The sequence below is a fragment of the Centruroides sculpturatus genome, unplaced genomic scaffold (genome assembly GCF_000671375.1).
Source record: "Centruroides sculpturatus isolate CEXI.00-Female unplaced genomic scaffold, Cexi_2.0 scaffold1471, whole genome shotgun sequence".
Taxonomy (NCBI): Eukaryota; Metazoa; Arthropoda; class Arachnida; order Scorpiones; family Buthidae; genus Centruroides; species Centruroides sculpturatus.
Window position 1 is genome coordinate 7319 of NW_019385804.1, and position 72089 is coordinate 79407.

At 30.7% G+C, this 72089-nt stretch overlaps 2 protein-coding genes and 1 pseudogene across 2 annotated transcripts; 1 reads left to right on the top strand and 2 right to left on the bottom strand.

Annotated features, from left to right (window-relative positions):
- Positions 1-1792: 1792 nt before the first annotated feature.
- On the bottom strand, positions 1793-3772 carry LOC111642239 (annotated as a pseudogene).
- A 6489-nt stretch (positions 3773-10261) lies between these two features.
- Positions 10262-38670, top strand: LOC111642237 (ras-related protein Rab-2). The gene is made up of 8 exons (XM_023388548.1): positions 10262-10434; positions 26312-26383; positions 30004-30071; positions 35031-35113; positions 36285-36377; positions 36459-36570; positions 36638-36706; positions 37370-38670. Exons 1-8 carry the CDS (start codon positions 10389-10391, stop codon positions 37463-37465), a joined length of 639 nt encoding a protein of 212 aa, XP_023244316.1. The 5' UTR covers positions 10262-10388; the 3' UTR covers positions 37466-38670.
- Positions 38671-53556: 14886 nt separating this feature from the next.
- Positions 53557-70583, bottom strand: LOC111642240 (F-box/LRR-repeat protein 14-like). Its single transcript, XM_023388550.1, has 3 exons — positions 70460-70583; positions 56024-57604; positions 53557-53989 (listed from the first exon to the last, which is right to left on the bottom strand). Exons 1-3 carry the CDS (start codon positions 70484-70486, stop codon positions 53717-53719), a joined length of 1881 nt encoding a protein of 626 aa, XP_023244318.1. The 5' UTR covers positions 70487-70583; the 3' UTR covers positions 53557-53716.
- Between the last annotated feature and the right edge of the window lie 1506 nt (positions 70584-72089).

The window sequence follows — 72089 nt, forward strand, 5'->3', positions numbered from 1 at the left end:
AATTAATGGTCTTTCACGTGGTTGAGTCCGTTGAACTCCATGGTGAACCAACACTGACGTCACGGAGTTCAATGGATAATTCAACGATCCATTTAGAAATTTATAACGATCCATTTAGATAGCCAGTGTCGTTTCGATATAATAAATTTTGGTATAATCTGCATATCGTAATGATAGAAAAACCATTATCTATATCCTATAATACTTAAGTAGAGTTCAAAAATGTTACATTGTTCGTCCTTAATTAAGATTACACTCGATCGAAATTTCAAAGAATGAACCTATAAAAAACTTTTACCAAAAACTTCCATATTTAAAGTTTTATGTAATAAAAAGTACACTTACCCAAAACTCTATCTTGTATTTCAATATAATAAAATAAGATAGAAATGTCTAGGTATTTGTACCCAAACTCTGCTTACAAACGACACAAAGACCAGATTGAACTGGATCTAACGAATGGCCAAATTTAAATTGTGCGATTATTTTTAGGCGATGTCGTCAAGCAACTTTTAAAATAGCCAAAAAGTAGTCAAATGATTTCTTGATTATCGTTTAAATCTAATTTAAAAAATAAACTGTTATGAGTAAAATGAAAAATTCTGATATTTTAGAAAAACATTAACTTATCAAACTAATTTTGAGATGTCCGTATAAGTTAAATTTTTAATTTTTGACATCTCTCATTTTATGTACAGCATGTGCAGTACTGTATAATATAATTAATTTTCACTATTTAATTTATTCACAAAAATTATCATTAAAAAATATTAGTATATGTCGTATTGTACTAATATGCATATATTCTACTATTTTTTAAACTCTTTCCGCCTGTGGGCACTAAGAGGGTCTCTTTTAGCAAGCCCATTATAGGTTCGGCCAGGCTCACAACGGTGCGGCCGGGTAGTGATGGAAGGGGCCCGACATATCCGGTCGGATCACCCCCCGAAAAATTCCTGTTGATTTTTTCTACCCGTTCGGATTCCATTCCGATTTCCCAGAGCGATAGACTGCCTTGACCGCTCGGCCATCCGACCGTCGAGTTATTAGAGAGTTTGCGGCCGAAGTTCAAATGTTAAACTTGTACGGAAAGCAGAAGTACACGTTTCACGTTTGAACTCTAAGCCGTGTTCAACTGTTCGTAAATAAATGTTGCTACATTTTAAAACAAAAGTCGCTGATTTCGCCACAGATATTTTGAAAAGTCACTATTTTGTCGCTACTCAATAAAAAAAATCTACAAAATAGCTAAATTCGAGATGAAACAATCTAGATTTATATCACTTATCTAATTACCTAAATCTAAATCTATGAGCAAACAAAACAATCCAGATCTCGATGAAAAAAATAGATAATCACGATTTCAATGTTTTGACTAAAAGTAAAATGGCAGCCGATAGTACTTGTAGTCAACACCAAAAGCGATGTATCTAAAGTCACAGCCTCTCTAAAGTATATTCAAGCTAGATGAAAGTGACTTACCCTTAATACGAATTCGTTTAAAATGTCTTCATTCCATAGTAATTTCTTGTTAGTTGGCTAACAGTGGCGTGCCGTGACATTTGATGATAGGGAAGCTGTATTTCTGTAAGAAGCAGACCTCCAGAGTAAAGTGACCACATTTTCATTGAGACAAAGCGGGACAAATGGGATGAAACGAGAATAAAAATTTAGTTATATATATTTTATTGTATACATTCATATACTTGTACAAAAATGTATTTATTATTAATTATTGGTAACTATAAAAATGTTTGTAAAAAATAATAATTTGAACATCATGATTTTTAATCAAATTAAATTTTTTATTTAAAAAAATTTATGATTTTCTTTCACGGTCATATTTTTGATCCGAGTGAATACTTTGCGATAGATTCGGATCATGTATTAAAATGTCGTGAAATATTTCACATGAATTGGTCAAATTATATTTTACACTTAATATAGATTTTAAAATTTTAATGTTCAACTGCGTTTTTTCAGTTATCCATATTTTACTGATACTAGAAAAAACACGTTCTGTCGCTGCATTTGTTCCTGGAAGGGAGAGCGCGAATTCTACAATTTTCAAAATATTTTGATAAGGAATATTATTCTGTTTAAAATGAAGGAATAACTCCGTCCATTTTTTGTCTGTTTCCACATTTGCAGACAACCAACATTTAATTTTTTCATCTGTAACATATCTTTTTACCAATGACACCTCGTCAAAAAGATCATTTTCGCAAATATTATTTTTCGGAAAATGGTTACTAATATATTCAGAAGATTTTTCCACATATTCCCATAAAATCTCCTTTTTTAATGTCACCCAATGAAAATTTTTAATATCTTCGAATTGAACTGTCCATTCTTCAAGATATTCCAAGCAGTTATTATAAAAATTTTTGACATGTTTCAGAAAATCAGGTCGTTTAATGGCACCTTGTTCTTCCAACCTAGTGATGTCTTTTCGAATAATTAAAGGAATGTAATCGTTATCAATTCTTTCTCGTAATTTTGTTTTTAAATTATTGATTTCATTTGACACTTCCGTAATTAAAATTTTGTCCCCTTCAATAATTGTCACAGCATTGTGAAATAAAGTAGCTTGGTTGTGGATGAACTGAAAGCAAATTTGTGATTGTCATTTTCAAAAAAAAGTTGCAATATTCTTGGACATTTATCTTGTGATAAAAAGTATGATTTTAGTGGTTCGTATATTTTTAAAATATTTTCTACAGCTGGTAAAAGAGCTAGCCATCGTGTTTTGCTGTAACCAAGAATTCTTTTATATTCGATTTCTGCGCTTTCACAAAAATCCTTCAAACTTTCAACACGCACAGTATATATATAAAAATACAAATAAATTTTTGCAATAATATTTTCAACATCAACTGGAAGTAAGCCAGATGCTGTTTGAATAGTATTATGTAGAATGTGCGCTGCACAACCTACTCCAATAATTTTTTGGTTCAAATGTTCGTTAAGTTTCGTAAAAACGTTATTGATGCCTCTTCTAGCTTTTCCACCAAAATTTGCGTTAGTGTTATCCGCACAATAGGCAATAATTTTATTGTCCAAATTATTCTTTTTTAAAATAGTACTTATTGAATCAAAAATTATTTGTATAGTTTCACCCGGCAATGAAACAAAATCTAATATTCTAATTTTAATTCCTGTTTCTGGATCAAAAAATCTAACAATTGTGGGAAATAATTTTAAATCTTTGTGGTTGGAAGCATCAGAATATATGGATATAAATGCGCATTTTTCTAATTCTTTCTGCAATTGTGAAAACGAATATGGTGAAAAAACATTACAAATAATTGCTTCGGTTTTTGTCCTTGCACATGCAAATTTTTTGTCGTATAATGTTTTGATCATTTGCGACGTACAATCCATTGATCTGAAACTTTGATTGTGGTTTATGGTGTGGAAAGCAAATAGCCCTTCCGCTAATGCTAGCTGTTTTTCCGTGTTGCCAAAGCTAGCACTGCGAAAAAACTGTTCCATTTTAGACGAGGAAGCGGCATTATTCAAAAATCTTTTGTGCCTCTTTGTCGCTAGATGTTTAGTAATATCGTTTTTTCCACCATGTGAGACCGAAAATTCAGCATTGCATTTATCACACCGTACCATATAGTCTATTTTGGTTTTTTTAATAAATGGAAATTCTCTGCTTAGCTCTTCATTAAATTTGCATTCTCTTTTTTTACTCATCTTTTATTCTGTGGGTAAATACTAGAAATAAATAAAAAATTTACTACAAAGGCTAAAAAAGAGTATTAAATTTTACCTTATTGACCGTTACGTTGTGGCGACTATTGCTCTACCTTCGTCAATCAAATAATGAGTCAAACCGAACGTCAAATTGAAAACAACAAACCGCACTGTCTAACGGCAGTCCGCACTGTCTGCACTTATCTGAATTAAGCCGAGACGTAACGACAATGATCGAACACCACCGAGTAAATCTAACTCGGTACATTGCCTAATTTAGTTTACTCTGCATGCATTTTATGTGTTTTTTATGTATTTTTTATTTCTTTATATTCACCATAATACTTAATAAATAATAGGTAATATATTTTTACAGTACATTTAAAATAAGAAATGCAGATATTTTCTAAAAAGCGGGACATTTTTAAAAATCGGCGGGACGCGGGACAGTCCACCAAAAAGCGGGACTGTCCCGCCAAAATCGGGACGTGTGGTCACTTTACTCCAGAGGCAATCAGTTAATTGCTCGTCAGTGATGGTCTAGGGTCGATTCGTATTCGTTTGTTCAAGCCAGTAAAAACCGTAAACTTCTCTAAATGCATTTTTAATATAACAATTACATTCCAAATCGCTAGCTACGATATAAGAGCTACAATTAAAAATAAAATAATAAAAACTTAATGAAATAAAATGTGTGGTGGATATAATACCTGGTACAAAATATTCTTCAATTGTATAAATATACTTTTAAAGAAAATTATAATTAAATATAACTTTGTAAAGAAACGTACTGTACATAAAAATAACACAGGGGTGGGCAAGCAAGAGTTCAATGGAAGCCGAAATGTAGGTTTTGAAAAATTCATGGGAGCTGCAGTTCTGTACTTTTTATTCTGTACCGCTGCGATTTTATTATATAATATAAATATAATATAAAACAAATATTGAATTTTTTTAATAAATATATTTTCAGAAAATTGTGGAAATAAAATTGTAAAAATAATAATAAAAAGCAGAAATTAACACTTTCAGCAAAAGCCGCATGTAACTCAAAAAGAGCCGCATTTGTCTATGTCTGACATAACATATTCTTTACTTTATAAATCTTAAAACAATCCACTTAGTCAAATAGCTACTGAGTGGCTACTGGATGGAATCAGAGACAGTTGCAGTGCGCGCATACACGCGGACTGCTAAATTCCCAGGGTGCCGATACCGGTCAATGTCAAATACCTCTTTTGTCGCATCACTAGTATATCTCAAAGGACACAACAGGGCTGTTGTAGATTTTAAACATTTCTCACCATAGCTGTAAAAATCTAAATATGTTAAACTTAATAGTCATTTGTTTTCTAACTAATTCGTTTTAGGNCTCAAAGGACACAACAGGGCTGTTGTAGATTTTAAACATTTCTCACCATAGCTGTAAAAATCTAAATATGTTAAACTTAATAGTCATTTGTTTTCTAACTAATTCGTTTTAGGACCAGGTGTCCACAAAAATTTCAAAAATTTACTTTTCAGTCACTCTCACTGAACTGGAAAAATTTCTGTCTCTATTACATCTAATATTATGAAGAAATCAGTCCCCATTGTACTCGGCTAGAGATTGGTTCGGATTTTATTTATGTCCCCAATTCCCTAATCTTTTAATTATTTAACTATTCTTTATACGTTGAGAAATAATTTAATAAGTTTTGTAAATTACTATGTTCGATCCAGCTAGTTATATCCGATAGTTTTTATCTATAAATTTAATTCATGAATTTTTTTGGTAATAAAATCGATTTGCCATTGATCTTTCACTGATAATTGATGCTTTTTAACAGAATCTATATCCCAAGATTTCTCTTGAAAAATTAATTTTGTGATCTGAAATAATTCCATTAAAAAATTATTCATATGATAAATTAATTTTGTGATCAGTGCTTCCCGAACCACTACTACTAGTATTTACACCATAGACTTCTATGCACAGTTTTTTCCGCGAGTTTTAATACAATTTGTTTCCAATAAACATTCAAGAACAGCCAGTACGTCGTCATCAGATGCATGACCGACTGACTAACTGAGAGAACCCCAGCCCAGAACCGTTCCTGGATAGAATCATTGGAAGCGTTATACAAGTGTAGCTTCCACCAACCTCACCCGGTTCACCAGAAGCTGGCCTGATTTCGACGATACAGCGCTTCCATTCCGCCACTGATATTCGAATATACAATAGCAATCTTATCGTTTTTTTCACGTGTAGTATAGAAATTTGTAATATGATACAAAATTGCGTTATAATAAAATATTAATTTTAATTAATCCAAAATACGTTAAAATATGAAAATAATGGCACAATATGTATTTCTTTTTTTAGAAAATACAAGGGAAGCGGCACTTCCACGCTTTCAATGAGGGCATGCCACTGCTGGCTAACATCCAGCTGACAAATAATTTATTTCAGTTTCGTTTTCTTTACTGAAATTCGGTTTTTCCGTCTTTCCCTCGATTATTCTGCCAATTCTCGCATTTTTCTTTGATGCATTGATGCTAGTAAATTTTGGTGGTTAAAAATCGAAGGGATAGGGAAATACAAGAGTTCTGTGTATTTCCAGTAGGGTCACACTTAATAACGGGTAAAATCGGCACTAACATTTATACTTTTTTTATAAAACTCATCCCTACGTTCGAAATTAAATTTGTTGTCATTTTATAGTAATTAAAAATATTAAAACATTCTATAACAAAAACTCATAAGAAATGGCGCTACACGCAATTTTATTAGGTAACACTGTAATTTTAATAACTTTTATAATTTTCTAAACAATATCTCATAATAGTCAGGAAAGTTATATCAAAAAAATATTGCAATCAGAAATGGGAAGAGTATGTTGCCTTAAGGAATGTCGCTCTTTTGAAAGAATGGTGAGGACAGGATGCCTCTCTATTTCCGTGGACAACACCTGGTCCTAAAACGAATTAGAAAACAAACGACGGACAATCTATTAAGTTTAACATATTTAGACTTTTACAGCTATGGTGAGAAACGTTTAAAATTTACAAGATCCCTGTCGCGTCTTTTGAGGTATATTAGTGATGCGACAAAAGAAGCATTTGAAATTGACCGGCATCGGCACTCTCGAGATTTGGCAGCCCGAGTTCATGTACACCGCACACCTAGCAGAACCGTCTCTGATTCCACTCGTAGGGAGCTATTTGACTAAGTAGTTAAGATTTAAAGAGTAAAGAATATTTTATGTTATTTTTATGTACGTTTCATTACAAAGCTATATTTAATTATAATTTTCTTTAAAAGTAATTTATACAATTGAAGAATGTTTTGTACCAGGTATATATATCCACCACATTATATTTTATTTCATCGAGTAAGTTTTTATTATTTTATTTTTAATTTTAGCCCTTATATCGTGGCTAGCGATTCGGAATGTAATTGTGATATTGAAAATTTATTTTAAAAAGTTTTGGCTCGAGGTCATATAATGAAAAAGAAAACATTATTAAAAGAGAAAAGCCAATGCCTAAGTTAAATATAAACGCTTCAATAAAAAAATTTGTTCGACATTTTCACGATAAAATGGCTCTGTAAATGCATAAAAATGCAAAAATTGTTTTGTTGGCTCGCCTACTATTTTCAAATGAAATTAGTGTGTGGAATAAGAATGGCTTTGACAATTTAGCTGGCAAAAGACACGAAAAATCGTCGATTCTTTCGTATTTGAAGCAATTTGGAAATCGAAGCGGAATAGAATTTAACATTAGTAAATAATATAAAATAAATATTGAAAATTATAACGAGATAGTTACGGTTAATAGATATATTATATCTAAATAAATAGATGTTATATGTTTTTATCAAAGCAAGAATTGGCATTTAGAGGGCATATGGAATATATTAGATCTAATAACAGAAGTAATTATATTGAACTTGTTTATTTATTAAGTACGTCAGATAAATAATCTATTAAAAATACATTTAAAGAAAGAATTAACTGATTTCCCCTGGAAGTCGGCTTCTTATAGAAACACAGCTTCCTTATCATCAAATGTCACGGCACGCCACTGCTATTCCTCGTGCTCATTTCAATCGGTCCGAATCGTAGGTGAGACGGAAATATGAAATAAAATGATTCAAATTTTTATAAGATATTATTTATTGTGAAATTTTGCCGCCCCCTAAAAAACGCCGCCCGGGGCGGGCCACCCCTGCCGCCCCCACTACGCTACGCCACTGCACTCAGGTCCGACTCCTGGTATCGTGATTTGGGGAGGCAATCAGTTACGACAGCAGGACCGAGTTGGTGGTTGTTGAAGGCACAATGACTGCCCGCCAGTATGTGGACAGGGTGATCCATCCAGTAATCAAACCTTTCATGAACACCATCCAAAACGGAATTTTCCAACAAGATAATGCCCATCCTCATGCTGCAGCCATCACAAGACAGGACTTGCAAAGTGTCCCAATCATGGATTGGCCCGCCTGGTCTCCAGATTTATCCCCTATAGAGCATGCATGGGATGCTATGGGTAGACGGATTACGTCTCATAGCCATCCAGCGAGCACTGTACAGTAACTGACTGCACAAGTTGTGCAGGCATGGAGAGATATACCCCAATAAAACATTCAAACACTTATTGATTCAATGCCCGCAAGGTTCCCAGAGTAAATCCATGCTCAAGGTGGGTATTACTGAACCATTTATCAAACAGCAATAAAACTTTGCGTAATTCATGTTATTTTGTGTTCATTTCTTCTGGATATGTCCCTGTAAATGTTTACCAAGTTTCGCGAATTTTCACCAATTCCATCTGGGTTTCAATCCACTTTCAATTTCTCCCAGTGTATTTTATGATAAGCCGATAATACTTTTGGTTTGATAAAATTAGAGGCTAATAATTTAATAAAACGAACACTTTCTATGTAAAGATGAGATATTAGAGCCGCCGCAAACTAGCGCTTTGCGAGAGCAAAACGCTAGCAAACATGCGCTAGCACAACCGATGACGTCAAAGACTCCTCCCCTTACTTCTTGCTCGCGTGGTTTTTCCTTCGCTAGCGCAGCGATGCGAGAGTACGCTCGCTGTTCACAGAATTCAACAACTAGAGCATTTACGCTAGCAAGAGAGAGCGGGGAAGACGGATGACTACATAAACATGTCACATGTCGAAAAAGAAATAATAGAATTTTATCGATGTACGTAAATTACATAATTAATACATTCAGTACTGAAAAGAAAATAGTATAACCGTTGTATGTAAATAGTAATATACAGTATAAATAGTTTTCGGCTAGTTAAGCCTAGTTAGGCTTAACTAGTAAACATGTTTTTTCCATGCTGTTTCAAAGTTCGGAACGAAAACTGACTGATTACAAGTATAGGTTATAATAAAATCTTGTTCTATAGCCAATCTACATCTGTGGAATCCACAGAATCCACGTCATGTGGACTACGTTACGCGAGCAAACGTTGTGTAGTTTGCGGCTGCTTCTTGTTCGCGTAGCTTACCTAGCAAAAATGGCTCATAGCATCATGGGAAAAAAGGCGGGGCTTAGGAGCGCGAGCGAGCGTACGCTAGCTCCCGCATCCTGTAGTTTGCGGCGGCTCTTAAAGACTTTTCGGATTGGAAAAAGGTATTAAACTCATTGAATAAATGTAATATATATTTAAAAAATAATAAATAAGCTTTAACATACGGATTCTGCATTTGATTAAAAATAAACTGACATTGCTGATTTTTTTTTTCAAATTCTGCGACTCGAAAATCTTCAAACAACACATCCCATTGATCTATTATACGATCTACACATTTAACCTTGATTTAAAGAATCTACGCATCCTTTCAATCAAGATTAAATATTGTATATTTATGCTTCATAAAATCTCAGTTTAATATATATGTCGACCCACATAAAACCAGATATCCAGACCCAATTAAAAATTTTCTAATTAGCCTCAGAAGAGGGGGAACCCCCTGTGAAAACATAAAATTAAACGACGAAGCATTGGTTATGCAAGTGTCCACACTTTTTTGAGAGTAAAAGTATGAGTAAGTTTTTAAATGAAATTTAAAAAAATAACTATGATCTCATCTGTCCCGATTTTTTCAATTTGAAGATTATAACAATTTTTCTCAATCAGTAAGTGGGAATGTTTTACGTAGAATACCCCGTAAATATACAGAATACCCCGTAAATATAGTTTTTTTTTTTTTATAACTTGTGCCTTCTTTTGTAGAATCTGCTGCGTCACTATAAGTCCTATCTATCAACGCCTGGCCGTCCCATTCTGTTCCTAACCGAACCCACATCGGGCATAAAAAATGTCCTGTTAGCGCCCATAGAACGAAGTCAAAAATAAAATAAAACAATAAACATCTATTCAAACATTTTAAATTTTAAAATATTAGAAATAAAAATATGAACGCGTTATTAATATTACTATAACTATTATAATTTTTTATTATATATTTATATTAATAAATAATCATAATTAATAAGTTTATTAAAAAAATGTTTTCCTCATTTGGCTAAATTTGGGCGTATTCATTATCGGCTGCTATATACTTAGAAAGAAATTTGATTGCGATCTTTACGACAGCTGGAAATTTTGTATTGTAAGAGCTTTTGACGTGTTGCGAGAATTCGTCAAAATATTAAAAATCATTATTGTATTAAAAGATGTCTTATGCTTATCTTTTTAAATATATCATTATAGGCGACACAGGTAAGTTATTTAAAAAAATGTGTTGTTGATCTTTTTAAGATGGCTTCCATTTCATCTATCAATTACGACATTAAAAAATAAAATACTTATTTAATAATTAGAATATTATATTAATAAAAATAATTATGTATTTAATTGATTACATTAATGCGTTTTTATATATAGTTAAATTTTTCAATTAATTTAATTATAGTTCTTACATAAAATAAATATTTGCTGTGTATTGTGAATCATAGCGACGTCAATGTTATCTATTGTTCGTTTCACGGTACTGTGACATGTGTAAATATTGTAGATAATATTTAATATTTTCATATGTCTGTTACGAATTTAATGTTTTTTATTGATTTTCTAAATGCCATAATTTTATGAATTTTGTGTGAAAATGTGCTTTTTTTATATTATATAATTAACTATTTTGTTTCATACTTTGATAATAAATAAACTCAGTTATATTGTCAAAAATATCAAGTATTACATACAACACATTTTTCTTATTTACAATTACTCTGATGTTGATGTGATTGATATATTATTTTTAGTGCTTCATTGAAAATGTTTAAGATAAATTATATATATATACTGTATATATATTATTTATCTTAATCTCCAGTCATTGAAATGATGAATTTCGGATTTAATTAATTAGCTTTTTATTTTATGAATCCTATACATTTTAATTTTTAGCTAAATAACTGCAAAAGTTATTAGTAATTTAATAAAAATGTGTTGGTGAAAAAAATCATCAAGTACTGAAAATGACTCACTGTCAATCAATATCTATGAATATAAGCTTTGGTGGAAACTGAAAGAAAGTAAACAAAACCTGTACCGAATATAATTGCTCTATATTTATTATTGCTGCTAATAAAATCTTAATATACTTAATTTATATCCTTAGATAATTCGTAATACACAATTAATTCTATAAGAAAAATAAATGTTTTTGTTAAAATGAAATTATATCTAGAAGAGTTAAAAAATTATTTGCAGAAAGTTGAATAATTTGAGAAAATTTAAAAAAAAAAACTTAAAACAATGTAGAGTAGTTATTTTTATTTAAAAAATTCTTTCATGTAATAATCCTTTCAAATGAATAAAACTGAGATCAATCCATTTTCAAAAGCTTCTAAATATGAAATCAATAAAATCTGTTTTTAATTAATGTAATTTTTTTGGTATTAGAATGGAATGTCAAAAATTTGAATTTTTAAATTTCATATAAATATCTAAACATATAAGAATTTATTTATAAATCAGGATATAAGTATTATTAATCTTGTGCTATAACTTGTTAACATCTGTTCATTCCTGTGTTGTTTATTAATCATCTACTTATTAATTCTAATATTTTTTATGCATAATAGTAGTAGTAATAATAATTACAGGTTACATTTCCAATTTTTTTTTAATATAATTAATAATTTTCTTACATTCTAATCATAAAATTTTGAGGATAACAGTTTCTGTGAAGCTGACAGGTTTTTCTTTTTATCAGTTTATATAAACAAAAATATTAGATTACAAAACCATATTTTATATAAGTTATGTTCTAATAGTAACTGTCCAAACATCATAGAAGATTTAATCAACAGATTCCAGAACAGAACCAAATTTCAAACAACTTTTATAGAATATTCAATGAAATTCTCAAATAGTGCAAATATGTATATACATGTATATAAATATGTTTTTATATGAAATATATATAAAATGTTGGGAAGATCAAGTAAAACATAGTTATAGTATTCATTTTTTAAGCTTGTTAAATTTTTTAATAACTAATTGCAATTTGTAATTGTAAAATAATTGTAATTGTAACAGAAATTTCAATATTATAGTATTTCAATAATGTAGTACAATAATTTAATGCTACACAAAATTCTTTTTCTAGAATTAAGTGTTTTTCTCTAAGAAAAGTATTCTGTATTAAATTATTTATATGAGGAACTTTCTTATAACACAATGGTTTACTTTTAATAAATTATTCAATTATATATAGAAACGACTATTTTGTAATAATAAATTAGATAATAAGATTAATAATAAATTGTGTGTCTGTGTGTTTATCTAGGTTATACTTACAAATATTATTAAATATAAATATTCTGATCTAAATGTAATTTACGAATGTTCTTAAACAGAAATTTGGCAATTGTTTGGCTTTAATATAATTATTGGACTTTGAGATGCTTAGATATTTATAAACAGTTCATTTATAAGAATTGTAACCCTAAAATTTACTGTTTAAAATACTTATAAAGAAACTAAGACTTTATTTTTAAATAAGTTTTGAAGATGAAAATAATGTGATGTTTCCAGAATATTCTAAATTATTAAATTTAATTCAATAATTGATTAAATTAAAATTAGTACAAGGTGGCAGCATAATTACCTAAGTTTTAGATCAAATTGTTTTAGACTGATTTAATTTAATAGTTAGCTAAGTTATAGCTCAAAATTGATTTGGTATTTACTGATTTATTAGTAATTTTTAAAAAAATATTTTATTGGGCTGCAATTTGAAAAAATTGTAAACCTATAAATTCCCACTCTTGTCCATCTGCCGTCCATTTGTCTATCTTTCCTTAATCTCAAGAATGGGGTTAGCTAGATGACAAGACCAGATATGAAAACCTTAGAAGCAGGAGGCCCCAAGTAACTATATACGAACATTTGATATAAACCGGAAGTCACATTATTTCAATTCAAAAATTTCCCCCGAAATATGTTAGATAGATGACTGGCACAACTCTATTGTTAAAGAAAAAGTGTGATATACAGGGGAAAGCTGCTGCCAATTTGAGGTGGAGAGTATATATTTTAAATTAAATAAATTAAAAATGTGATTAAAATTGCAGTCAGCATTGTGATAATATAATACATACCGGGCTATACCTATACAGTAAATAAATACCAGGGCTATACCTATGAGTGTGGCCTGTACCAACCTCTTATTTATCACAATAAATAATTGCTCATTTATATTTAAAATACAAATAATGATTGAATTTAAAAGTTTGATTTATTCATGTAGTTAAAAGATGGATATATTCTTGATAATTTTCTTTTAAAGCAAATTAAAATGCATATTTTCAGAAAGTTATACATTACTACTATATCTTTTAAGACAAGCTATAAATTGTAATTGAATTCATTGTAAAAGATATTTTCAATAAAGTATTAACTATTATACTTATATCAAGTTAAAACCTGAAAGATTGAAAGAAATTGTTTTTAATGAATATTGATAAATGATTTAACATGAAATTTAATTAAATCATTTTTTCATTTAATGCATTGTTATATAGTGGGAGCATAAACTTTGTTTGCAGCCATACTTTGAATTTTCTTTATGGCATTTCATGCGAATAAAATTAAGAGCAGATTTTTAACAAATTAGATGTATAGAGTATCAGTAAAATATCATTGCTAAATAAACAAAAAAAATTTGTGAATTATGTGAACCTGGTACTATTTTGTCATGTCATATGATTCAAAAAATTTTGGTTAAAATAATTTAGATTAATAGATTTATGAAATACTGTTTATCCAAAAGTTATTGAAGATAGCTCAAAATTAAGAAATAACACTAAGGAATTAAGAGTAAATGTGATGTTTCAAAAATTTATCTTGTTTAAATTTAGTTTTTTATTTAGTTTATATATATTTAGTTTATATATATATATATATATATGGGAAAATATTAATTCAGCATGCATTGAATGAAGAAAATGCATGTTGTCAAAATACTTATATCTCCTCACTAAATTTATTTTTGAGGTGTTTAACTATTTGTCGACATGTTTTTTCAAAAAAATGCAATGATAGAAACTAAAAGTTGGCAGAAGCCAATCTTTATTTCAAAAAGATAATGCTTTGCAGTTAATTGGATGTGACTTAAAAATCTTTAACATCTAATCAGACAAAGCATCTATGTATAATCCAATAAAATTAAAATTCACTTTGAACAAGTTTGAAGACATTGAATTTTTATTAACTTGGAAGAAATACTCCTAAAGTTTTGTTTTATTAAGTTGCAGTTAAATAGCTAACCAGTTTGTCAGCTATTAGATTGAATAAAAATATCTTAAAAAGAAAGTCTACATTTTCAAAAGAAATGTTTTCACCTGGATTATATACAGTTTGATGACTCATTTCAATGACTCAGCAGAAAGTAGCAGTTGAATTGGAAAACTTAAACATATTCCATATTTTATCATATTCACTAGATTTAGCACTACCAAATATCCATTTATTTTATTTATTACAAAATTATTTAAATGGATTAAGAAATTTTTTGAAGGAAAACCTCATGGTTTTGAATTTTTGTATAGAAGGGATCAATGGAGAAATATATTGATCCCATATAAATATAAAAAATTTTAGGTAACCTATGCTTGTGAAACATAAGTAAGTAGTAACAATAAACAATGAAAATTATACTATTGATTAAATAAATATATTTCATAATAATACTTGAGGCCAGTATTATTTTCACATTTGAAAATCAAGACAATACGAACAATGTTCAAGTCCTTTAAACCCTCTTTCATTCCATTTAGGGACTAAACAGTAGACAACTTGAAGCAAAAACTTCATAAAATTGACCTATAAACACTATTAAAAATGATCTTGACATTGCTCTTTCATTGTAGGATTCCATGTCTACAAAACATTAAAAAGGTGTTAAAATTTTCACAACAGCAAGTTTTGCTTCAAGTTGCCTGCTCGGCCCTAGTTTAGCCCTGAATGGAATGAAAAAGGATTTAAGGACTTGATCATTGTATTGTCTTGATTTTCGAATGTGAAAATATTTTTTCAAATGTGAAATATATTTCATTTAAAAAAACTTACTTTCATCTAAAAGTTGGTAGTCTTCCATTCAATCAAATATACTGTATATTTAAATTTTTGTTACAAGAAAATTATATAATACTAGCAGATCCCCACCACACGTCGTTGTGGCTCAAAATGTATCTATTATAAATTTATAACACTTCCCCTGTGGGGGGAGAAATTTTTCAAAAAATTTCTTCGTAGTGTACATTCTCTTGACGTACCCTATTAAAACGCAATCAAAAACGCAAAAACCCGCATCTAAAATAGTATAAATAGAAGCAGAGTTCTTTACTGTAAGCCTTAATCCTATCCATCTCCCTTCAGTGAGGTTGAATTTCGACATGTATATTATATAAAAACACGTGCATATTCGAATGCAACGTTGTGTCAAAATTTCAAAGGAATCGGTAAGAACAAACGAACATTACATTTTTATTTATATAAATAGATAGATGATGATCCGCTTTAGTTCATTTTCACAGAAAAGCAAACTTAGGGCGTCATACTCGTAGCGCCATCTGTTGGACATAAAAGCCTTAACCTAGATTATATCTTTTAATTTAATTTATATGAATGTTTAACGGAATAATATACAGCCTATGTCCACCCTGAGGTTACATTCTAAATATTGGTGAAAGAATTTTTGAAATCGGATGAGTAGTTTCGGAGATAACATGCTACATACAAACATTACCTCTTTATAATATTAGTATAGATATGTATATAAGTTAATTTACAGATTTTAAGTACATAATATTTTGGAATTTATAAAACATACCAAATTTTTATGTGGAAAAATATGTACACTAGAATCTTGTTTTAATGGATTGTTCAGGGTGCTGAAAATAATCTGTTGTTCTGAGAATCTGTCATATTGCAAACAATGGATTTCCTGTACACCCAAGAAAATATCTGTTATTCAAAAAATATCTAGTTTTTAATCCCCTACACATAAATAATATCTGTACTTGAAATTGTTCAGTCTCTTGGGATCTCTTTTCTTTATTCTATTGAAATAAACATATTGTGCAAGATCATATATTATGCCATATATATGTATGACAAAGCTGACAGAAATTGTATATACTGCAAGTACAAAAGGAGGCAAATTACATATGTCCATTAACACATTATTTGACTTAAACTTTAAGTGATATTAAACACTGTACTCCTATTTGAATTTTTATTTTGAAAGCTGATAAATTTCTGATGATTATTCTTATCTGTATAATAATATTTTAGAGAATTTAAAGGGTTAAGATGTAACAATTGTCATCCTACTAAGTTATCAACTTGTTGTTCTTTTCATTATTATAAAGTGAATTTTGATATTACATGGTGAACAAATTGTTTGACAGATCTGTGGCAAGGTTACTATATGTTACAAATGGGGAGGGTCTTGATCTTTATAAAACTTTTAGGGCCAACTAAGTATTGAATATTGTTCAGCCAAGATATGTGAAACAGTTTGTAACTAAAAATTATTATATACCATACCTGGGTTCACTCTGGAAAATTTGAAAAAATTACCAATCATTTTGCCAGTTTTAAATTTTTTTTGCCAATTCAAATTATTTATCACTATCAGTTTTACTTGCTAATTCAATGCAGGTGGCCTTATCAGTTTGGAGTGTGGAAAGCAAAAGTTACAAGCTGTCACTTAAAAATAGGAATTATTTTTGAATAATTTTTTAATAAATAATTCAAATAACACATTTGATCGCAATGCTTAAGCAGTACATGACAAAACCTGTAATGCTTTTACATGTTTTGTTCTATCAAAATTTTTCGCTTTAGCTGAAGGAGTGCTTTATGATTCAATTTCATCCTGAATGTCCAAATAAGTTGACATGTTTTTATTGCCAGTATTATATTTTTTTGCCATTTCAATAAAAATATCACTAACTAGTGATTTTGGCACTATACAGGTATAACCCCTGCCATACATTTAAAATAACTCTAATTTCATTGTGCAGTTTATAATATCTGTTTTGTAAACAAAATAGATATTACAAACAGCATTATTTTCAATTATTTTTCCAACTAATAAAAAAATTGAATGGCATTCCAATTTTGGTTTATTCACTTTGTTTTTTAAACCTTACCTTACATCAGAGGTTTCCAACTTACAAACTAGCAGGCCAAATATGACTCCCAGAGCATATTTATCTGACTTATTTATTGCTTGTTTTCACCAACATGTTTTATTATCATTTGAAGTATTCAAAACATAATTAGAATAAAATTTAGGCATTGCTGCAAATGTTGTTTACAAAAACCTGGCTTAAAGAAAATTTGTTAAATATTTACAAATCTCTGCCAGAATGAAATTTTAAGCCTTTGGGCCAGAACACATGGACAGATATTTTCATGCATAAAATTAGATGTGGAAGCATACATAGACTGATATTTATTGCACAGAAATCAGAGAACTACATTATTTTGTGTATTTCATTCAAGGATAGATTGGCTGCCAAAATTTGTTTTCTCTTTCATTTCAACTCTGTATTGTCATGTCTTGCTCTGTATTAATTCTGCACAAAAATATTCATTTGTGTTCCCAGCCCCTTAAGAAATTTCATGGGAGTATTTTCTGTTTTTTGCTTCTTCCTACCTTTGCAAACAAATCTTTTTAAAAATGAAATTAATATAAAACTAACATTATTTAAGTTACACACACACACACACACACACACAAAATTATTTAAAATAATACTGTATTAAAAAATTTGATTTAGAAGACAGTAGTAAAATGAATTTTTGTTCTAAACAGTAATTACTGAAATTCTATTTTGTTCATTCATTCTATTGAATGGCTTGATCATTCTGTCATCAAATTTTTACCATATAAGGAAGACCTCTTTCATTTGAACAAGTTGTCTGTTGAAGGACAAAATGTTGTTTATCAATTTGCTTCATTTCTGTTTTATTTGTCACACATTAATAACATATGTAATAACAACAATACATGTTAAATTCAAAAAAAATAAATAGAAAATGTCTTAATTTTGAGCTTAGTTCATACAAAGAGCAAATTGCTGGTGAAAAAAGTATTATTTGGCACAACATTCTTTTAAATTATTTTATTTCAAATTATGATTATATTTTAACATGAACTTTTTCCTTAGCAAAAATATTTGTCACTAATTAGAATGGCAAATTTCTGGAGGTATGAGATTTAAACAAGGAAACTGAAAAGAGTATATTTTCTAATTATATTCTTGGTTATTATAATTTTAAAATTTTCTATTCAATAAATAAATAAACTTAACAGAAAATTTTTTTTAATTCTTACTATCAGTGTTATCTTGTTTTAATGACATCTGTGGCCATTCACATATGATTGTTCATTTTATTATTTTCATTTTGTGTAACAGTAGTGAGAATCAAATTTGCTATGTGAAAATAAATTATTTTATGCATTTACTTTTGCATAAAATAATTAGTTTAAATTAAAAGTTAAAAAAGTTAAGTTAAAAAAATTTAGTTTAAATTTTCAATTTAAACTAAATTTATTAATTCATATGCTTTGTGTCCTTACTATTCAATTTATTATATAAATGTCTACTAGGACATATCATAGTAGGAATTATTGTACTGGTGTCTGGGTTCTGCAAATTGAAGAAACTTATTCAGAAAAAAACAATCCTTATTGTTCACCTGTTTCACCTGTACACACTATTTTTGTGTTTTGGACCTCTTGGTCCCTCATCAGCAGGTTTACATCCACTAGGTGATTTTTTTTTGGTGGGTAATTACATCAAAATTTAAAAAGATCAACTTAAAAATTTGTATCATATTTTCAAATAATAAATGTATCTTTCTCTTTCCTTTGCTTGTACAATTATCTCGGACACCAGTACAATAAGACCTACTAATACAATATGTCCTAGTAGACATTTATATAATAAATTGAACTAAATTTTGTTTTCCACAGTGAACTAGAGCTGAGCAATTGATTTTTGAATTCATATCATTGGATATTACAGACATTAAAATTAGTTTGTTTAATTTTCTCAAGTTTATTTTAACATTTATTATTATTTTATTATTATTAATAATAAATAAAAAATTAATAATTAATAAATAAAACACATGACATGATATGATTAAAAGACTTTTCTAGTGTAGTATGCATTTGTATTTCTAACACATGTAAATTCTTTCTTAGTATTTTGTTTTGCTTATTTTTAATTGTAATAACAAACATTTTAATGTTAAGTATCATGCATTCAACAGCTGCTCTGAAAGCATAGGATATATGGTTAGGCAAGTTATGTGAATGTTTTATTTCCATTCTATTGATTTTCTTTGGGATATATGCATGAAATTATGGTAAAGTGTATCTGTATGGCCTGGATCTTTCTTTTGAGGTGTTTTTTTAGCCATTGCAAAATATTTAACATACATATAAAAATATACCAAAGCCTGATATAGTACAGGTAACCCCCGTATAACACGGCACTTCTATAGCACGGATTCACTCTAACACGGTTCGAGAATTGGTACCATCCCCCGTATAACACGGTACTTTTATAGCACGGATTCACTCTAACACGGTTCGAGAATTGGTACCATCCCCCGTATAACAGTACTTTTATAGCACGGATTCACTCTGATACGGTTCGAGAAATGGGTAAAACCCTCGTACAACATGAAATGTAATAAATTTTTACATACTTAAGTATGTAAAAATTTATTACATTTCATGTTGTACGAGGGTTTTACCCACTAATAGTTCACGAAAAATAGTTTTACCCACTAATAGTTCACGAAAATTATTATTTTCGTGAACTATTAGTACTTCAGTGTGTAAATTTTCTTTTCTCATCTCCATACACATGGTCCTTTGCGAAAATTGTTTCAATATTGCCAGATCTTGACGCTTCTGCCTCTGGTGTTGCCAGATGTTTTTCCCGTTATTCCATAAGTGCTTAGCACCATATAAGGAAATTTATAAAGATATTTTAACTAGAAGCAAGCAATCTAAAATTACATACACTTTTTGCAAAAGGTAAAGCATGAATCTGAAAATAATGCAGAAAAATGCTCAGAGGATAACGATAACTTGCCAAAAATAAAACGCTCTCGGTTAATAATGCTTTTAGTGATGACAAAGAAAACATTGTTTAATTTATATTAATATGTATCACTGAAGAAAATTTTAATAAAGATATTTATCTTAATTATGAAAATATAGTAGCATGTTTTTTAATTTTAGGAACCTAACCCTCCTTTTCATACTAGTTCTTTGTTTTGCATAACACAGCAATTTTTTGGAACGTAACTACTGTGTTATACGGGGGTTACCTGTAATATGCCCAATTTAATCTGGCAATCATTTGGCATATTTATCATGGTCATGAAAACACTTTGTTTACATAGGCCTATAGTTTTCACAATTGAATCACAAATACAAACATAAAGTGAATTATACATACTAAAGTAAAGAAACTAGATTATTCCAGATATATCTAAATTATTTATTAGTTAATTTAAAATTATTGGTAATGATTAAATTCTTATAAGATAACTTCCTATTTGTTATCAAATTTAATTTAATTTACCATAAAGATAGCTCCTTAAAATTCTGTTATTCACATTTCAATGTATTATGTTTATAATACCAAAATTCAGTTTGCATTATGTAAGAAACTATTAAATTTTCTTATAAAAATATTGGTTGCATCTTTAGACTCTAATTATAATTTATTGTTGAACTGTAATAAAGCTATTATTTTTTTATTATAAGTCAAAATATTATAGATGAATATTAGTTATAAAAAAACATTTTTTTACCAAATGAATCTACTTACCCCTCTGCCTAGAACTGTGATCTTTTTCTTTATATGTCTATTAAATGTTTAGGTCTCTCAGCAGTGGGGAAGAGTAGCAAAGACTTGACAATTATCCATAAAAATTTGATCAATCCAGAATTAGGCCAAGTGACAAAATTGTATAAGTATACATTAGTCATTCAAGTTGTCTTCAAAGGTTTAGTAAATGTGATGCTACAGACTGGCAATGATATCTAATATTTCAGAAATTTTGCTGTATAATATCATCTCAATTTAATGTTGTTTTTTGTTAATTAATATTTATATATTCATGTTAATTACAAAAAAATAGTAAGTAAATTACATGAAATATTCTTCCTAAACACAATCAACAATAAATTATTGGCTGCATTCAGCAGACTCAACAGTTCCAGAGCTGTTGAGTATTTTTCTGCTGAATGCCTTTACAGTAACACTCTTTTGGAACAAGTTTGGTATTTTGACGTCACATTTAGTAACGTCTTTCATTTACACTACCTATTGCTACCTGAAACTGACCAATGAAGCTTTTTGTTCCAATGCAATGTCACTCATCCTTCAGTAGATCCAGGTTGCTATGCAACAGCTACTGATTTGCTCAGTTACAACTGTTGAGTCTACTGAATGTGGCCATTGACAGCATACTTCCATGTTTGTTGGAAACATCTATACCTGTTGAAACAGATACAATTAACTTTCTAAATATACAATAATTGCACAATTATGCTTTATATAATTACATCATTTCTCTGACTATTAGTTTTACTTTTCCATCTACTATATAACAAAGGAAAAGTATGACAATCAATCAAAAAATGACCCCAAAGATTTTGAAACATCAAGAAATGCAATAAAAATTTTTATGTACAGTACTAAGGATTGTATATATATGGCGCAATTTTTATCCACTTTGAAGCTTAACTCCTATGCCTTTTTGTCAAAAGTTTCTGTAATTTAGAATGGAAGTTTGTATATTGGGGGAAATGTTTTTAGAAATTTCCAGATAAATTGAAGCATTAGTTTGGAAGGTATGGGCTCACACCCCCTTAATATCCCCAAACTAGTCTGAAGACTTTTAAATGTAATGGTGTCAATTATTTGAGATGAAAATAAATAATGCTGAGGACGTTTAGCAACAATATTGTCAGCTTTTTAAAAACAGATCTTAGTAATGTTATACTTTGATGTTAAAAGAAATTAAATAATTGGTTTTTAGCTATCATTTTTCTTCTTTTTAAACCTATGATCACTCATTAACCAGAATAATTATTAATTTATATATTGATCAATATGCAATCAGGTACAATAACACTGTTATTTAGTTATACAGTGGAATCTAGTTAACTCAGTCATTTTCTTTCCCTAATCATCCAGCATGGATTTACATGTGAAATCAAACTGCTATTCCTTGAACTGTTTAACTCTGGGTTTTGATACAATATTTTCATAAACTCTCCCAAATTTTAATATTCTGTTAAATAAAATAATTAATGTTCATCTATCAAATAAACTAATCAGAAACTTTCTATAAAGCATGGAAACCATGTATGACAAAAAATAAATGTCGTGATGACAGACAGGGGCGGTGGCTTCTAGGCAGTGTGTTTGACCTAGATACTGTAACTATCGTTCAAACCTGCCTTTATTTTTTTATTTGATTGTTGATGGATTTCTCTGACTAGCTGACATAATAAATGAATTTTTGACAAATTAATTTTTAAAAAATGATTTTAAGTTACATTGATGTATTTGTATATTCAATCGCAAGGTAAAAAAACTGAAAGATAGTGGAATCTGTAAAAAGATTGTCACTGTGGTACGACATATTACGACAAAACAAATTATAATTGATGGAAAAGTTGTCAAAACTCTAGTCGTTGAGGTAAGTCTATTTAAAAAACTGTAAAATTATTAAAATTAGAAAATATTTATATATATTATAATTGATATGAATTTTGTAAAAAATTTAATTTAAATTAGATANCCTGAGGAAGAACTATCTGGACAGCTCGAAAACATTTGTGAAAGGAAGATTTTTTTATTTGAATTGTTTTGGATCTAATGATGTCATATGTAGTCTTGGTGATTATAATAAAATTCTGTGTAAAAAAATTTTTTCTGCAAAGTAAACTTTGTGTAAAATTTTTAAAATATAAGAATTATAAAGAGTGATATGTTTTCACATTCCTGAGGCTGCTCTTCGCCAGCATCACCTTCCTGAGGAACTTATCAGTGGGTACAATTGCTCTACTGCAATCCAACAAGCCGTGTTCGTGGCATTGCTGGGACCTCAAAACCATTCTGTGTCTCCATCAGTGTTCACCAGGGCTCCACTCTCTCCCCACTTCTCTTTATCGTTGTCAAGGATGCCATCACATGCGACATCCAGCAAAATGTACTATATACATTACTGTATGCTGATAATGTGCTCCTCGCCTCCACTGAAAGATCAACCTGCAGCAGCTCGTCCAGATGTGGTGTAGTCACCTCGCACAATATGGCCTCCAACTGAACCTGAAGAAGATTGAGTACTTAACAACAGACCCGACTGAGAAAGGCACAATCATTGTCGATGGCGTCATCCTTCCTTGAGCTGAGCAGTTTAAATATCTTGGGTCTGTGATCTCTGCCGATGGAGACTTGTACCATGAGGCAGTTGCACGCGTCAGTGCCACTTGGCTGAAGTGGCGCTCAATAACAATTGTGCTGTGCGACCGACACATCAAGGACCAACTTAAGTCAAAGATTTATCAAACCATTGTCTGGCCTGTTGCACTGTATGGGGCTGGGTGCAGGCCAACTACGAAGGTTGTCGACTGCCGACTTGCTACTATGGAGACTAGGATGTTGCGCTGGATGAGTGGCCTTACCAGACTTAATTGAGTACCCAATGTAGACATCAGAGCTCGGTATAGCATTGTTGAGATCAACAAGAAAGCGTGCAAGTGCCACATGCGCCTTTATGGCCATGGGCTCCGTGCTGACGCCGACTCCATCATTCACATTGGCCTAAATTTGGAGGTACCTGAGTCCCACCCAAGGGGCCGCCCAAGGCAGCGTTGGCTGGACACACTACATCATGACCTGCAAGCCGTAGGCCTACACCCAGACCAGGCCCATGATCAGGCCAAATGGAGATTCAAAATAAAATCCAGATGTGCCGACCCCGCTGTTAAACGGGACTAAGGCCAAAGAAGAAGATAAAGAGTGATATGTTTGTGATAAAAAATAAAAAGCAAATCAATTCTAGATACAAAATATAGACTTAAAAAATTTTACTAAGCACTTTGGAGTGACAGATTAACCCATTCAGGAAAGCCTTTCTCAGTAGCTTATTTACCTAGTTGGTTAAGCATTTAGAGTTTCTGGACAACACTGAGAGGTTACATTGACACGATAATTCTAAATAATAAGACCCAAGTAAATATTGTATGGATAATTTATTATGGGTCACTGATAAACCAATGCACAAAATCTTGAGTTTTAGCTAAACCTCCATAACTCAGAATCCAAATTTTTTTTCTCCTGACCAACCCAAGTTAACTAGATTCCACTGTATTGGAAATTAATGAATATTACATAGTGGGAGGTGTATTATTTACTCTGTTTTTTAAACTGCAGCTTTACTTATTGAGTTGTCATGCAAAGCTACAAATGGTTTTTGAATGGTCCTATATACAAATCATTAAAGTATTATATTAGTAGTTTTAGTAGGGAGGATGAATCAATAAATAAAGGAAATTCTGAGTTGGTGTTAATATACTTTTTAAAAAACAATAAACTTACAAAAATCACAAACATACAGGAACTTTTGATAGTAGTCAATTCTGTCCTTCAAGCATATAGAATTTGAACAACAAATGGTTTTTGAAGTCAATGGTTGAATTCAAACACAGTAAAGAACTAGTTATAAAAATTCAATAAGAGTTACAATTTTTGAACAAATATAATTAAACATGATAGCATTTATATATAAATTTCAATTCAGATATTAAATCACAGAAATATACAGAATTACATTAATGATATGATGATTCTCATAAACTAAAATCATTGGCATAATCAATTAATAAATTTTAGTGTGATATTCATTTCTAAGCCCATTTGTGTTAGATTATTTATAATAGTGCCAAGGATTAATGCAGCATTCTATAAAGGGATAACCCATATTCTGTAAAGTGCAGAGTTAGGCAATTGCACGGTTGTATGAAGTTGTACTGCATACAACTGTGAACAGTAAATTAGTATAGATTCTCACATGAAGAGATGCAACTTCTGAAACAGTACAAAAATCAAGTACTCTATGAATCTTATTAGTAATACAGTTACAAAACTGTTACAATTTTCATAATGGTTTATGCATCTTACTTGGAATTTTGCCTGAAGATGGTCTGAAAGACTGAAAATGTTAGTGAAATCAAAGTTAAGAAATACTAAGATTAGTGTGATATGTTTGTTTATTTAGTTGTCAATCTAGTTATGTTTATCTCACATAGTAAGTTTTTTAAAAACATTTTCAATTTTATGTTAAAATCAGTTTTTTGTTGAATGTATTATTTGAATTGTATAGAAAAAATTCCGACGGAACACTTCGAAAAATGGAATATAGATATTTAAATAAAACGAATCTAAAAATAGAACGCAGATGTTTAAGATGTTCCGAAGTGTTCCATCAGAATTTCTTCTATACCTGAGGAAGAACTATCTGGACAGCTCGAAAACATTTGTGAAAGGAAGATTTTTTTATTTGAATTGTTTTGGATCTAATGATGTCATATGTAGTCTTGGAAAATATTTAATTGTAATAAATTAGTATTATTTAAAAATTGCTAATAAAGTTTAAATTTGCATACATATTAAATATTTTTATTTCAGAAGAAATTTCTACTACCATATAAATTTATCCTAGATTCAGGCTTTATATGCCTACCCCTACATTTTCTGCTAGTTATGTGAACGGTTGTATTGATGTTAATATGAATCTGGAAAGTAGCCTTGCCACGATGAAATTAACATTAATGACTAGAAAATTAGATCTTGAATTTCCTAATTAGATCTTATAACTAATTAAAAAAATTTTATTTCTTTATCTTCATAGTGATCTCAATAAAATAAAACTAAAAAATAATTGTTATATTGTATATAATATTTTAATATGTAGTAATTATCTACAATGTTTTATTATTATTAATCCATTATTTATAAATAAATTTTAATAGGAGTTGGAAAATCCTGTTTGTTGTTGCAGTTCACAGATAAGAGATTTCAACCAGTCCATGATTTAACTATAGGTGAGAAAATTTATATATTTTAATGTTTGACTTTGTATCGACCTAAAATGATTTTTAAAGAATTATGGTTCTAATTAAAATAACTTTATAAATTTTTATAAACATTTTAAATAATATTAGTAAATAATACGGTTTTAAAAATAAATTGAATATTTTTAATTTTGCATTATTTATTATGTTTTATTTAATTTATTGTACATGAAATATTAAAACTTAAACACAGAATTCAAAGTTTGTCCACAAATACTTCATATATACAGAGTTTTTAAAAGTAAATGCAGGATTACATGTGGTTATTATGATAGCAGTGGCGTGACATCCTTGGAAGCAGTGGTAGTGCTGCTTCCCTTGAATTTTCTAAAATATAAAAACATATTGTGCGATTATTTTCATATTTGAACATTGAATAATTAAAATTAATATTTTATTATAACCACATTATGTATCTTATTACAAATTTCTATACTACATGTGAAAAAAATGATAATAATGCTATTTGAATATCAATGGCAGAATGGAAGTGCTGTATTGTTGAAACTGGGTCAGCTTCCAAGCAGCCAGATTATATGCATTTGCACATGTGCTTTACAGAGCACCAACTGCATGTGGTTTAGCTAGTGGAAGCTACACACCAAAATGCTTCCAATGATTCTATCCAGGACTGGTTCTGGGCTATTAGCTGCCTGCGTGCTAGATGTTTGGCCGTCCTCGCTCCATTATATGAATCGCAAGTAGATTTATAACTTAATCCAACCAATAGGAGTTTACTGGTATGTTCTAATGATAGTTCTGTATAGTTGACAGGAGTTTTAAAAAAATTCATTAAAATATTTGATATTTTTATTCTGCTCTCCCATCTTGATATTACGATTTAGTATGTTCCATCTATAAGGGGATGTAGAAAAAAACGTGTACAAATCTTGTACAATGTTGAAAATTAAATGTTACTTTGGCAGCATCATTTATTACTAAATTTAATGAATGATATGCACAAGGTATGAAAAAAAACTCTAGGATTTATATTCCTTAAATTTATGATTTATGTATTGTTGTCGTAAAAATTTCTCTTTCCACTTTTTTCCCAAGACTACAAATATTCAAGTACAAAGTAACCGGTTTCAACTTATTTCTACTTAAGTAGTAGTTAAATAATTAAAAGATTAGGGAATTAGGGACCTAATAAAACCCTGATGAAAGAGCTGAAATTTTACTTAAACAAAAGCTTAACCAAACCAATCACTAGCCAAGTACAGTGGGGACTAATTTCTTTGTAATATTAGATGTAATAAAGACAGAATTTTTCCATTTCAATGAGAATGACTGAAAAGTTGTAAATTTTGGAAATATCCATGGACACCTGGTCCTAAAATGAATTAGTTAGAAAACAAATGACTATTAAGTTTAACATATGTAGATTTTTACAGCTATGGTGAGAAACGTTTAAAATTTACAACAACCCTGTTGTGTCCTTTGAGGTATACACACTAGTGATGCGACAAAAGTGGCATTTGACATTGACTGGTATCGGCACCTTCGGGATTTGGCAACCCATGTGCATTCAACACACTGCACACCTACCAGGACGTCTCTGATTCCATTCACTAGCCACTGGTAGGGAGCTAGTTGACTAAGTAGATTGTTTTAAGATTTAAAAAGTAAAGATTTTACATTATTTTTATGCACGTTTCTTTACAAAGCTATATTCAATTATAATTTTCTTTAAAAGTATATTCATACAATTGAAGAATATTTTGTACCAGGTATATATATCCACCACACATTTTATTTCACCAAGTAAGTTTTTATAATTTTATTTTTAATTTTAGCCCTTATATCGTGGCTAGCGATTCAAAATGTAATTGCGATATTGAAAATTTATTTTAAAAAGTTTTGGCTCAAGACCATATAATGAAAAAGAAAACATTATTATAAGAGAAAGACCAATGCCTAAATTAAATATAAATACTTCAATAAAAAATTTTTTTAACATTTTCACGATAAAATTTATGAAGACAAAATGGCTTTATGGATGCATAGAAATGCCAAAATTATTTTGTTGGCCTTGCCTACTATTTTCAAATGAAATTAGTGTGTGGAATAAGAATGGCTTTGACGATTTAAATAATTTGAGTAAAGCTGGCAAAAGACACAAAAATCATAAATGTCGCATTGATTCTTTCATAAAATTGAAGCAATTTGGAAATCAAAGCAGAATAGAATTTAACATTAGTAAATAATATAAAATAAATATTGAAAATTATAACAAGATAATTATGGCTAATAGATATAATATATCTAAATTAATAGATGTTATATGTTTTTTTCAAAGCAAGAATTGGCATTTAGAGGGCATAGGGAATCTATTGAATCTAATTACAGAGGTAATTAATTATATTGAACTTGCTTATTTATTAAGTATGTCAGGTAATCTATTAAAAATACATTTAAAGAAGTGTACAGTTTTTACTGGCTTATCAAACAAACGAATACGAATGGATCCTGACACGGAATCTACTGATTTTCCCTGTAAGTCGGCTTCTTACAGAAACACGTCTTCCCTATCATCAAATGTCATGGCACGCCACTGTATGATAGACTAGAAATTCTCCCATCAAGCATGATGGAATATTTTTTATGAGAAAGTAGAGATTGAAGAATTGAGAAGAGTTTCAAGTCAAGCTTAATGTTGTGATACTGCTCAAGTTGGACTTCACAGCTTTCGGGGGTCTTGTTTGTTCTTATTCTTTTAGATCTAGAATTTACTTGACCATTTTTACTCTTATGGTTTTTTTTTTTTTGACAAAATAGCAAGTCATTTTAATTCCATATTGATAATTTAGTCCAAACATGACCAAAATCTTTGGTCTAAATTATCAATATTGTACATACGTTAATTAATTAGATGAGTGATAACACTTTCTAAATAACGGGCTCATTAGATAGATAGTTCCAATTGGATAATAGTGTGTCATGTGGTCACTATGGAAAGATTTTTTTAAAAGAAGTGACCTGATACAGCTATCATATAAAATATGCCATTTGCCAAAATATGTAAAAATGCAACTTAAGGGAAATTCCCTTGTCGAGCATGAATGTCACGTGGTCACTGATATCACTGCAACAATAGTGAGATCACTGATCCAAAATTGATAAAACATTTATTCTATAGGTAATATTTGTGCAAAATAAGTAGGCTATACTTTCCATCAGAACATAAAATGAATATAACTAAAATTTCATCTAGATTGGACAAAATTGCAGGATAAAAGCAATTTGCGTGTGTGCGATGGATTTTATATTAGTAATATTAAAGAAGCCAGTGATAATTACAATCTGACCTAACACAGAAGTCTAAATTTACTAATGCTGTACAAAAAGTATATACACTCAGCAGTGGAGCTTCAAATTAATCTGTTCCAAAACAGAACTTTAGGATTTTATGCTGTAATATGATTTGATGATCAAATTATGTGGCTTATGATTAATTTAATAATAATCTATATAATTATAATAAATTTATAAAAATTAAATTTTAATGTTAATAATTTTTGTCTTCTGAAAATGATGTATGAAATACAGTTTGAATATAATAATTTTATATATGTGTAATTATTTCTCAGGTGTTGAGTTTGGTGCTCGTATGATTACAATTGACGGAAAACAAATAAAGCTCCAAATTTGGGATACTGTAAGTTAATTTTATTTTAAATGTTTACTGTAAATTGATTTTTTTATTGAATTATCAGTAAATTAATTTACTCAGAAATATATATATTTTTAAATTAGCTGAAGTTATATTCTTTAATTCATGTATATAAGAAAACTGAAGTCTCTTGAATTGTTTATTATATCATTGTCTACATTGGACTTTGTATATTAATAGGACTTATTCCTATTAATATACAAATATAAAGAATTTATTAAAGTAAGGACATAGAAGCTGAATAATGAAGTCTCTTGAAGTTTTATACTTTTAAAACAATTTTGATTAATATGTCTCTAACATTTTCATTTTATTACAGTCGACCCCCCCTATAACATGGTAGATAAGTTTCGTTTTTTATGAAATTGATGTTTTAGGAGACCTTGCCAATCACAGCCCGACACACGTGAAGTTTATGGACTATGGCTGTTTGAAAGGTTTTCTTCCATAAAATTAATTGATTCCTAGACTAATTCAACTCAACATTTCCAAAATACGTATATTTTTTTGGGAATAATCTGTATAAACTATGCTATAAACAAAAAAATTGTAGGATTACTTACCGAGTTTGCACCGTTCGACGTCGCCATTGCCTAAGTTTGTTTTCGTCGCGGAGCAGCGCACCAAACGGTGGGCACGATTTCTGATAAGTTATTTTTCTGCAAAAACTTTGTTGAACTTTGGAGACATCATTAATATAAATAATTTTTATGGCCGTTGAATAAGAAATGTTTCTTTCACAAGAAATGTATAAAATTAGTGCTGTATTAGACTTACAGTACCNAGCTCCAAATTTGGGATACTGTAAGTTAATTTTATTTTAAATGTTTACTGTAAATTGATTTTTTTATTGAATTATCAGTAAATTAATTTACTCAGAAATATATATATTTTTAAATTAGCTGAAGTTATATTCTTTAATTCATGTATATAAGAAAACTGAAGTCTCTTGAATTGTTTATTATATCATTGTCTACATTGGACTTTGTATATTAATAGGACTTATTCCTATTAATATACAAATATAAAGAATTTATTAAAGTAAGGACATAGAAGCTGAATAATGAAGTCTCTTGAAGTTTTATACTTTTAAAACAATTTTGATTAATATGTCTCTAACATTTTCATTTTATTACAGTCGACCCCCCCTATAACATGGTAGATAAGTTTCGTTTTTTATGAAATTGATGTTTTAGGAGACCTTGCCAATCACAGCCCGACACACGTGAAGTTTATGGACTATGGCTGTTTGAAAGGTTTTCTTCCATAAAATTAATTGATTCCTAGACTAATTCAACTCAACATTTCCAAAATACGTATATTTTTTTGGGAATAATCTGTATAAACTATGCTATAAACAAAAAAATTGTAGGATTACTTACCGAGTTTGCACCGTTCGACGTCGCCATTGCCTAAGTTTGTTTTCGTCGCGGAGCAGCGCACCAAACGGTGGGCACGATTTCTGATAAGTTATTTTTCTGCAAAAACTTTGTTGAACTTTGGAGACATCATTAATATAAATAATTTTTATGGCCGTTGAATAAGAAATGTTTCTTTCACAAGAAATGTATAAAATTAGTGCTGTATTAGACTTACAGTACCTAATTTACGTACTGTACAGACGATAGTAAACTCAACTTACTCGCCTAAACTCTCCGTAGTGTGGCGCTGGACAGCGGAAAGTATATATATAATTATAATAAAGTTACAATAAATTAAGTTAATATATAATTATATATACAGTACCTAATTTATATATAATTAATATATAATACTGTACAGGCGATAGTAAACTCAATTTACCCGCCTAAACTCTCCGTAGCGTGGTGCTGGACGGCAGCAAGTAGTTCGGCTGCCCGATGACGTTTTACCAAATTATAGGAGTTTTTTTACCATGTTTGTATGGATACTGTCACAGTTTTTTCGCCGTCATATAGGAATCCGAACTATAGGAACCTGTGTTATAGGGGGGTCGACTGTATTATATAAATTGATATTTTCTTCTTAACAAAATTTTAGTGTTGTCATAATTAGAATTTTAAAAATTTGTTTAGTGGTGAAATAATAATAATAATACATTGCTTTAATACTGTTTAATATAATGCATGGATTAAAAGGTTATGAAGATGAAATTTCGACATTTTGAAAGAGAACTTTATTGACAGTTAACTTGACAATGATTAAAATTTAATTTTCTAGGTAATCACCATCAATATCAACCATATTTTGCCACCTTTGCTACAAAATTTCAGTCCTGTGAATATAAAGCAACTGGGGTTTTTCTTTTGATGAAAGTGTTATTGAACTGTATATTGGTAACATTGTTTTGCAGGGTAGTAGTAATAATAAGACAGGTATCACTCTTTGGTACGACCTGTGTTATGGAAAAAGGGGGAAGATGGGGTGGGGATGAAAAGAAAAGGGTTGGGATCCATGGGCATCCTGTGATGGTGTTTATAAGGAATAATCAGCAGAAAAAACAATAACGATAACAAGAATGTTACAGAGGAATACAGGTTGGGAGTGCCACGTTACAGATTGCAAACAGCACTAACATATGAACAGGTAATAATGTAAATACAGTGTGCAGATTAATAATGTTACAAGAAATTACATGTTGAGAGCTGTCTGACAAATCATAGACAGTACAAACATAACAGATGACAAACAAATGTACATTATGCAGATTAACAATAGTGCAATAGTTACATGGGGAGTGCTATGTGACAACGACAGATAGCACAAACGTATTAATAGGTAACAAACGTAAAAACAGTATGCAGAATAATATTGATACAAAGTAGTTACATGTTGAGTGCTATTTGGCAAATTGCAGATAGAACAAACATAAAAACAGATGACAAACATATTTACAGTATGCAGATTAACAGTGCGTAAACTAGATACAGGGTGGTTGCTAGGTGCCAGAATACAGATAGCCCAAGCAAATTAACAGGTTACAAACGTATATACAGTTGATATTACCAGGGTTACACTAAAAGCATAGACAGTGATTTTTATTAACACGTGGTGTTAACATTATAGTTTAGTAGATTTGCATGACTACAAGGGAACAGCCACTGAGTAAGTGTTTCTCATCCTCTTTGTAAGCACTTTGATGCTCTGCAGGAGCATCAAAGTGCTTACAAATGATTGTACATGTCTTTCTGATATATTAGGGCTTGTAGAGGACACGGGCAGTTATGATTGTTACGAAGTGCAACCTCAATGAGTCTATCTCTGTTGCTGTCGAAGAGTGGACAGTCAATTAACAGGTGAAGGTAGTCTTGTTTGTTGTTCGTGTTGCACCTGCAGATCTCGCTGTCCCATAGCCGGAACCAGTGGAGGTAAGCGTTAAAGTTCCCGTGGCCAGTGAGAACCTGAGTCAGGGTGAAGTTGAGAACAAGATGCCTGCAACTCAGCCTGACAGAGATGTCTGGAATGAAGCCATGAGTGGGACTGCCTGTAGTGCAGTTGTTCCAGTCTTCTTGCCAAGTTTCCAAAAGTTGGTTATAGATCCATTTATGGATAGTGGAAGGCAGTATCTTACTGCAAGAACAAGGAAGGGATGAGACCGCAGCTCTTTTGGCGAGAGCGTTAGCTGCTTTGTTCCGCTCCATCACAAAGTGGTCATGGACCTAGTTCAGGGTGATGTTACGGTGGTGGTTATTACATTGGGACGAGACTGCAGCTCTTTTGGCGAGAGCGTTAGCTGCTTTGTTCCGCTCCATCACAGAGTGGTCATGGACCTAGTTCAGGGTGATGTTACGGTGGTGGTTATTACTGATAAGCATTTTCTGAATGGTGGTAACATTGCAGCCATTATTGTTGGTGTTGGAAATTGAGTGAAGAGCTGTAATGCTATCTGTGTAGATGGCTATTTTCTTTTTATGGGAGAACCAGTCTTCATTGATGTGGTGGAATGCCTTGGTGATGGCGAAGATCTCCGCCTGTAGACGGAACAGTATTTACCAAGCTTGAAAGCAGACCAGTGAGTAATATTGCCTGCTTTGTTGTACACGATAAAAGCTGCGCCCACTTGATCCTCTTGCTTGAACCGTCCATGTAGATTTTATAATCATGGTCATTCTCATCATGGCAAGTGGGGTCCTGGATGTTCATGAAAAGAGTCATATCTATATAGAAGTTTGAAATTTTCTTCTCAATACCATTGGTAATGAAGTTGTTTTGCAGGGTGAAAAATAGATGGTAATCAGTTGGTGAAAAGTCTGGGCTGTAAGGTGGATGAGGTAGAACTTCCCAGCTGAGATTAAATTAATTAACCAGCTTCTCTAAGTCTCACTTTTTGCTCTATATACTGGTTCATTATCAAGTTGGTGTTAGACTTTGTCAATTTTTGGAGTTTATGGGAACACTTGAGTAGTTGTGCTGTGGTGGTTGACCATAGATTATTGTTTATCAGTTGCATGAGAATATCATTGCTATATCAAACTGCTACCCAATGAGGTTTATCTTGAAGCTAAAAATTTCTATTCTTGAACTAATTGTAGTAGGTATGCTTGATGACCGTCTTTGTCAAATACCTTGCAGATGAGATCATGAGCCTTTGTTGCATTGTGGCCACTTTTGAAGTGATAGAGCAACAGCATGTAAATGTGTTCTTTTGAAAGTTTCATATTGTCAGACATTTCTGATATGTCTACTTTTAATGAAATATGTGAAGAAATGCCCCAATTGAGTAATTGGGGCACTCTACTTATATATGACATAGAAATGTTCTAGAACTTTTTTAGTTGTTGCTAGAAAAAATTCAAAATGCCTAAATTTTACCTACAAAACCTGATATAAAGAGTTAAATTTACAATATACAATAATTTTTTAAAATAGTCAAATAACTAGAATTATTTTATAATTGATTCTCTGTAACATTAGTCTAGTTATTTATATTCATAAATATACAACAGCATTTATTTGTTAATATAGGCTGGCCAAGAAGCTTTTCGTTCCATTACAAGATCATATTATCGAGGTGCTGCTGGAGCACTTTTAGTATATGATATTACCAGGTATTTAAAAATAATTATTACAAACTAATTTTACTATAATTCAGAGATTCATCATTTCAGATGCAACAGTCTTTTAAAAAAACTATTTACTATATTGATAACCATCTGTTGTTTGTGTTATTAAACAATGTAGTGCTGTAGATGAGCAGTCTGCAACCTTTCTGACCTCACGGACCACCAAACTCACAATTTTGAATCCTGTAGACCACTATCATGAATTTTTTTAAACGATACAAAATCTACAGAATAATAATCATAAAAGTTCAATTTTACTATATTAATATGAAACTCACTTGTTTAAATATAACAAATTAATGCAAGTCTAAAGTTCATTGCTGCTTGTTTGAAATAAGGTTATGGATTCTTAGTGCTTTTCCACTAAGGAAGACAATCAGACTCACAATATTATTTATTGATAACAATTGCTTTATACTTGGTTTAGATTTGAATAAAAACCCCAGTGAGTGAAAAAAAGCAACTAAGCATTTTGCATTTCTTTTGTAATACTTTGTGTAACCTTCAGTTGATCAATGTCCAAATTTCTCCGTGGACCACCCAAATTTTCTCGTGGACCATCAATGATCCACAGACCACCAGTTGCCAACTGCTGCTGTAGATGATGACATATTCAGCTGGCAAAGATGCTTCATATAGACTGGCATTAATTTAGCCTCAATAGTGCTAAGAGTTTGCAAAGTGTTACAAAAATTCATTCATTTGTTGAACTATTTATAATGAGTCCTTAGTTTATCATTCATACTAGCTGAGTCCATTATGGGTTAAGCTTATCCACAAATTTATGTTGATTATGCAAACTTCAATATAATATGAGAAAAATCAAAATCAATTGTTTTTAATGACTGAAGATGGTTAAGCAATACTAATCAATGATTGAATTTATGTTAGCATTTGTGATCACAGAAAACTATAGACTTGTATATTTAGCATCTTATATCCACAAGGCAAGAGCAGAAATGATTTGTTTTAATTAAAAAACAATATTGAATCAGTTTTATGATATTTTTATATTTCTTGTATATTAAACATAGTAATATTCCTTCTATATATAAGTCTTTTAGACATAAATGAAATCATATTTAATGAAATAATACTGTAAACTATATTTACATCTAATTTTTAAAATTGAGAAAATTATGGAAAATGTTTTCAGAAGAGACACTTTCAATCATTTAACGACATGGCTAGAAGATGCACGTCAGCATTCCAATTCCAATATGGTTATTATGTTAATTGGGAACAAAAGGTAAATTTTAATTGTTTTAAGATGAAGTAATAGTTGTTAAATATAGGTTTTAATGACGTTTTTTTAACTCTAATTCAATAGTGATTTAGAATCTCGTAGAGAAGTAAAGAAAGACGAAGGTGAAGCATTTGCTCATGAACATGGACTAGTTTTCATGGAAACTTCAGCAAAGACTGCAGCAAATGTTGAAGAGGTAAAGTATTTATAATTAATTCAATTAGAAATATATACATAGATAAAACAAAAATTTGTATTTTTAGGCATTCATTAATACAGCAAAGGAAATTTATGAAAAGATTCAAGAAGGTGTATTTGATATAAATAATGAAGTAAGGTTTTTTTATTATTTGTCAAAACTTTCTTAATTTGCAACACTTTTCTCTTTAATAATAATAATTATTTAAATTAGTTTTAATAACTAAATGATTTCTGAAAAACAAATTTTAAAAATAAGTTGTTATAAACAGATAAACAATATCAATTTATAATTATTATTTTTTATTAATATTGAAATAAAAATACATTTAAGCACTTTTATTTCAATTCATATCAAAATCAATTGCTATAATTTTAAAAATATTATTTTACATTATACTTTTGAATTTTTATGAACATATATCAATGTTAGCTAAATCTCTCTTGTATACAAAATTGTGATTTCATTTTGAAATTTTTGTCCTATTTGATGTAATGTTTTGTGTTGTGTAAACTTCCTCATGTATACTTTTTAAATATTTCTTCTGTTAATAATGAAAGTTAGATTTTCACATCTGCAAAATTACACAAAAATGTAATTTCACAAATGTTAGTAATGTAGGTTTTATTCATTTTGTGGTTTATTTTGAAAATGAGATTAAAAGTTTTTCAGAATAACCAAGTTTAAACACAGGAAAACTATTGCAATATCTTATGTTAATTCATTAATACACTTTATAGCCATACTTAAATACTAATTTAATTTGTGTTTCTAAATTTGAATATTGTATTTCTAGGCAAATGGAATAAAAATAGGTCCTCAACATTCCCCAACTAATCCAAGTATGCCAGCAGGTGGTCAAGGTTCCAATCAGAGTGGGGGATGCTGTTGAGATTTTCTTTATATTCAGTTACTGAGCTACAATTTGTATCAAACCCTGCACAGGAATATTTTATTTATTATATTTTGTATCTACCATAAAGAACAGATTCCTTCCAGTTTAATTGTATAATATTTATTACAGGAATGATTTATCAAAATATAAGCATTTTTGCTAACTTCTATTGCATTTATTATATAAAAGATTTTTGTAACTCCATTTTTTGTTACTCATCTGATTTCTCATACATATTTTTCTGTGATGTTTACTTGTATCTTCAAAAATTCAATTCTCATAAAGTATAAAAATAAAATACCATGTACCATAATATATTAGCAGGGATTGAAATCTAGTCAAATGTTTATCTGTTTGGTGTTTGTCATTGTAATTTGCATAGATGGTAAATGGCAATATTTGCTTAAATGTAATCCATAAAAAAAATCCATTGTATATGGATGAAATAAAATGGGGAAACAAATATATAAATATGTTATTAGTAAGGTTATTTCTTAGGAATCTTTATTTTAGCAAAAAAAACCTTCAAAATCTTGTGTAAATATTTCAGATACGAGGATGTTGTAGGATGCTATGTATGATGGAATATTAGAATTAATGAAAAACTTTTTCTTTGAAATTTCAAAATGCAGTAGCTTATTTTTTTCTACCAATTTAATGGTTGTTGTTATAGAAATGATGATATATTTTGCATTTTTTTTTTATAACCATTCAGTTTTATGTGCTAATTAACAAAAATATCTTTACTCAAATCAGAATTTTGGATTTGGGATAATGTTACTGAATCATGAAAATTTTGATATAAAACTAATATCTTTCTCTTTCATACATAACATCCTGTATTTGTGTTGTTAAATATATAAATTCAAATTAATTTTCCTTATTGCATTATTATAAAAATTTAATCAAAATATCTGAAATATTAAAATTTATGTTTGTTTGTTTTAAAATTTTAATGATCAAATTTAAATAAACTTCTAGGTTTGCTATATTACCTTAAATGATGATCTGTGCTAACAATTTTCCTAAATTTATCATTAAGTGTGAATTGAAATCTTCAATATTCTAACAATCATGAATGAAAGATTTGTACTCATCAATATAAATTTCACACATTTAAAAATGATTTAGTTAGGACATTCTTTCAGAGTAAACATCAAAAAATTAATTTAAATTGTTGAATCAATTTTTCTATAATTTTGATGTTAAATAAAATTTGCATTAAATTTTTTGATATAATTTCATCATTTTCAATATATTCAACTAAAATATAGATTTTTTTTATCAGTACAGGATTAATTTTGCAAATTTTCTGAAGAAAAATTTTTTTATACTTGTTAATTCTATAATAGTAAAATTTATATTTTTATTGTTACAAACATTTTAATATTTTGATATGATTTAATAATAATCTTTAATTTTAAAGTATTGCTAACATATGCCTCATGTTTGAGATTAAAGTTTAGCCACAATTCCACAAATTGTAATATAAATTCTATTTGTGTGTTCTCAATAACAAATGTGCATTTTGAGATACGAAATATTTTTTATTTTATTCCAGTTTACATTTTTTTGTTTTAGTGTTAATACTAAAAAAAGCAATAGTTAGGATTTATAGAATGCTAATGCTGTTAAAAATTTCCTACTAATTTTTTTTTTATGTAATGACAATTGCTATTTTTAATCTATAGGTCAAATTTTTGTCATCAAAATTACATGATACAGATTTAAATTGATAATCTTATTGTTTTTCATTTTAAAATATACTAAAAATATATTAATGTAGCTTTATTGAATTTTTTAATCTATTGATAATATATTTGACTTCATTTTATCATTCACTGGCACAAAATGTTGGTATGTCCCCAGGCATTAAACAAGAAAGTGCAATGAGAGAACTTGATTTACCATAAAAAATTCTTGAAGGTTGTATTAATATTTTTTTAGCATTTCCAGTGTTTTGTTCATTTACAGGTGTATATAAAATGTGCATGTTTCCTCCCAGCATTGCAGTAATAAGCATAGATTAGATCAGCATAGATTTAAAAAATTTCATCCATAAGTATTAATAATATACATTAAGTTTTATTATTTTCCTAGCATCAGAAACATCTGATGTTTTTAAAATAACATAACTGCAGGGGAAAGATAAATATTTATTGCTCTGTGCAGATAAGTGATTCAGTTGCAATTAAAAAACCATTATGAAAATAACATTTTGTAAATGGCCACCATGTTCTTTGGATTAAAATTTAAAAATTCAGATGTTTCTGGTGCATCATGTATATCAGTGTCTTATGCCAGACCAAAATCAAGGTATAAATACACACAGGAAAAAAGTTCTGTGTATCTGTGTTGAAGAATTTCACGACTGACAAGTTTTAGTATGGCAGCTTGTAGACTTGTTTTGTAAAAGCATGGGAGAGTACGAAAGAAGTGTTACATTGCATATCATACTAATTGACAGCCATATCTTTAACCAGGCTGAATTGCTATGTTTAAAGTACAGGTATCCCTCATACAACATTACTACTACAACACTGAAATTGGGGATATCCCCTGTACAATGACTTCTGGTTTTGATCTAATACTGTTTTGGAAATCCTCCATACAAAATTTTACAATTTTTAAGTGTAAACTCTCTTATTTGATATTTTGTTTTTATTCAAGTAAGCACATATGTTGTCTCAAATTTGCCCATGGATTTTAGAATAATGAAATTTTCAAATTATTTTGTGCTTTTCATCATATTTACTTTAATGAAAACTGATAGGAAAGTTAGTACAGATTTTTTTCTTCCTTCCCTTATCAACCAGGTGTTGTCATCATTGCTTTCAAACTTTAGCCCCTAAGACTCAGTGTTTTCTTTTTATAGATTAATCTTCATATTTACAAGGTTCCTATGCACCTGAAAACTCAGGGATTTTCATTCGTGTTTGGAAAAAGTCAGGGAATTTGTCTCCTTAGTTGCCTTGTTGATCTCGTTTGCTGAATATGGATGACCAATTGTAGCCATCTGCTGGCAGCAAGAAGTAATGCTGCAATCTTTAATAAGAAAATATACCAGAATCCATTTTAAAATGGCTTTTTTCATCATTCTGAAGGATTAATAACAGGATAAACTACTATTATGTAAAAGTGTTTGCTGAATTATTAAAATTAAAAATTAATTCAAGTAAATCTTCAATGAGATGAAATTCTTAATTAGAATAAAAAGTAACTAACTAAAAATTTGTTTGCAAACTTTTAAAAGTTGAAATCGAAATTTATTAGAATGTTCACTTCAAAGTAGCTAAATAGATCGGTAAAAATCTGTAATTTAATTGTTTTTCACGTTTAAAACATTATTACACAACATAAAAAATTATAAATAGTTACTTGACATTCACAGTAAAATGCTGGCACAAGCTTTTTACATTTGTTGTTACGATTTTCCTTGAAAGTACAGCAAGCATATTTTCCCCCGCGCTCCCATTTTTTCTGCAACTTCGATACATAGTTTAATAATTAGTTTAACAGAAATGATGTTTGGTAACAAATATCACTGATTTTGGCAAATTTAGGGTTTAAAAACTGGCAACATTGATTATACTTGTAATAGATATACTGTAGTTATATTTTTGAAAATCAACAGATAATCTGATAGTTTAACCAATGTTAACTTGCTTAAAAAAAATAATAATAAGAAATTTGATTAATTATATCTTTTGTGCGAAACAACAACAAAACAATTTTTATAGGTATGTTGCAAAAGAAAAAGATTTGTAGTTATGATTCTTTGTGCTGAACTTCTATATTTTAATAACGTATAATTGTAATTTTGTTTGGTGTTTATTTCTGTATTTTTTATTTTATTTTATTTGGGATTCTTAAAACTTACAGAATTTAATGTTCATAATACTATGACGTCACAAATGTGAGGTTCTGGAATTGTCCGGGAAATCACTAAAATAGAAAAACGTAAAATAATTTAATTATTAGAGAAAAAAAGGAATGAACAAAAATTTTTTATAGAAACTTGAGGAATAGTCTAGACCAGGCATGGCCAACATATGGCCCGTGATTAATTTTTCAATATTACCTACTCAAGTCCGAATAGCTTGATGAAAAATTCTGATGCCTGAACAAAAAAAGATCAACAACTCACTGTGCGTTTAGATTTAATCCTAAATTACAAATGTCTTAAGTACAGCATAGAATATTGATAAAGCATGATAATGTGAAAAATGTATCTGTAATCTCTATGTACAATTTAGCCTCTATGGGGTGACACTACAATGAGATCTTGCACCACCTCAAAATCTTCCTAGGGCAGCCTCTGGTTCAGCCCACGAAAAAAGTTTTCTTTCAAATTCGGCCTGAGGATAAAAACTGTTGGCCGCCCCTGGTCTAGACAGTCCAGCTCCATGATGCATATAATAAGAGCTGCACTGTCTAGACCAGGGGACCCCACCTCATTGGATTACTTACTGACTCTGCATGATGGAAGCCAAAACCTTATCAGTGAAGTTTGTTCCAACTTCAATCTTTCTATTTCAACATGACTAGAACTATTTGCATGTCATACTAATGCACGCTTTCCCATATTACTTAATGAGAAGGTAAACACTGAAGAACAAACTTCACTGATAAGCTTTTTAACCCCAGCAAATTCAAACTCTTGTAATAGTCAACAAAATGTGCATGAAATGGCTTCTGTTGTGGAAGATAGATCTAAGATCACCAATGAACAGTCTCTCACCAAATCAACATTTCTTAGCAGCACATTGACATTTTTTGTGATAAAAGGTGTAATAAAAGCAGAGATAACTTGGGCATTGGCAGTTGCAAAGAAAAAGATGTCACTCAATTCATGCTCTGAGATTAGGGAACATTTTTTTGAAAATGTTTTTGACTGCTATAGCCACACAATTTAAATTGGGTCCAGATAAAACTTCCTATGTATTAAATTATGGCCTAGCCCATTATTTCAGAGAAAAATTGATTAACCACTTGCCGCACAAGTGTTTTTAAAGGAATTTTTAATTAAACATAAAAAATACTTAACGCATTTCATTCGTTTTTTTCAGTTTTAATTTTGAAGAAAAAGCTTCAAACTGTATTTTCCATTGTCTCACCTTTCTGCGAAATTTGATACCGATGAGTCATTGTTTACATAGCTGGATGACCTTGAGAACAGCTGGTGTCATATTTCCTGGGACATTCTCATAGACGTCTCGGGAGGAGAAGGGTTTAAAGTAGGGTGAATACTAGCTAGACCTATATTTTTAAATATTTTTTAAAAATTTTGGAGACAAAAAACATTACAAAAATAAAAAAAAATTTTGGGGGGTCGAAAGGACTGCATTTTCTGTAACGTTATGTAACATGCCCGAGTTAACTCGGGACTGGGCCTTAATGATGTTACAAGTTGGAATAATATTACTATCTCCTTTCACGAATCACTAAACAAAGTTGCTCAAAGAACTCAAATGGATCTTGTGATACAATACTGGGACAAGAGTAAAGATAAGGTTATGACCAGATATTTAAATAATGTCTTTCTGGATCATAGTACAGGTATACCTCGCCTCTCCTGGAACCAATTACCAACGTAAGTCGAATCTACATATTGTCACTAGGCTAAACCATAAATTACCATTCCCGGTTCTGTATTTTATTTATTAATGCATTTTTAATAATATATGGTTAATAAGAATCTATTTTAAGCTTACAAACAAATAAATTTTAGCTTTTAATATAGTACAGAAAAAGTAATCTAAATTTACGAATGCAGGTACTGTAAATACAGTACATACTTGTAAATGTATAATTTAATATGATTTTGTGTGCTTTAAACATTTTTCTAGTGATATTACGACTTCAATGTTTGGCGGACAGATGTAAAGTCAAATAAAATGACTTAAACTTGATTTTTATTTTTCCATATACTTTTTTGACAAACGACGTGTAATCGGGAACGACGTAAGTCGAGGTATACCTGTACAGAAGATGATCATCTCTCTGCATTTCTCAATGGCCTTTCAGAAATTCATCTTGATCTAGCAAAAATTCTTCATATCTGTATGGACTAGGGTTTCTTAAATGGGATCCCAGCTATTTTTTAACCCGGGAAATTTTTCTCATCCTGGGAAATCCCACAAATTTCTTAAAAATTCACTTTTTTCTTATTTTGTGTTAAAATTAGGAAATTTTGCAAATAGAAAGTATAAATATTAAACCATAAATTGTCAGAATACATTTGTATTTATTATTTTAAGCCTGCTTATTAGTTTTTTAAATTTTTGATTATTATGGCATGTCAGATTGTCAATAATCAATATGTAACTTATTTGTGACAGGACTGAAAATTCTTTACTTCCCAGAACATGTAATATCTGGAATAATTGTGCTTATGCTGTCTTAATTTTTAACCATGCCCGGTATCTTCGATAACTGCATAATGCCAGGTTGTGCAAATTGGGCAAGGATACAAACGAGTACAAAGTCTGCAAGTATGAAATTCTTCTTCATAAACCTGATTATTAAAACCAAATGAACTGTCGAATTATCGGGCTGTAATTCCATGCCACTATTAAAGCTGCCAAGGTAGACAAAATGTTCATGGAAGCTAAAAGAGTTTGATAGATGATAAACTTTCAGTGCTGTTTTGACACACTCAACTGTTTTAGAATTGAATTTGCAGTAAACTATTTAAAGTCTCTCATAATATAATTGATTTTGCAGGTAGGTTAGTTTTCCCAATTAAGTTACAAAGTAAAGAATAATTTTTTCTTTAGGTGATTACATGTCTATAGCCTACTAAAGCATGAGTTTATATAAATGGAACTCTAATATTTTTGTTTATTAACACAAATTATTCTTTAATATAAATTATAAATTTTTTATAATTAACATTTTTTAATACAGCTACAATCTGCATTGTTATAGCAGTTTTGAACATAACCAGTGTTTTGTATAAGTTATATGCAAGTATTGACTTGACACTCTTCTCCATATAAGCAAGGGTAAGATTTTCATTTCTTCCCTTCTTTCAAATGCTTATATAATATTTCATTGTCCCTGAAAAAAGTGAACACAAAAAAAAATTTTGTTGTGTTACCTGTTACTGATATTATTTTTAGTAGTTTTAAAAAGATAATCTGTAATTATTTTAAACATAATAATGTTATATAATCAACACAAGTCTGAATTAGGAACTAACTTTTAATTTAATGGCTTATATTTTTGTAGTTAAAAATTTTTAAACCAGAATTATATATTTTACTGGAGTTGTTCTGAAGATAAAAAAAAAAGAGAAATACTTTTTNTAAATGGAACTCTAATATTTTTGTTTATTAACACAAATTATTCTTTAATATAAATTATAAATTTTTTACTCATGCAAATAAAATCATAGTACTGTATTTATAATTAAAGTGACCAACTTTTTTAAATGAAAAGGAGGACACTAATAAATTGAAGGAAAAAATATTGTAAATAAAAAACATTTCATTCATTGCAACAATAATACACTATAATAATCTCTACTGCATGCATAGGTGCCATGTCATGTTTCAATAAGAAGTAAACAAAGCCATTTGTGCACTCTCTCTTAAGGTCTCCTGTGCGAAGAGCATACGTCTCATCGCACTGTACAGAGCCTTGATGAATTCTCATGTTAAATACAAACACGTCATATCACATCACATGCAACGGATTGGTTCGGCATTGATCGAATACAGAGATTTACAGATTAGTCTTCAAATATCAAAAAGGAGGACACTTTTCGAGGGAGAACAGAACTTACAAAAGGAGGACAATTGGTCACCTTATTATAATTGAATTTTTTTCAGATAATAGAGGCAGAACAAACAGCATTAAAAAATCAAATGTTCTTAAACATTTTCTGAAATGTTGGTTTCCAATAAAGACAGTGTATAAATATGTAAAAATTACTAAATACCATACCATACTCTGTGCACAATCACTCTGGGAAACAGACATGTCATTTATCAGATTCCTCTAGACCAGGGGTTTTTAACCCATGGACCCCTTTACCTCTTAATTTTTTTGTGGACCCTCCCATACATTGCACAGAAAAAAACCTTATATTTTTTTTGTTACATTGTTTCAAATTGGAAAAATATTTTAATACTGAAGCTCTGAATTTCAGGAAAAGTAATACTGTATTTATGAACTAGCACTTTTAAAACCTCTTACCTTGTCAAGATGGAGTTTTGCACAGAAATGAAGATTAGGGTTAAAATAAGCTGATTACCTTTATACTGGAGGTAGGTTTATAGCCTCCCTCCCTCCCTAATCTTCAACCCTTATGCAAGAAATGCATAATAAATAAATTGACAATATACTGTATATACTGTGGAAATTTAATTTTCAGTAAAACAATTGTTCTGAAATAGAATTACCCTATAGACCACTAAATATTGTAAACCCCAATTCAATATATTTTTTTGAGGATCCCAGTAATGTTAAATGGACCCCAGTTGAGAACCCCTGTATCTGCACATTTCTTTCACTTCATGCTTGTCCACTTGCTCCAATCAAGATTTTGGTCATCCCATTTTAATACCTGTGTGAAATTCGAAGTTCATATATTGTCATAAAAGAAAGCAATCCTTTAAATTTTTAATAAATTTAAATAAAAATTCCTTTAACTAAAGGAATTTGGACCTACAAAAACGAAATATAAAGTGCATGAGAAATTTATAACTCTTTCGGTTTAACTATAAACATTCTCACGATCAAACTGTGCATAGTTTACACTTACAGGCAAAACTCGTCATATTGTTGTCATTCGATCACCATATTTAATCCCACACCTGCTAAAACAATTGATCATCTGACTAATTTTTCCACCGAAAAAGGTATAAAAGCCCGACACCTTCCCCTCATCGGGGGAATCGCCGAATGCCGAAGTCAGACATTGCCTTCTCCATCACAGACCTACATTTTCGTCGATCAAAATCCCTTTTTTTTGACATTACAGGAAAATATCCCACTAGTATATGCAAAGAGGTATGAACGCTTATTATTGTAAACTCTCTCTCTCTCTCATCCGCGAAGTCTAAGGAGTTTTGTAAGATTTTATTTAGTTAGTTAGGTTAATAAACTCTTGTTTTGTTTTTTAAATGGTGTCGTTACTCGACTTTGCCAACATCTTATCGTTGACCCCTCTGACTCTCCTCCACTCGCATAACATGTAACTGAACGAAACACTATCCTTGACAAGAAAGTAGGTCACCGACCTGTGGCCGGAAGGAGAGGACTTCCCAACCTCCCCGGTGCTCACAATTTGGTGTCACGGGAGTGGGGTTTGAATCTAAAAATCCCTAGAAACATCACACCTGTATTCAGTGTGTATAATTTCAACATAACACTAAAGGTGCCAGTATTTATTTGTTTTCTAGAGAAAAACGAATACAGTAATACCTCAACTTAGCAAACCCGGAGTTACGCGATTTTCAAATCTCGTCGATTTGTCTTTTGTTTGAGCGCCACTCAACTCTTGATTACTCACGCCCCCACACTATTGTTCAGCTTACATGTTCGGACATGTTGTGCGGAATCGACACATAGCTACAATTTATTTTGTGTTATTTATTTCTGTGTTTGTTATATCTACGGAGCCTTGAGAGAGACTAAGTGGTGATTTCTTGTAACTGTGAATGAATCAAAAGACGAGATAAGATTAACGAGAACATTTATTAGCTTACATACATCCAACTTGAATTTTACACAAATTGTGAAATTATACCCCGACTTACACAAATTCAACTTATGCAGTTATCTCTCGGTCCCACCTATTGCGTAAGTTCGGGGTATTACTGTACACTATTTTTATCAATCAAAAATAATTATAAACAGGAATATATTATTTATGAAAATATATTTATACAAACTGTGTATACTAATCAGGTGATTATCTTAATTTTTAATCTTTACAGGATATGAAATAATTTCTTTACAAATTATTTATCATTCATCATGAATTCATAAAACTTTTCAATGATACCTTAAAACATCAAAAACAAAAACAATGAATTTTTTGTTTATCCAAATTTGTCTCAAACAATTCCATCAGATTATCACACCTTAAACAATTCATTTTAAATATTGATGAAAATTATAACAGATGCATTATTTCAGCTCTGTGCTAATACAGTGCAATTTTAAAGTCCCTCTGCAGTGGGCCATGCCCATATGGCTCAGCCAAATAGTAGTGACATCATAACAATGTTTGGTTGCTGTGACATCATCACTTCATCTCTAGAAACTCTTCCCATTAGGGGCCCACAGCGGAGAGATTTAATGATCGCATTGTATATATCAACAAATGATGAATTAATATTGTCTTCAAACTACACTGGCGGAAATTGAAAGTGTTACACCCACCCAATATTGTCAAAGACACATGAAATTGGGGCAAAAGAATCTCTTTTTGAAGGGTATTGAATGATCAAAAATTAAATGAAGTACACACAGTGGTATGGAAATTATGGAGACATTTGTTATGTAAAATTGCTATAGTGTTTAGTTTATAATTTGTGAACTGTGTTATGTATGGAACATGACTTTTTTTGGTCCGCATGTTGTTGGTGACCAGCTATGCCATATCAATGAGTGAGAACTCTCTACACCCAAATGTCTAACTTTGAAAGAGGTTGGATAATTGGCATGTCAGAAATGGGAGCATCATGTCGTGAAATTGCCTGATAGACTGGCCGTAGTGCAATGTCAGTACAAAGAGTGGTCACACGGTGGATGCCAGAAGGGTCCAGTACTCGTAGACCTGGCATAGGTCCATGCAGAAGATGACGCTACGTGTAGACCGCCATATTGTGTGAATGGCAGTTGCTGACAGATGTGCAATGGCAGCACAGATCCAAGCAGTAATTACTGTACTGCCAGAATCACCCTACAGACAATTGTAAACCGATTGCTTGATGCTTGCTGAGATCTCAGACCCTCATGCAATGTGTTCCCTTAACCAGATTTCATTGCCAACAACGGCTACATGCTAACATGGTGTGCTGCTAGACGTAATTGGACACATGAATAGCATACAATTGTGTTTAGTGATGAATCCCGATTCTGTTTAGGCCAATGTGATAGTCAGCAACATGTCTGCCGGCATGCTGGAGAAAGAGCCCACCCTGCTGTGATTTCAGAATGCCACTCAGGTCCAACTCAGGTTTGAGGGCAATCAGTTACGACAGCACGACCGAGTTGGTGGTTTTTGAAGGCACAATGATTGCTCACCAGTATGTGGACAGGGTGATCCATCCAGTAGTCATACCTTTCATGAACACCAACAAAATAATGCCTGTCCTCATGCTGATGCCATTACATGACAGGCCTTGCAAAGTGTCATAATCATGGATTGGCCCTATAGAGCATGTCTGGGATGCCATGTGTAGACGGATTACGTCTCATAGCCATCCAGCCAGCACTGTACAGCAACTGATTGCACAAGGTGTGCAGGCATGGAGAGATATACCCCAACAAGACATTCAAGCACTTATTGTTTCAATGCCTGCAAGGATCCAAGAGTGTATTCCATGCTCAAGGTGGCCATACCTCTTACAGAAACATGTACCAAACAGCAATAAAACTTTGCATAATTCATTTCATTTTGTGTTCATTTCTTCTGGGTATGACCTTGTGAATTTCTATCAATTCCATCTGGGTGTAACACTCAATTTCTGCCAGTGTATATAAGATAAAATCTTTGTACATCAGAATAAACTTTTGTTACAGACTATTATTATGAACACAACTGTTTTTTGAAATTTTTTAAATTTTAGGTTAAAAACCTAAAAAATTACTTATAGCTAGATTTTAAATATAATTTAATACATTTTGGTAAATTTTTATATTAAAATGATTACTAGTTTAAAAGTTATTTTAATTTTGGACTGTAACAAAATTATAAACAGAGACTTAAATTATTATACATTTTTAGTCATTTTATGTTGCTCTTCTTATTATTAACAATAGAAGGCAATAATAGTTTTGAAATCAAATACAGTGGTAATTTAAACAGCGTTTAGAAATTTTGAAAGGATTTTAAACAATGTCTCGTGGTTGCAGTCTAACAGAACAACAAATTCGTGAAATCCATTTACTACATGGATCTGGCAAATCATTAAGACAAGTAGTAGCTAGTGTAAATCGTTCTACATCTGCTGTAAGGCATGCTTTACAGCAAAAAGAATGTTATGAAAAAAGTAAACGATCTGGTAGGCCTAAAAGTGTGACTGACAGACATAGATGCCAAGTATTTAAATTAATAACAAACAAAAACATGTCCTCAAGAGAAGTTGCAGATACCTCTAACAATCAAAGTATTGTACATGACTAATTAGTTTGTTTGGAGAACCCTAAATAATAAACTTCCTAAAAATGAAACAACTAAAATTACCCAAACAGAATCACAAGTGTAGAACATTTCTGATTACAAAACTCTGCACATTGAAGGATATGTGCGGAACATTTTAACAAGGGTAGAAGAGAATATAGTAGTAAAGGCCATAAGTTAGAAAGATTTGAGGTAGGACAAAAGGTGTGGTTGAGAAAAGGGGGCATGAAGAAGAGTAAATTTGCTGAGAATTACAAAGGGTTGTTCCACATTATTAAAAATTGTAAACCCTATGACATATTGCATAGAAGTGTGTAGTTTAAAGATAAAGAAACTGTTCATGTGGATTGATTAAAGATCATCTATGGTCACCTTGAATTGAGAAATGGCAGAAAGAGAAGACCAAATAGGCATAGGAGAGAACTGAAGGATCCTGAGATGGAAGAGGAGGAGGAAGTCCAAGGAAATAGGTAGGTTAGACAACCTGGGGGCAATAGTGGGAAAACAGATGGTGTTGATTATGTTAGTCCAGGCAAGGATGGTGAGGGAGAGGGTGTGCACAGTGGACTGTACAACCTTTGCCACTGCCAAATTGACTTCTGTTGCTTGCACAACGGTAGTTAACATCTTCCGAGGGGAGATATTACGGGACATTCTACATAGTATAACAGTGTAAATGTACTAAAATTGGAAAATATGGAAGCATGGAAGGGACTAACTGAAGAAAAAATTAAAAAATTAGTAAACTCAATGCCAGATAGAATATTTCAACTAATTTCATCAAAAGGTGGGATTTCAAAATATTAAAACAATTTTAATTGTTATTTATTAATACTGTGTTTATAATTTTGTTACAGTCAAAATCTAAAAAAATTGTATAAATGATGTACTTATAAAACTTTAATTAATAAATGAAATCATCTTATAAAAATTTTATTGTTAAGTAATAAATTAAATTTAAATTAAGAAAAAAAACAGGGGTGTTTATACTTTTGTTACAGATGGTACACATTAAAATATAAAAAAAACTATGGTATAAGTTCTGACCTAACAACATTAGATTCATAAAGAATTAAATTATAAAAATTGAAAGCATTTTTTAAGCTCATACAAGCAATAATTTTTACTGAAACTTTTAATAGACAGCAGCAAAAATAAAACACTAAATCCATTTCTTCATATTAAGATTTATTCCAACATACATGGATTTCAGAAATATCTTTTTTTCATTTAATTTTAATGATGGAAAGAATGAAGCACATGAGTACAGTAAAACCTTAATTTAGTGGACTAATTTGGGTGAAAAGGATGTCTGTTCAAGCTGAAAGTCTATTATATAATAAAGTAGGTTTTCCAAATGCACATTAAAAAATTGACAAATTAGTTTATCTGGTTTTACTTGCTTACATTTGTGTAAGTATGTATGTATGTATGTATGTATGTATGTATGAGAAGTTTGATTCACAGAAAAGTTTTGCATATTATTGCTTATGTACTTGCCATAATTCTGAGACTATAATAAGCAAATATACATTCTAAATTGAAATAATGAACATTTTCCAATAGTTAAATACAAAAGAAAACAAAATTTAAATTGACAATAAATAGGAAACTTTTTGTGTTTGAATGACGATACTTGTATATCAAGTACTGTACAGTCGACCCCCCTATAAGATCATTGATTTTTCTGTTTTATCTGAATTACATGTTGTACGAGTCACTTAGATTTTACAAATATGTGAGCCGTTCACAGCCCGGCACACGTATTTGTAAAATCTAAGTGACTCGTACAACATGTAATTCAGATAAAACGGAAAAATCAATGATCTTATAGGGGGTCGACTGTACATGTATATTGTGGCATGGCACCAAGTTAAGAGCAGTGGCACTTGAATTGGAAAAAATAACCTGTTAATTACATATAAAAAGCATTAATTTACATATATGATACAGACCAGAAATTTTGTCCATTAAATTGAGGTTTTACTATATTAAAATTTAGTAAATAATAATGTCAGGAGGGTTTAAAACAAAATCAAGAAGTTTTGTTATATGGGCACTAAAGGGCTGTTTTCATGCTTGTTGGGCTCTGAATAGAATGAACTACATAGATAAAGGATGATACTCTTACACCTAAATCAGACTACTATTAAAAAATATGAGCATCTAATGTAGACTTTAGTTAATGTTCTGAAGTATGTAGATCACATGGCTGTGTGCTGTTCTTCAGAATATATCTCAGCCAACCAAATACAGTAAAACCTGTGCATGTGTTATTAATAACAGAGGTATATGTCAAAGGCAAAAGATTAAACAAGTATTGAATTAAAAAGACTAATATGAAAACAGAAATCAAATCAATATTTATTTTAGGCAATAATATTAAGTATGCAAGTTGCTTCAAAGACACAATTTAGCTCTAATGACATGCTGATATACAATCAAAAAGCGTCTAATATCAAAGTGAAATACATTAAATCAAAATTTGTTGTAAGATTTAACGTACATAGTAATTTTTAAATACTTGGCTGGCAGTTTAGGAACCAAAAGATATCTGCTATTTTTTTTAATTGATCACTCAAAGTCTTTCATGAGATAGTCAACAGGACTAGTCACAAGGTCCTGACTACACTTCAATATAAATATTTTCAGTGTATAAGTATAAGAAATATTACTCTACGTACATCATATTGAAAGTTGTTTGACAGGCTAGAACAAGAAAATGGTCATTGCTTCAAAATGTGACCTACATTTTTTTGTTCCAAACTGCTTAAAGCAAAGTTTATAGAGTCCTGTGTAATTCTAGCTTTCACAATTCTGGTATACATGACTATTTTCTAGAATTTTTAGTGAAATACATTAAATCAAAATTTGTTGTAAGATTTAACGTACATAGTAATTTTTAAATACTTGGCTGGCAGTTTAGGAACCAAAAGATATCTGCTATTTTTTTTAATTGATCACTCAAAGTCTTTCATGAGATAGTCAACAGGACTAGNTGTTTTAAGGCAGCAGTAATCAACCTTTCTGACTTTACAGACAACTAAACTCACAATTTTCAATCCTGCAGACCACTATCATGAATTTTTTAAAGATACAAAAATCTACAGACAAATGATCGTAAAAGTTCCATTTTACTTTATTAATATGAAATTCACTTATTTAATTATAACGAATTAGTGTGAAGTTTGTTGCTGCTTGTTTGAAATAAGTTAATGGATTCTTCCCTCCAATAACATCAATGCAACACAGAGAGCCGATTGTATTTCAAGCAGACAGCAGTATTTGTTTTCGTTGCTGTAACAGATGAGAATGTCTTTTCACACAAATAGGTTGTTGCAAATGGAATTAAAATTATGACGACTTTTTCACTGAGCATTGGGTACTCACTTTTTATGTGAGTAGCCAGTCATCGAGACATCAAAAATGATGTCTTGATGAGGACAAGTGGAATTCAGTCTGCACCGAGTTATCTCTTCAGACTTTACTGGAATGAGTCTCGTGATTAGTTCTTGACTCTGTCCCCTTGGTTCTCTAGGCTCTCTCTCTGTCGATGTTGACTAACTTGCGTTCCAGAGGAGTCATCCACAACTTGCCTTCTCGGTGTCCAACCCAAAAGTGGTCATCTTTCTCACCCTTTGTCTTAGAAAAAAAACCCACGGGCAGGGCCCTCCCTGTCCCTTCCTAATATAGCAATAAAAATTGCTAGATTAATGTCATGACAAGTATATTTCCATTGAAAATTTGTACTTCTACTTTTTTAATTACATATCACAAATAATATTGTATCATTATTAATTTTTTAAATTAGTGAGATTAGCTCAAATTATAGTTTTAACTTTTAAATCAAGCAATAAGCGCAATACAGTTTCAATGAATCATACTTATTAAAAATTTAAGTAATCACACTTATCTTCATTTTGCTTATAAATTATATTAAGTTTATGAACAGTGTGAAGAGTCTTCACATCTTTTTCTAGGATTTCAACCTCTTCTAACGACATCTTATCACAATGAGATATATCTAAATATCTAATATTCAAAGCATATTTATTTATATTCCTTAATGTTTCATCAGTAATGAGTTTACATCCCTGAATGTCCAGATATTTTATTCTTGGTAAATATTTTATTGAATTGGAGATACCAAAATCAGTTATCTGTAAAATAAAATATGGCTTCTGATTACAAAACTCTGCACATTGAAGGATATGTGTGGAACATTTTAACAAGGGTAGAAGAGAATATAGTAGTAAAGGCCATAAGTTAGAAAGGTTTGAGGTAGGACAAAAGGTGTGGTTGAGAAAAGGGGGCATGAAGAAGAGTAAATTTGCTGAGANAAAAGACTTTTCTAAGTAATATATAAATATGTATTCAATAATTTTTACTTTTCTGGCTGTTATATATAACAGAGGAAAAGTGTAGTGCTTGGTCAAAAAACTGACCCCTCCCAAATTTTTACATTTTTGGACTCAGAACATCTTGAAATTTCGAGATATGCAAAAGATTCGAGGTTTTTTCTATATGTGTGGATGTTAGACTGTGTGTGGGGAGGCATGATTTTGTTCACCCTGTTCAAAGCCTAATAATTTCTGTGGTTAGAGTGGTCAGAATTGGAGTCAGATGGTTTAACATAGGAGTTAGTTATTTAAGTCAAAGTGGTTGAACTAAATCATGTCCCCATATACATTCTAACATCTTAAGCGAGAACATCTTAACGGGTTTTACTGTACTATTATAAAATGGCAAAAAAGCTTACTTTGAGGGTAAAGACGAGTTTTATTTTATTTTTTTTAATTTTGAACGCTAATAACGAGTAAAATATTCATTAAGATATATGATTAAGAGATATGACACATGACCACTTTTATGTCTTCACCCTGGCGACCTTTAATTAAGAACCAAAATTTAATAATATTAATGCCCCTTTATACGCAAGTTACAGTGCCACATTTCGTTTCTTAAACTTTACCCATTGTTTAATATCTCAAAACATAAAATAAAGAAATTAAACAAATTAGACACCAACACATAAGCATGCATGAATTTTTTCCCTTTACTGACTTTTTTGGGGGGTTTGAGAGGTCTCCAAACGTGTAGATTTGCAAAAAAAAACTTGGAGGGTCAAATTTGACACGATTCCAATACTTTTCCGTTTTATATACATAACAAGTTGGTAATTAAAAAGGAGTCGGAGTTGGCGGATTTTTTGACAACTCCGACTCCGGCTTAAACACCAAAACTCCACGACTCCAACTCCACAGCCCTGGTACTTTGTTTAAAAAAAAAATTATTGATTTCAAGTGCAACATTTTTAAAATTGAATAGAACAACTGATTTCAATGTAAAAGAAATAGAAGTTAATAATATAATAAAAAATGTCTGTCTGTCATCTATCCATTAGAAAAACGAATGTTTTTTTATTCTAAAACTGAAACTGTCAGCATTACATCAAAAAACTATGATTATATGTTTAATTTCTTCATTTTGTCTTCTTTCTAATGACATAAAATATGTGATTATTTTAATAAAATTTAAAGAATGTTTTTAATTAATTAGTCACACTATTGAAAGAACTGCTGTAGCCTTATATCTAAGTGATTTACATAAAATGTAACCTTGAAAAACAATACAAAGTATGTAATGATCAAGTAAAACTTAAAGGATATTACCAAACTACTTCCTTTTACATACAAACAGTGAATGTTAATGTTTTTTTTTTATTTTGTTAAATATTTTAAAATTAAAATGTTAAAATTATTCTTAAAAAAAGAAATTATATTAAATACTTTTGGAAACTGTAGTTCTTGTTGTTTAAGCTTGTTTTATTGAGTTATTAGAGAGGTTGCGGCCGATGTTTTCAATGCAAAAACGTGTACATCAGATGTTTAGCGCCGCTTTCCTAAAGGCCTAGAAGTTTGGCAATAGTGTTTGGAATGTCGAGCATGATTCCACTGACTATCCTAAAGGCCTAGAAGTTTGGCAATGGTGTTTGGAACGTTGAGCATGATTCCACTGACTATCCAAACACCATTGTCAAACTTCTAGGTTTATAGGAAAACAGCACTGAATGTCCAATGTACACGTTTTCGCATTTAAAACGTCGGCCGCAACCTCTCTATTACTTTCACAAATTATTACAAATTATTTTATAAAAGCAAATTAATAATGATTTTTATAAAATTATTACTTACCTTAGAACACTGACTTAAAATGAAGGTTTCTAAGCTTGGATTGTTCTTTCCAATAGAAATAAGTCCTTCATCAGTTATATTTTGGCATAAACTTAGATTTAAATAATTTAATTCTAAAAATAAAATTCCAAATTTAAGAGTTTGATCTGTAATTTTTATACATCCACATATATCTAACTCTCTCAATCCTTTAACACTTGTCAAAGAAGAATGTTCAGTTTCAATAAGAGAATACTGATTTAATTTATCTATTGTGGATAAATTATTAGATGATGTACAATTTATATTTTTATCATATTCACCAGTTTCATTTGTAACTTTTATATTAGCAAGACTATTATCTGTTATATCTCTACACCATGCTAATCTCAATGTTCGCAATTTTAATAAATATTTTGCAATAGCATTTACAGTTAAATCTGTAATGTTAAAACATGATGTAAGATCTAGATGCAAAAGATTAGGCATGTGTTTCACAAATATGAGAGTAATGTCATCAGTAATATTACAATAACTGAGATTAAGATGTTCTAAATACAAGAATGATTCTGTACACAGAGCTTCCTTAAAGCCAAATGGTGTAATTTTTTCACATGATGAAAGATCAAGTCTCTTTAATTTATTTAATCTTGAAATTGCACTTACACTTCTATCTGTCAAATTATGACACCGACGCAAACTAAGATCTTGAAGTTCCAAAAGTTTTTCACATATTGCCGAAACAGATTCATCAGCTATTTGGTAAGTCATGCTAAGATCAAGAACTTTTAATTGAGACTGATATTCACATAATGCCTTAATACCAAATTTAGAAAGCTGTTCACAAGAAACTAAATATAATTCTTTCAAACTTAACCCACATTCTTTTACTAAAATTGTTAATGCTCGACTATCAATCAAAGTCCTTCCAAAATTCAAACTATTTAAAGTTTTATTCATTGTTTTAATGAATGTTAAAATGTTTTGGAAAGTAAGTACTGACCCAGAAGGGACTTTATCTTCTTCTTTTGGATAAAATCTTTTATAAATACCTGGATGAAAGGATATTTGACAACCAGCAACAGATAATTTTTTTAATCTTGGAACTAATTTCATTATTCTGTTAAAAGTGGCATCACACAAATATCTATTACATCCTAAATTTAATTCAGTAATATTTTGTAATTTTGTCTCTAACAGTGAGAGATCACTAAGTCTTTCTAATAGAATTCCTGATATAAAAAGACCATTACAACCATTGATTCCTAAATATTGTAATGACATACATTCAGATAAAATATCAACAAACAATCTTTCAGATATATCACAACTATGAAAATCTAAGTGTTGAATTGTTGGTCCAATACTTTCCCAAAATTCAAGTGAATTGGAAGTTAGATCAATTTCTTTCAATACAAGATGATTAAAAACACAATGACTATTTTTTAAAATTTTCATACTTGATGTTGCATTGTCATGAAGAACTATAGCAACTTTCTGCCACAGACGTTGATCTAAAGTTGCAAAATACCATTGTTTACAAACTTGGCTTGCACAAATTCGATCTGATAGGTGAAGATATTCAAATATATTGACAAGAATCTGCAAATAAATATTACATATTAATAACTTTAAATGAAAAGTAAAAAGTTTTTAATAAATTATTTTTAATTATCAAACACATGTAAAAATAATCTAATATGAACTTTGCACTTTGATAGTTGTTCATAAAGAATAAATATATCAAAATGTAGAAAAAAATCAAACAAATATATTATGCTACCAAATAATATTGATACTACAAAAACTAAACCAATAACATTAGATATAAATATCTTTTCACTACTTCAAAAACTGCACTTGTAATACTACTAATAATGTTACACAAACACCTTAACGCTAAGCTCTGAAATTTTCTTCTTTCTAGATACTGTAACTGGAGACTACATTGTTTTTACCCTTCAGGTTACCAGGGAAATTTGTGTAGAAAAACAAATCAAACAACTTTTCCATAAGCTGATTTTGTTTCTAATGGATTAAGCCGATTTTGGCCAGTTTTGTGTTTAGAGAGTTAATGTATAATTAAAAATACACTGGTGTGTAAATACGTATGCCACTAAATTGATGAGCACTTTCGACGATACACACTTTCGTCTTCTTCGGGTCATTAAAACATTGCAACAACAAAAATCTTGTATATATCTGGGAAGCCCTCATCACCAACGTATTAAAGCCCTGCAACACCCTCACACTGGATTTGCCCCCTTTGTGGATCAGTTTGTACAGCTATATAAAACATCGTAACTAAATCCACAATATAGAGGTGTCTAACGCATGCGCAGTATAAACGCGCGTGTTTTTATTTAAATATCTTCTTATATTCTACTGTTGCTGTTATTCCAAAATGTTAATTAAGATTGGAATGTTTTAAATTTTGTATTCAAAAAAGGATCTTATATCTTCTAATGACCTGAAGAAGACGAAAGTGTGTATCGTCGAAAGCGCTCGTCAATTTAGTGACATACATATTTAATTTAACGCTTCTATGGTAAAAGTTTTTGTAACAAATGATTAGCGTGCTGTCTATCACTATATTATGGATATTTTCCTGGTGTGTAAAACTTAAGCAACAATTGTTTTTTTACCATAACTCCACAAGAAATCATTTGGAGACATAGACATGAAATTCAGAATACAGAGACAGTATTTTGTACTTAAAGGATGAAGAAAGTATACTAGCGCAAAAATGAATAGAATGCATACAGTATGGAATCAAAACCTCCTTCTTATTGTAGTCTCGCACGGTGTGCACTTACTGCACACGTCACCTGTGATGTCTTCTTCCTGAATACGAACCACCTTTCTACTGAGTTGGGTGTTCATTAGTACTGATTGCAACAAGCCTTTCTCTACAATTTCATGGATGTCTGCTTAAAAATTACATTGTTGTTTAAGTTTTGCATACCAGTGTAAAATTCATTTAACATTTTCAGTTGTTTTTAAATGACCACCTTCACAGAATAAAAATACATTGTAAATAGAATAAACAGTCATCAGTACAGAACTTATTAATTCAATTTGAAAGTTAATTCATTAGAACATAATTTCATAAATTCAAATGCTTGTGTTGAATGTCCATTTGTCTGGTATGTATATACAAATCATAAAATAACTAGCAAAAAATTACAATAAGATAAAAACAAAATATTACAGGGATAATATAAATAAATAAATAAATTATATACAACTAAATATACACAAATAAATAAATAAATCTTATATTCTTCCATATCACATTAGTAATGCTTTTCATGCTCCCAATAATTCATTATAGTATCTGCAATTTATTACTTGCCCCTTTAGAGTTGCTTTGTAAATTTGCCAAGCTTTGGAATGTTTTAACTGCCTCCTCTGTACCATTTTAGCTTGGTTTCAAGCCACCAAGATGGAAGTGGGATCAGCAAGCACATGAAAGTGTTGTATTAGAATAAGGCAAGAATTATGTTACATCAAAGCTAATAATATATCACTAGCAGCAAGAATTAAAGAGCATGAAGCTAACTCTAATATGGACTCTATGTAGATAACAAGATATAGATTTCTGCAGATAGGATTACATCCTATCTTACCTGTATATTCAAGAAATATTGGTATATCCAACTGAACAAATTTCAACTTCAGTACATAGGTTGCTATGCATTGACAGAGAATGTTATTCCACACAAGAATGTGAGACTTTGGACAATGGTCTGAACCCCCTCACTGAATGTGTTTTAAGGCAGCAGTAATCAACCTTTCTGACTTTACAGACAACTAAACTCACAATTTTCAATCCTGCAGACCACTATCATGAATTTTTTAAAGATACAAAAATCTACAGACAAATGATCGTAAAAGTTCCATTTTACTTTATTAATATGAAATTCACTTATTTAATTATAACGAATTAGTGTGAAGTTTGTTGCTGCTTGTTTGAAATAAGTTAATGGATTCTTCCCTCCAATAACATCAATGCAACACAGAGAGCCGATTGTATTTCAAGCAGACAGCAGTATTTGTTTTCGTTGCTGTAACAGATGAGAATGTCTTTTCACACAAATAGGTTGTTGCAAATGGAATTAAAATTATGACGACTTTTTCACTGAGCATTGGGTACTCACTTTTTATGTGAGTAGCCAGTCATCGAGACATCAAAAATGATGTCTTGATGAGGACAAGTGGAATTCAGTCTGCACCGAGGTATCTCTTCAGACTTTACTGGAATGAGTCTCGTGATTAGTTCTTGACTCTGTCCCCTTGGTTCTCTAGGCTCTCTCTCTGTCGATGTTGACTAACTTGCGTTCCAGAGGAGTCATCCACAACTTGCCTTCTCGGTGTCCAACCCAAAAGTGGTCATCTTTCTCACCCTTTGTCTTAGAAAAAAAACCCACGGGCAGGGCCCTCCCTGTCCCTTCCCTGTTGGCAAACCATCAATCAGGACCCACGAATTTCCCGCTCCTGTCAGGTGACAGGAAAGGGTTATTAGCGGAAGGAAGAAGGGGGAAAGGAAAGAATAAAGGAATTCTAAATCTATATACAGTATTTACATAGACAAAAATGGCAGACAGCCACAGTATCATGAAAAATAAACACCAGTATACTGTTGACAGAAAAAAACAATTGACTAGAACCAACAATAAAGCCACTCCAGGCAAAATCAACAATAAATAATGAACATATTTTGGATCAAGTTCACATTCCACGAAGGACAACAGTTGCATTCTGTTATGTATGTAAACCTCCAAGGGGATAATCCACACCAAATTGCCCCTTGACCTAGTTAGGCGACCCTGCACCTCTGACCTTTGTCGTGTTCCTTTGTATCCCATCAATTGTGCATTAGCTGTTGTAACACTTAGACTTAGAGGCACAAAGTTACATTTGTATTATCACCAAGTTATGTTTGTATTATAATAAAGTTAATTATATACGTTAACAAGTAATCATTTATTTTACGAACACAACACATTCACATCATTATTTATTGATTTATTGACATTATTATTTATTGATAACAGTCATTTCATGTTTGGTTTTAGATTCAAATAAAAAAACCCTCAATGAATGAGTAAAAGCAACCAAGCATTTTGCATTTCTTTCATAATATTTCACATAACTGTGAGTTGATCAATGTCCAAATTTCTTTCACAGACCACTGATCATCTGTGAGCAAACCACTGGCTGGCAATTGCTGTTTAAAGGTATTTTTACATGGAGAATGAGAGAGAGAGAGAGAAATACTTTGTATAATAAATAATGAAGGAATGAATAAACAATGTAAGTCCTAAGATCAACCATCACCAGTTGGGATCGGATTAAGTGTAATATTTAATGATCAACCTCTCCTGCAACTTAAATTGGTTGAGTTACACTTGGAAACAGGTAACCTACAATCAAAAAGTGAGGATGAGGAACCAAGACCAATTGGAATTGGTAATTGCAGGTCAGAATAGATACAAACCCATGTCTCATGGACATAAGGTCCTTTCTCAAGATCTGCTTTTTTTCAGAAGTACTATTTATCCTCAAAGATACAAGTTATCCAAAGAGCTCTTTTCCTAAAATCAGATCTTTTGCCAAGTTCTGCTCTTTATGCTGTTTGTTTAGTTCCAACACACTTCTCCAAACAACTTCAAGCTGTGAATTTTGAAAGTCTCAATTTTAACATAGAAAATCCCAATTAACATTCCATCTGTGTATGCACCTCCATTAATAAAGGATTCTGTTGAGAAAAACTAGTCCAGAACTGACAACTTATCAAAGAATGAACATCAATGTGACTGTGGGGATTTCAGACCTTTTTAGAAACTGACCTAGTTGACACAACAAACCCCCAATTTTTGTGTAAGCAATCTTTCATTAATATATGGGTTTATTTTTGTAAATTGGCATCCAATCTGCATACAGAAACACCCACATACATGATTCCTATTTTTTAGCTAACCAACCTATCAGTCTTAAGAATAGAGACTGGCTTTCTAGGTACAGCTATCAGTTGGGGATCTTGATTGCCATGATCGTCACAAGAATGCTCAAAGATCTACAAAATTCTTTTAAAATTAGGTTCTACAGTATCTAATTTTGTGAACATTGGGGCCACTTACAAAATGTTCACAAACAGGTTGAACATCAAGACTATATCTATCATACTACATAGATGCATTACAAAACTAGTTAGGGAGTATTGGTACATGGTTTTGAGTCATTGTGAGAAGAGATCAGATTAATTCAACACTGTATGGATCACAACTTATTTAGGAGTCAATACACATCCTTACTAATAACAAATGTAACTGGCAAATATTTGAATTGCCTTACTTATGTTTAGTTTTTAAAACAACAAAGAAAAATAGTAACATATGTGCCTGATGCAATCCCCTACCTATTGTGTTGCATTTCACACTTATTTAATTGTGTCACATCTCTCATAACTTGAAAAAAACAAAGTTTGTTTTTATTTTATGTATATTTTTTAATTAATTTGTTCAATAATTATGTTTATGTATTTATATTTTAAATTAATTATTTAGTTTATGTTCTACATTTCAGTCAAATTTTCTTTACATTATTTTTTGAAAATTACTGGTTTCCATTTCTGAATTACTGTAAAGAAACCATACCATGTACTATTTAGAATATTTTGCCTGAAGATGACAAATTACTTTTTTGAAAGTACTATCATTTATGTTTAAATAAATATTTTCAAGTTAAAAATTTCAAATGAAATCCTCAATATTTTTCTAATTTTGGGTTGTCTATTAAAAAAATAAAATTTTTTTAAGAATGTTTCTTTTTTCAAAAAATGATGATTTCAAAAATTATGAGAATATACAGACTTATTCATACATTTTGAAAGATAATGTTCTAATATTCCATCCCTTACCACCTGGTTCTCCATTGAAGGCCTGGCTGAACTCATAATTGGTGTGGAAAAAAGGCACTTGGTGTCAACAGGATAAATTCCAAAAAGGCTTTTGCCTTTTTAAAAAACTGCATTTTTTGGAGATTTTTTTAAAAAGGCAAATTTATTGACACATGTTAGATCAAAACAAATTGTGCATAAAAGAGAATTGAACTTTTTTCTACACCATGTTAAATCAAAATTGAATAAAAGTAGAATCAGGTGTACTTAAATTATTCAATTTTTTAAATACTACTTAATAGTTTATATTTTTCTATTCCTGATGATAATCTAAAGTGCTTTAATGCCTATATAACATCCCAAAGCCCAATATTTTAGTAATATGCCAAACAACTGCCAGATTATATCTGGCAGTCACTTGGCATATGTATGTAAGACTCAGCACTACGTAATCTGTATGTTTACGTGCTTAACTCATAACAACTTCCTAACAATACCATTTTGTCAGATAACTGCCAACTTTCACACCTGGGAGCTAATCATTTGGTGAGTTCTCAGCAGCGAAAGTGACACTTTCCTATAACCTTCTGACCTATTGTCTTAAGTTCATTGGTTGAAGATAAGGAACTGAAAAATTGAGGCAGTCGCTGGCTGTTCTCCAAAAAGTGCAGTCATCACCCACGCGCTGTACTTTCCACTGCATTAACTTTGTCATCCATAGGACTTATTAAGTGCCTCTTATTTGGATTAATGGCGTTGCCAAACCAGAATACTCGATTGCCTAACTGGACTAACTTTGCCGTCAAGAAACTCAAGACCTACTTGCAAATCAACCAAACTTCAGGTATTTATCGCCATGCGAACAGCCTGTGAATTCTCTCTCTCTCTTCCGCACAACCCCAGGGAATATCTAGACATATTTTGACATCATTAATGATATCACATGTATAAAATTCTATTTTATCAATAAATTGTTTAGTTAACCTAGTCTCTGCATGAGTCACTTCCAGTGTGCTGTCTCTCACTCCATCCGTCCGATCGCTCGCACACGCGACCGCTCGCATGACCTACATAACCTTCTTGACCTGATGGACGTTACACTGGTGTCAGTCCTGACAGAGATCAGAGATGTCGACCCTCTCGTCCCACGTATTATTGCCTTCTCAAACAGGAAATTGGTTCACCAGTCCAGGATTGGATAATATCTTTTTATATCTATAAATTAAATATTCATTCACTATCCAGTTTGTACTTACACTATCTTAATTTAATACACTTTGACCAAATTGTGTTTATATAAGGTTCCAACATTATAGCATTTAAAGAAAAAAAAAAACTTGCAGAAGCATACAAATCCTGGACTTAGTTATAAGTAATTTGTCTGTAAATTATAAAAAAATGTTTATTATAGTGATGGACTATTACAGAAAGCTATTACATTTTCTGATCAATGACAATAAAAACAAACTAAATATTAATGAGATATTCAATATACTGTAATTTCTACATTATCTGTGTCTACATATAGAAATTTTTTGCCTATTCTCTGCTTATCATGTACTGTATATGTAATTATCTCCATCATGAGTGATGACAATTTATAAATCCAAGGAAAAAATAAACAGAACTGAATAATTTGGACTAAGTTAGTTATCAAAACCTCCAGGGGAAGCAAAGTTTGGAGACAATTATATCAATAAATTTTTATGTTTGAAGTTTTTTCATAAGTAGACTATAGAATATAGTATTGTATCAATGCAAAAAGATAAACTGTCCTATGGTCAAGGATGTAAGGTTACATATCTCAATTTTATGTTTATAATTTGTGGAATTTTTTACTCAATCCCAAGGGGGCAAGTACCCTATTTGCCCTCTCTGCAGATGTCCATTTAAATAATGCTAGTAGTATTGATTAACTAAAATAATTTTATATAAATTTATGGATAAATTTCTTATCTTTAACAAAACTGATTTGATATTTATCTCCAAGATCTATAACTTCATTTTAATTCTAACATAATATTCATTAATGTTTCAACTGTTTATCATTATTAATAAAATAAATTCTATTTTGCATTCTTCTTTAATAAATTATCCAGTAATCAGTTTTATTTCATATGTATGTAAAAAATATATTTAACTAGCCATCATTTAATAATTAAATACATTTTATGTTAATATAATTGAATAATCTATTGCATTTAGCCCTTAATTTTGCATTATATGTATTTATGCCAATTAGACAAATATACTTGAGGGCTTATGTTAATATATTTCAGTTTGTTTAAATGATAAATTTTTACTTCAATCAACTATCTAGATAATAACAATCTATCTAATCTATGTATTATCTACCTACATAAAACAAAACTAAAAAATGGTGAGCTCATACATAACCCTATTAACACATGTACAGCAATCCCTGTTGTTTTAACAGCTGTGGTGGTCATAGTCTGAAGATGCCCATTAAACATAAGATTTTTATGTTCAGACAATGAACACTTTTGTGAAAGATTTTTATATTCAGACAACAAACACCTCACAGAACAAAATGTTAAACAGAAAATGTTAACTGTCTTACATTTTTATGCTGGATAATGGTTTGTTTCACCATTTTTTATTAAACAAAAATAAATATAATGATCTTCATATACAATAGTTTGTATATAATAATTCAAATACCATAATTTTGTGTTAATAACATTTAGATATTTATGTTAAAAAAATTATTTAAAAGGGGTGAAGATTATTCAATGGAGTGTGTTACTTATCAATTTTAAAGTGCAATACAAGCTTCACTAAACAGTGTTTCCTTTATCTAGTCATCAAGAATATCTTCAGAAAATGTGAAAAATCTTTTGTCTGTCACCGACAAAATGCATTACTTGATAATATTATACACTTCTATTTGAATCTTTTCTTGAAAACTGTATTATCCTCAGTATATATGCAGTATATTGATATCATTTCAGAGAACTTTGATAGTTAAGACACATAATGCAATAATTGTCATTCTAATATAATACAGTACATATATAATGGGTGATCGGTTAACGAACACTTTCGCAAAAGATTTTTATGTTCGGACAACAAACACCTCACAGAACAAACACAAGAAGTGATGTAAAATAATGACTAACAATTGGTCTTCCCTTATCTTCAGTCAACAATTAGGAACTTTTTAGAGCGTGTGAGATGTCGACATTGACGCTCAACCCGGTATATACTGATCATATAGTATTCCTCCGAACTTTGAAATTCTCCCTTGTAATTCCAGCCTTTTATTTTTCTGACAGAAACAATTCTTTTATAGTATTCGCAAGACTGTCAGGCGAGCACTTGTTAAGTTTTGCGTCAGTTTTTATTTTCAAAAAGTGCGAGTATAATAGCAAGTGGAGCACAAGATGTCTGATATTGCTGGGCAGTATGGCGTGAACAGGTCTACAGTAGCCGCAGGTCAATCTTATCTAAGAAAGATACAGTATAATCGAGAAAACTCAAGCAGCTAAAGGGGTAACAAAAATCACATCTGACAAATAAAGAACATTGAAGAGCTCATAACAGAATGCCTGACAACATTTGAAATGGATCTGATGACAGAAGAATGCCAAGAACTCTTGAATGAATAACACCAAGAAACTCAGCAAGACATTTTCTTCTGATAAAGAGGATTAATGCCGATATCTGCTATTAAATATCTTTTGAAGAAGTGGGAGGATGTCAGAACAACGGTCAGAACGGCATCCAAACCAGGTTGAAGTTAACAGGCTTAGGAATCTCTACAACAACAATGCTATTACTTCTGAAAAATCCTAAAGAAGAGAAAAGCAATCGACATTAGACAGATTGCTTAACCCCACAAATGGAAAAAACATGACTAATAAAAATGCAAGACTGTATATATGTATTTTTATTATTACATATAAATAAACATAGTAAGAAAGTATGTATTTTTTAATTTTTGGAGTGTCCAGAATGAATTAATCAAATTCCCATAAAAACTTATGGTAAATTGATAATCAGTTAATGAACAATTCAGATAGTGAACAAAGTCTTGGAATGGATTACGTTCGTTAACCGATCACCCACTGTATATATAAAAAGTACTTTTCTGTTAATAGGATGCCAGTTGTAACTTTAATCTGAAGCTTGATACCGTTGTCGTGTCGCTCTGCTATGACTGTGTTCAACTATTTAGCCCACATGACTCTGCTGCCTTTGAGTAGCCCACTTAACTGTTTGTGGAACACTTAATGATGTATAATTTTAGGAGAATGTGGGAGCATGTCCCCACCCAGGTGCTGAGGTGTGAGTGATAGCAAGCACCAAAATGCATGACTACATGCATAACATGGAGGCAGTATACTGATACATGTTAAAAACTGACCTTTAGAGGTGAATACCGTGTTAAGGGTCACATTTACAGGTAAGGTTTCTTTGACTTTTTTACTTGTATAGCGGGGTCAACAATTCTGGAGGTGCAAAACCCCTCCTTCAAAGCTTGAATCTTACCCATTGCTGTATATATCAACTGACATCCTGTTAACATAAAGTACTTAAAAAATAAAGTTTGTCTGTTCTTTACACATTTCAAGAATATATAAGCAAATAAAATACAACCAAACTTTTCAAAAGCCATTCTCTCATCAAGGTCGACAACCACTTTCTGTCAGAAAAAAAAAAAATCAATTTTCAGTCTACAACAGGATGGCTTACATATCTAACCAATGAAATATTAGAGCACTACTAAATATTACTAAGAGCTAGTAAAAGATGTGCATTGTACCTAGAAGTTTTTGAGGGTTACTTTACATTACAAAAAGAATTACAATTAAAAATTTAATAATACCACACAATAAGTTTGTTTTTCAAATTGATTGATATTTTTCCATCATTAAGATAGCAGTTGTTAAGCAAAACAACTGGCAGATAAATCATTCTGTAAGTAATCTTGCATGTTAATTTTCAGCACCAGCTTGCATACATCTTCAGGGAGTTTTCAAGAAAGTTCATTAACCATTGTTTCCTTTAGAATAACAAATAGTGTTTAACAAAATTATATTGCTTACTCAAAAACTAAAAACATTGTGTATCAATCTGCTTTACAATAAAAACTTAGGCATTTCAAAAGTCAGCAGTGTTTAATTTATTGAAGATTTTTGTTAGGAGTTCATGTGAAGCTTTCTGTCTTGGTTTGGAGTGAAGCTAATGATTAAACAATAGCAACAAAACTTTCTATAAAGTGATGATAATATGGACAGAATCCCAGGAAGCTTCTCATTTGTAAGTTTGTTGGTTTAAGTTAGCTGCTCTTAGTTTGTCAAGATGAGATCAGGCTCCATCTCTATCAATGATGTGGCCAAAACTCTTCATACTCTAAGACCCAAAAGGCAGTATCATGTGTTTAAATTGAAAACTTACTCATCAGAAGCACTTCAATACAATTTATAAGTTCTTCACCATTGAGGAAAATATTGAATCAAATACAATGATGTCAACTAAGCAAGAGACAGATGTTACATTTGAATCCCTTTAACACTGATCTGGCTGATCTTTGCAGTTTGAATTCAGCTGTTAAAACAAACAGTATGAAAGAAAAATTACTAGGAATAGGTGATTGCTGTCCACATGTTAAAAGAGGAGAGAGAAAGAGAGAGAGGGAAGGGGAGGTTGTAAGATTAAAGGTCATAGATTGACTTCCATGTGGGGAAAGAGTCTGTATCTTTAAAACTGAAACTGATTTTTTTCTCATAGCTTTGTAAATTTCTAAGCCATTCTTTGTGGGAGGTGCTACATAGGAGGAATGCTCAGTCAAAATATACATCTATGTTGTGTCAGAGGCAAAGGTTTGCTTTCCTGTAGTTTCTTCTTGCTGGATATTGGTTGTATGTGCAGTGTTTATTAACATATACACAGTCTTGAATAGTTGAATATATAACTGCTTTGAAGTGTTTAATTTTGGACATCTATTACTATTAAACATTGGATATAGCATTATAGTAATGATCAGATTTCTTCTCTGAATCATACAATTCAAATATATCTTAAACCAGTAAAACATACCAATAACAATCAGTTTGTTTTAATAATCAAATTGTTTTACACAAAAATAAAAAAAAATAAAAAAAAAAGCAATGGGAATAATACATTAAGGGTGTTCCATTTAAAATTGGCCTCACTGAGATGGTAAAACATTAGCGATGTAAATTTTATAGTGGATATTTAAAAGGAAAAGTGTACAAGATCAATTCCAGTACTACTGTATATGCAAAGTGAAGGAAAACTTTTACAAAGCATTGAAGCTATTGACATAATTACATAAGATCAGTCTAAACATGATTACACAGAGGAGCATAGATGCATAAGAACATCAATTTCAGCATCTGTATACGAGGGAAAACCCAAAAAAAACCAAACTGAGAGTGCTCTGCCATTTGTAGACGTAGTAGAGAGTTCTCCCATTACATGTAGTTAGTAGAGACCTTCATGAAACAGCTGTGCAAACAGCGTCAGTTTGTAGGTTTACGTTTGAACATAGTGTTGTGTTTCTCTTACTGTTATTTTGTTCCGTTTGCGAAGTTCCGGGCGTCCTTCAACATCTCGAAATGAAAACGTTGAAAAAAACCCACCAAAAAAGTGTTAAGACGTCTGCGAGAGGATGTGCAAAGGAAACGCCCAGAACTTTGGTGATCAGGTGACTGGCTCCTTCATCACGACAACGCCCCCACACACACGGCCTTACGAGTGACCCACTGTTTGGCTTCTTGGGATGTCCTGTCGTTTCCCATCCTCCATATTCACCAGACCTAGTCCCGTGCGACATTTTTCTGTTTCCGAGAATGAAGAAAAATCTAAAAGGGAAGCAGTTTGATGATGTGGAGGCGGTAAAACAGCTTCGCTAAGGGCACTGGACGATATCAAGGTTGAAGAGTTCCAGAGATGCTTCAAACAGTGGTGAAAAAGACTTCACAAGTGCATTGCATCTAATGGAGAGTACTTTGAAGATAACTGAAGAAATTTTGTAAAAAAGTTAATAAATAAAGTTTTTATACAAAAAATCCGGTTTTTTGGGTCCCCCTCATACGTTTAAAATAATGTTAAAATAGTTTCTAACGAGTGTCCTTAACCTAAATTCATTTGTATTGTTTCCAGTGAGAGAGACCGATTTTACTTGGCCCACAATACATTCATATTCTACTATAACACATAAAGACAGTAACAAATTTAATGCAATTAATAATTAAAATGTCCACATTGTCATTTAATCACTAAAATTATATATAAAATTTCAGTAATTGGATATCAATTATATAAGAAATGCTTCTGCAATGATACACTCTTTACAATTAAAATTAATAAATATCTAAATCTTTGTTATATTCACTTTTTGTTATTGAAGCTTTCTAAATTTATAAACTAGATAAATGCAAAATATATTAAAAGCAATTACAATTATATAAATAACAAATATTTATAACGTCAATAACGTAAAATTAACATAAATAATAGATGGAAAAAATAACTAATTTTGTTTTTTAATTATAAATTCCACATACTTCTGCAGGTAAGTAAGCGTAATTCATCACTAGTAGCAGACAACAACACTGTCACATGATCATGTATAAAGAAGAAGGTTGCCAACTGTGCATCCTCACAATTATACTACACGAAAAACGGAGCCAAATTTCAGAAAAAAGTTTATTATTATTATTAAAAATTGAAAACTAAAATGTATAATGTATTAAATGTAGTTTCTTCATTTAGCATCTTGTTTGGATTCGTATCAAATTATTATTTCAACAAGGAAAATACCTCGGCCGAATGCCGAGTGGTTAATACCAAGGACTATATACTACGTCCTTGGGTTAATACGCTTCGTTAGGTGAATCCGTTCCCGTACTTTGGAAAATACTAACTTAATTCAAACAAATTACCGCATTTCATCAATTCTAAGACGTGCCATACGTTTAAAATCGAATTATAATTGTTTTAAGCAAGGAAAAATATTTAGATAATCAATTTTATTGAGTAACAAGTTAGAAAAACAAGGCATGATTTTTTACTCATTTTTATTTGTCTTAGAGTCCTGGAAATGCATAAAGTCAGATGAAATGTATTAAGTGCAAAGATGGAGTATCAGTAATAAATAATAATACTTGAATATATTCAGTTTTTCGACTATTGTTACTTTATTAACCGCATTTAAAAAGACTGTGTAATAATAGGGCTGTTTTTCCGAAACTTATCACAACGAAGGTAAGTTTGGTAAAAACAACACTATTTGGATTGCTGAAATAATTTTAATAGCAATGTTTAATATTATTATTATTTGTTTTGAAACTTTATCCATTTTTCGAAATCAGGAATAAACTGCAAAAACGAAAAACGACCGTGAATTAGTTACTACAATCAGAGTCTACCGACTCTGCTACAATGGATTGTGCAGTTAAATTTTCAATGATTTTTTTTATTTTTTCAACATCACTATTATGCTTACTTGACGTAAGTGCATTATTAATAAATCAGTAGATTAACCGATTTCGTATTTCCCCGTATCTAAACACTCAAACTGATAAAATGCTTTCTAATAATTTTCATTCGCCAAAAGTTCGCTGGTTTTTTCTTCCGTATGACTCATGTGTTTACAACGTGAAGCGTCCCTATATTATTTCAAAAAATCATTTAATTTACATATGACATGATAATCAATGCCTATTTATTAAAAACTTACAAGTTTATTTTTATTTTCATAATGTATTATCAACGTTTTATATCTTCCGATATGCATTTGATTATCATTTTGGTGCACATTAAGATTCTTATCCAAAAATGTGTTAGAAATACTAGTATATTTATACAATTTAAAGGCTTGAAGACAACAAACAACCTTTTTAATAAACAAACAACACAAAAAAGCAGTTACGAGTATATCAACCCAAAAAAACATTCTCAATGTGTTTTTGTTTGATGCTGTTTGGGTTTTTTGGGTCGAACTTATTTCGTATATATTCAAGAATATGTGTAATGTATGAATGCTTTATAATTACTGTTTAACACCAAACTACATAGAAATGTTTTTTAGAAGATTGAGGTTGAACTTTTTTGAATCACTAATCATCATATTTCATTTGTAGATTATTAGAGTATTGCCTGGGGATAAATTAGAGGCATGTATAATCATGTACT

What these genes read in the sequence shown, in the direction of transcription:
- LOC111642237 (XM_023388548.1), top strand. Translation starts at nt 10,389, where the DNA reads ATGTCTTATGCTTATCTTTTTAAATATATCATTATAGGCGACACAG. An exon ending in AGTCCATGATTTAACTATAG is followed by an intron (nt 26,384 to 30,003) that starts GTGAGAAAATTT and finishes ATTATTTCTCAG; the next exon opens with GTGTTGAGTTTGGTGCTCGT. An exon ending in CTGCAGCAAATGTTGAAGAG is followed by an intron (nt 36,571 to 36,637) that starts GTAAAGTATTTA and finishes TTGTATTTTTAG; the next exon opens with GCATTCATTAATACAGCAAA.
- LOC111642240 (XM_023388550.1), bottom strand. Translation starts at nt 70,486, where the DNA reads ATGAATTACGCTTACTTACCTGCAGAA. An exon ending in ACGCTTACTTACCTGCAGAA is followed by an intron (nt 57,605 to 70,459) that starts GTATGTGGAATT and finishes ATTTATTTGCAG; the next exon opens with ATTCTTGTCAATATATTTGA. An exon ending in TTTTAAGTCAGTGTTCTAAG is followed by an intron (nt 53,990 to 56,023) that starts GTAAGTAATAAT and finishes TTTATTTTACAG; the next exon opens with ATAACTGATTTTGGTATCTC.